The sequence below is a fragment of the Solanum dulcamara genome, chromosome 9 (genome assembly GCF_947179165.1).
Source record: "Solanum dulcamara chromosome 9, daSolDulc1.2, whole genome shotgun sequence".
In the NCBI taxonomy this organism is placed as follows: Eukaryota; Viridiplantae; Streptophyta; class Magnoliopsida; order Solanales; family Solanaceae; genus Solanum; species Solanum dulcamara.
The window spans coordinates 12,875,486-12,947,574 of NC_077245.1; the positions used below are offsets into that span (position 1 = coordinate 12,875,486).

Genomic DNA, 72,089 nt, shown 5'->3' on the forward strand with positions numbered 1-72,089 from the left:
TTTTTGCGGCTCTTTTGTTGCAATGTGATTTAATAAAATTGTCATTCTACTTATTGATCTTTAAGAAGTGTGCCAAATCAATACTCCCTCCGTTCCTTTTTAATTGTCATGATAAGGTTTGACTCAACTTTAAGAAAAAATTAATTAGAAGTGTTGTTTGACTGATATATCCCTTATTAATTATTTAATTTTTATCTATATATATGCCTCTTAATTATAGAATAATTAATGCTAAGTTTAAAATTGAAAAAAAAAATTCTTTTTTAATTGTTTAGCTTAATAAATATTTTTAGTATATATGATAACTAGAAAGAAACGGAGGGAATACTAGATAAGTAAAAATAAAAGAAGTAAGTAATAAATTTGGTGAAACGGGGAAACATTTAATATGAGTAGGAACATCTAGTTAAGTTTTAACAAGGTCTGAGAGACATGCACCAAAAAAATGAGCTGTCTTTGATCTAAAAAAACCATTGGTGGACCTATATGGAAAAGTTACAAACAATATTACACAAATTTAAAGGAAGGGGTTTAATTGAACATGGTAGGCATGTGAATATAGACATAAACCATGTGTCATCCATGTGGATTAACCCCTTTCAGTTTATCTGGCATTAGCTAAGGAACTCACCCAACTTGATTCTCTTCTTTTCTTTTCTTTTTTCCCTTTCCAACCCCCCCTTAGTTACAAAAATCAATTAGTTTCACCAATATCTACATACTAACATTTGTAATATACATATACTTAGGTCTAAAAATAAAAGAAAGATATTCATGAGAGGGGTAGAGTAATTTGCAATCCACATGCTTTAAGGAGCCCACCATATGGAGAATTTATGACCTTCCAAGTGGCTATAACCACACAATTAACAGTCAGAATCAATTTTTTTTGGTTTTCAATGAATAAGAATTATTGAAGATGGGCTGTCAACTAACTTAGTTTTGTCTTAAGAGTGTAGTACTTGTGGAAACTATTACTTACCCTTAAATTTGGGTTTCCACAATTTTGATATTGTGGCCCTACTCTTAATTATGCAGTAATTTCAAATTTCATACCTATATTGTCACATCTCTTTATAACAGTAACATATTTTATCATAACAATGAAGTTTTTTTTGAAACCGTCTTTCATATTATGTTATATTATATGTTCAGATTTATAGCAATATTATAATGAAAAATTATTCAAACAAATGACATCGTTGTAAAGATATTGACTGTATTTGAAAGGGTAATACTATTTCCATTTTGTTGAGTTCCCACATTGTGGCATGAGTATTGTTTGATCTCTTTATATAATTTTAGTCAAAATCTTAATTCATGCGCTAATTGTTGGGATTGAGTTATATGACATATACATTCTTTATGATGGTATCAGAGCAAACTTCATCTCATCTTATATGGTTCACGCTTCAAATATCCAATTCCAGATGTACAGAGTATTATATGCACATTTTCAGTACAACTGATAGTATTTATTTATCTATACATATCCCTTTTCTTGTAAATTCATGTAACTTGAACTTGTTTTTTTTTAAAATAAAATATATACAAATGTCCTACTATTCAAAACTATGGGCTTTTAAATAACAGAAACATTTCGAGTTTGGCAAAAGTTATAAACCTTCACCTTGTTAATTAAACTTTTTAACTAAGGGGTAGCTTGAAGGGTGTATATAGACACAAATTAAACCAGAGTTTAAGTTATACACAACAACAGTTTCAAAAAAGTTACGATGTTGATGTGATTTAATCACTTAAGCATATTATTAATCTATTCTCCATTACTTCATTAGATTTCATATGGAAATTTACATGTTGTTAATGAACTTAACCTGATACTGTAAAAAATACACAAAACAAACTTCTTCTTTTTAAAATCAATTTTCTTAAGGGAAAAGAAATGAGAATCCTATGGAAGGAAGCTATATGTGAATTCTAAAAGGAATATATAGTGGTGTGATTGTTTAAGTTTGGAATGAGAAAGGTGAATTAATTACAATAAACAAGTAGTTGGTGTAATTAGGAAGCTAACACAAGCATGTGCTGAGACTTAATTGCAGCCCAATATATTAATGTATCTATATATATATAGGTCTTTATGAGACAAAGCTTTAAAAATACACATGAAAAGATGTTTGCTTATATATGTTTAATTAAAACAGCATGAAACCATGTGAACCTGCTGCAAATAATCATCATGTAATGCCACATGCCTTTGTTTATTTACTTGCACTAGTACTGAGGGCTCTGAAATAAAGAGAATATAGTGTCCAATAGGGTTAAATCAAGATTTTAGGAATACAATTGATTTATTATTCTCTAATACCCTTTTGCCAAATCAAGAATTTTAGTGTGCACAAGCTTTGAAGCAACGGTAAAATTTGCCTTTGAATTATTTATAAGTATGCAGCATAAAAGAAAAGAGATTGACATTCGACAGCCCCTTGTCCTTTCCATCCGACACGAGCTCCGAAATTAGTCATTGGTTTTAGTGTTGGGATAGATTACCTACAATAATAAAATTATTTCTTGGTGACCTATAGATAATTGGTTCGAGTCGTATGCATGAAATTAGTCACTATTGATTCCCTGCATCATAATAGGTTGCATATATGAAGCCTGGAGAGAGTTTTGGAACAACAGTAAAATTGTCTTTGAATGACTTATAGGTCACAAGTAAGGACGGATGAAACATGATACAACTAGTTAATCTGAATTCATTACTTATAAAATTATGTGTAAAATTTTACTAAAATTGAAGTTGTATTAAATAATAAATTTATTTGAAATCATAATTGTAAAAGTACAATAGGTTCAATGCTAAAACCTTTAAACTGCCCTTTTTTAAACCATCAAAATACTTGATGTTTTACTTGTGCGTGGTGCCTAAGTAGAAAAATTGGAGATAAATAATTTGCCAGTAAAAAATATACATACTAATATTTTTAATTAAAGACAACCTGAAATCACTCAGAGAAATTTAATACAAAGTAGTCATGTGATGATCCTATCAGCAATGCATATTGAAGATCTATCAACTCCTATTTTTGGACTTAAAACTATAAAATAATAATACATTTGATCAAGCTAGGAATTAGTATAATTAAGGATTCACAATCTCACTTAACTTAATAATTTCTCATATTTTAGTACAAGTTATTAATATTATTATTTCTGCAAATTGTTATCAGAATATCACATTACCCAAATCTTAAGAACATGCTCCGCAAATTTCAAAAATAAGGAATTGCTAATCTAAAGCAAAGTATAAAATCTTTAGAAAATCATTTTATACTTAGACGGAGAAATTATATAATAATTAATTCCTTTTCGTGAGATATTTAATAATTCATGATTTCTCAAAATCTTGCCTTTTTATAAAAATAATTATTATCATCCTGTGATGGTTTGATCTTTATATTAATAAATAAAATTATAAAGCTAAGGGGAGCATAAGCTTGATTCACTGTTCCAGATTGTAGCCAATAGTTGCTTCCCAAAAAATAAGGCCTAGTCAAAAACTATACAAATTTTGCACAAATATACAAATTCAGCATGATAGGCAAAAATAATTATAACATCTCAACTGAATAAAGTCTATACAAAATATTCTTTTATTATAAATAATTATGTTTTGTTGGGTCATTTCTTCCTGAATTTAATTTATTGGTAATAACAATTTTCTAAAAAGTTGGTTTCTAAGTGAGTCACTTGCAAAATGCCTAAAACATGTATATAGAGCTTTATTTTGTTAGGTTGACGCCTCAAACACTTGACTATGTACCTTAAACACGCCTAACGTATAACGTTATGGATCGTCAACAATTCCTCCATAAATCATATGTCAAATTCCTCAGCTATGTATCACAAAATAGAGAATTCTGAAAAAAATATAATGAAAGAAGACAAAATTCTGGCACCCCTTATATAGAGGACTCAACTCATAAAATTTCTCAAAACAAGTCCCAAAAATTTTCTTTTTCTTTCTAATTTTTTGTTTTTTGAGAGGTGGAGACCAGTGCCAAATGCAACATGTAACTATGAAGTATTTATATAGAGGACTCAACTCTGGGTGTATGCTTTTCGCGGACGATATAGTCCTGATCGATGAGACTCGTAGCGAAGTTAAAGCTAAGCTGGAGGATTGGAGACATACCTTGGAGTCTAAAGGGTTTAAGTTGAGTAGGAACAAGACAGAGTACTCAGAGTGCAAGTTCAGTGAGACACCTCATGAGGTTGGCGCGGAAGCTAGGCTTGGTGACTAGGTCATCCAAAAGAAAAGTAGTTTCAAGTACCTAGGGTCTATCATGCAAGGTAGCAGGGAGATTGACGATGATGTCACACACCGTATTGGGGCAGGGTGGATGAAATGGAGGCTCGCTTCTGGTGTGCTATGTGACAAGAAGGTGCCACCACAACTTAAGGGAAAGTTCTACAAAGTGGTGGTTAGACTGGCTATGTTATATGGGGCGGAGTGTTGGCCAGTTAAGGTCTCTCACATTCAAAAGATGAAAGTTGCCCAAATGAGAATGTTGAGATGGATGTGTGGACATACCAAGAGCGACAGGATTAGAAATGAGGCTATTCGGAACAAGGTAGGAGTGGCCTCAGTAGAAAACAAGATGCGAAAAATGCGACTGAGATGGTTTGGGCATGTGAAGAGGAGAGACACAGATGCCCTAGTGCGGAGGTGTGAGAGATTGGCCATGGATGGTTTCAGAAGAGGTAGAGGTAGGCCGAAAAAATATTGGGGAGAGGTGATTAGACAGGACATGGCGCAGTTACAGCTCATCGAAGACATGACCTTAGATAGAAGGGTGTGGAGGACCCACATTAGGGTAGAAGGCCAGTACATAACCTCGTTATTCTTCCTTAGTAGTAGGCGCATTAGCGCACTATAATTTCTTGTGCTCTGATTTCTGTTATTATCTATTACTTTCTATACTTTGATTACCCTATTTTATCTGTGTCGCTTTCGTTATTTATTGTCCTATATCGCTTTGAACTTCCTAGTCTTATCTGACCTCGTTTTATGCTTTTATTGAGCCGATGGTCTTTTGGAAACAGCTGTCCTACCGTGGTAGGAGTAAGGTCTGCGTACACTTTACCCTCCCCAGACCCCACGTTGTGAGATTTCACTGGATTGTTGTTGTTGTTGAATGGATTAAATTCGGATCACGCACTACAAAGTTCATTCGAGGATGACGCTCCTAACAAGATTTTTGCAATACCAGGGCTCGAACTCGAGACATCTGGTCACCACAAATTACAACATATAAATATTGGCTTCATCTCAATTCACTATTATATTTTTAATGAAGAGGGCATAAATTTATGAATAAAAATTCACTAAAATTATAAGAAATACTGTAATAAATTTGAACTCATAGTCTTATAAATACAATATAAAGAACTTGAAAAATTGAACCAATATAATTTAAATTTAACGAACGTGTGATGATGAGAAAGGGACAAAAGTTCACATATTAAAAGTTTTATTCCTTTTCCTTATGTAAGCTGTAACACATAAATTCCCATATAATTTTTCCAATTACAATTCCTGGATTTTAATGGGGAAAAAAATTCAATTGAGTCTTAGAATATATAAATTCTAAAATTGTTTGGATTTAATGAAAAGTAAAGCTCCTGCCAGCCATTACAGGGAATTGATTCTTAAAAATAAATCCATGACAATGCAACATTAATATGCTTTAGAAGATAAATTACATTTCTCTCAACATTCCACAATATAATTGGGTAAGAAATTTATTTATATAGCATATTTAGATCAAATCAATAGATTTATGCATGTCATTATGACTTTATTCAACTTTTTCATTTCATTAAATCACTTAACCTTAATAATATGAGGCAAACACTTGATGCACGTAAGTGTTTACCATAATAGATGTGCCAAGCTTCATTTTTATCCTAAGAAATTGTACAAAATATGGTGGCTTACTTGATGTAGTCAGAGGTGGATTCACAATTTGATATTTGTGCATTCCACCATCTCAAATTAAAAAAAAAAAAAAAGAGATAAAATAAAGGTGTATGTGGTGGCCAAGGATTCAAACCCTTGATCAAGAGGTAGTGAAGTTAAAAAGGTTCCTTTTCTGTCATTAGACTAAACAACACACTCTGTTAGTCGATTCTTAAATCATATTTTGTATATATTTATTGAATTTTTTCAATACAAATATAGGATTCATGCAAAAGTTATTGGGTTCCCAAAAATCCCTAAATCCAAAAATCGATTTTCTCTGCCAACATTTTTTTAGTCGAACTCGTCGTACATCACTTGACTAATGCGGTTTATATTTCCAACTGCGGAATCAGATTTTGTTATTTGAATTAGTTAAGACTCATTTATTTTGGATATTTAGATTTTGTATTTTATATTGTTTTGTGTGTGAGGATCCAACTTTATCCATAAAAGGAAAAAAAATTGCAAAAAGAAAATTTAAATTACAAGTGGGTAATAAGTTGAAAAAGGTAAGGCCCATGAAAGTGAAAGTGCACGCCGAAGGTCGCTATTAATGGGCCCATAAGAGTGGACCTCAAAGAAAGAAAAGGCACTTGAAAAAGCCCATATTCAGCATTATTTTTTGTGTAAAAATGAAATTTTTAAGAAAAAATCTGTTAAATGTTGACTTTCAAATGACAATCCACAATTGGGAAAAGAAAGGAATTTGTGGCCAAATTGGCTAACGTTACTCTCAACTCCACTTTCTTTATATTTATTATTATAGATATAAATTATTAAAAATAAAAATAAAAATAAAAATAAAAACTTGGTTTTACTCACGTCCTATTCTCTGATGTAAGACCCACAAATGGATAAGATTTTATATATACTTTATGAATCTTTTTTTTTTTTTACTTTTTTTTTATCGCATACATATATTTTTCTGGAATAATTGCAGATTTAAACCATTCAACCATCTAATTTATATATATATATATATATATATATATATATATATTGTACAGTAACTATACACACATGATATACACTCCTAAGTCCTATACACAACAGACAATGTGTAAAGCCATATTGATAAATTAATTATTGGCAAACTAATTAATCGAATGGTATATATTTGTAACTTTTTTTCCTGGATAAATATCAAAACTACCACCTATATGCATTAAAAGTTATGATGTAGACAACGCCAATTTTTGCTATAGTGCACTTCTCTTGTTGTAATATTTAGTCTTTAATTTCTTCCATTTTACATATTTTTTTTTTTTGGGGGGGGGGGGGGAGGGGGGTTGTCAAAATTAATTAGTGAAAAGCTAGAAAAAGGGGAGGATTTTTCCATCAAATTAAAACTCTATATATAAACTACTTCTTCCGTTTTATTTTATTTAATTCCTATATCAAAAATAAATATTTTATTTTATTTTGTTTATCCAATTTAAAAAATCAAGAGTTTTATCATGTTTTTGTCTTTTTATTTTTAGTATTAAATAATTACAAAAAGTAATGACAGTCAAATTTAAATTTTTAAAATATTATTAATAAATCTAATTTAATAAAATATTTCTCTAATTAAAATTTTCTTAACGTAAGTGTTAAATCAATATGAATCAATATAAGATGGAGGATGAATATTGGATTGAGATGCACTTACATGAAGCAACATGTATGAACAGTGAAAAATCATTCTCCCTCTGTCTCATTTTGCATTACACACTTGATCCTTTTTTCGTAAAGAAAGTCACTATTTTTATAATTAAAAATAATCTAACTTAAAAAAAAATTATTCTTGAAGAAATAATTTATAGTCATATATAGGGCTGATAATTGGATGGGTCAGGTCAAATTGGATCGTCATAATAGGTTAAGACAATAAACGGATCAAGATCCTATCCAGTTCAAATTTGTTTGGGTCAAAACGGATTACAGAATGAGTCAAGATCTAACCCAACCCAATTTATACTTATTTTATTTATTCTTATAATATTTTAGTAACTAATAAAATTATTTTTTTCTTTATTATGACTATATATATAACACATCAAATTAAAAAAAAAAATTAAAAATATTTTGACAAGATGTAACACCCTATAACTTCTAAGCCAAGATTCGAATCATCCTCCGTATGCATATACTCTTGAACCCAATGAATTCTAAGTTGTACATATATGTTAAGGTCCTTTTCTAAGTATTTGAAGTCGATTGGATGTGGTTTAGGATCATAAGAAACCTCAGACGCCAAGCCAAGTTCAAAGCATTTCTATTAGCTAAGTTTTCGCATGATCAGTTCATATAAGGGTCAACTTTAAAGGACCATATCTCTTAGCATATAAAAATTTAGGTGTCGCATGACCTATTAAATAAAGGTTTATTAGTATTCTTTCCAACGCCACCAAATTTGTATAATTTGGAGTTTGGAGTAGAAAGTTATGGTTGTTTTACTAGAGCCTATTCGGACTGGACAATTCGGCGAGCTCACCTGCCAATTTGGCGAGCTCACTGAATTGGCCTGAAAACCTTCAAACTTTGAATATTTTTGCGATCAAAAGCACCCTTTTGGCGACTCTCCGAATAGTTCAATGAGGAGACCTCCAATTTGACCGATGGGATTCATTAAAATGTTGTTTTTATTTTATTTTATGATCTTTTACGTTTTCAGAAGGGTATCCTTGAACTTTTACCCTCAATTAACTGTCCTAAGTCTTATCTTATAGCCTAATAACCTCCCCATTCATGTCCAATCCTCAGACAAATCAAATTTGCACATTCTAAGTTCTTTCAAGGAAGAAGCCAGGGTTCTTCACCTTTAAGCCTCAGTTCAAGGTTTTAAGTCAGTGTTTTCCTTCCAGGTATGTAAGGCTTCAATGAGAGTATCCTTTCACTCTCATGCCTAAAGTATTTTGATTCTCAAGAATTCTACAAGATTATTAGGAGCAAAAGTTAGGGCTTTATATGAAATTATGACCTTTCTTCATAAATTTCTATTTTTATTGTTTCACTTTGATTTTTAAAATTTTATTACACTCATTTAGCATGATTTATATAGTCTCTTAAGCATTTATGACTTTTAAGCATGAAAGCAAGCATGTTATGATTTACAACCTTAATACGGGTTGTTTTATGGTATGATTTTTGAGCTTACTCTCACTTATGATTCAAGATATGATTTTTGAGCTTTGTCTCACATATGATTCAGATATATGAATAGTTTTATACCTATGAGCATTAATATGTATTTATGTATTTTGGGAGGACTATATAGCATCGAGTGGACTTTAGGGATGAAGGTTTTCGTTTAGCGTTCGTGAAACTTTAATAGCAATTCTTAAGTCCCATAACTATGTGCTACCATATGACTTGAGTATACCGCTTTGTCGGATAATTTCATATGGACCAGAGAGGCACAAACTAGTGGATCCACATAGATATAAAATGGTTCTACACACTGGCAAAAGTATAGGGCAGCCCTCCCAATTGGGTTAGCCGTTGGACATTATGAGCTCACATGGTGTATGTCGGTTATAAGAAACTCTCAGTTTATGCATCTTTTGAAGATATGTTCTTAACCTTATATGATTTCATTTAAGTATATGAATATGATTATGCAAGGCTATTGATTTAGACTCACCTTGATGTATATATTTTTTTTAAAAGAAATTTATATAAAAAACTGATATTTATACATGGACTCCAACTGTTTCTTTCGTTTCCTTTATTATGATTATGATTTTAAAATCTTGTTTAACCGTTCCTCTATATTTTATATAATATGATTATATTAGTGTTTCCTTACATATTCAGTACATCCCACATACTGACGCATATATTTTCTCTGAGCTGCATCCTTTTATGATGTAGATTTCGACACTTGTTGTCAGACTCATGGTTAGTGAGGCTGCAGCAGTTCCCAGTCAGTAGTTGGTGAGTCCTTCTTATTCGGGGATTTCATGGAGTAGTTTTAGTTAGTTCTTTTACTAAGTTATGATAGTTGGGGGCCATGTCCCGACAAACTTATTTCTTCTAATTTAGATTTAGAGGCTTGTTTCAGACCTTAGTTTTCAGTCTTCATGGATATGTTATCTTTCTAATAAGACCTTTTATGCATATGTTCTAGCTTTCGCTTAGTTTTCTTATGATACAGTTTGACGTGTTATGCCAAAAAAAACCTTTGTTCAAGTTCACTATGTTTATGTTCAAAATTTCAAGTGATTTGGAGTTGTAGAGAAAATTCTACCATTAAAGGAGGTTAAAGTTTTGAAACTTTGAACAAATTTTAGGTGTGTCTTGTTGGGTTAAGTTGATCGAGCTTAAACGATATTGAGTTTTGATATATAATTTGGAGGGATGCTACTATTGAAATTTGAGGTAATTTCGTGAAAATTGAAGAAGTTAAAAATTTGGAGTTGTTGGTGTTCTTGATGTTCTTGAAAAAGAAGGAGCAAAAAGAGTACATTTGATTCCAAACTCCAATTGAAAAGTGTTAAAAGTTGTTTGGGTGATTTTGCAAAACCGGAGTTAAAAAATAATGGCATAGATGAACCTTTTTTTCAAACAGTAATGACATAGATGAGCCACAGTTTTAATTGATGACATTAATGAGTCTTCTCTCAAAGTTCGATAACATATTTGAGTTTTTTCCATAAATTTTAATTTGACTAAATTTAAGAAAGAAAAGAAAATTTTACATCAATGTACTTTTGAACTAAATATGTGTATTATATATTAAAATGTCTTTTGAATCTTGTAATCTTAAACATGTCATGTAATATTAAAATTAAACAATTACCAAAATATAAACAATAATGACATTATGTTAAAAATTAATTTTAGAAAAATATGACACATACATTAAAACGGGAACAATATTTGATAGCAGTATAGTATAGAATTAGAAAATTCCAAACAGGATGCAGAAGAAGCCATGCAGCCATTTTGATTTTCAAGATAGTAACAGCTCCTAATAATAAAAAAAATTAACAAATAAAAAGTCAAAGTTTAAATCTTACAGTTGTCATGCTTCAAATAGAATCATATTCTAAGATTAACTCATACTTATTTCACATCAATTTGCAACCTCAAATACTTAGTTTGATTTTCCTCTTTCGCCAAAAAAAAAAAGAAGAGTAAATTATTATTATTATTATTATTATTATTATTATTATTATTATTATTATTATTATTATTATTATAGAATATTAATTTGGTCAATATTAATTTCTGCACTCTTGAGTATCTAATTATTTATTTGTGGTGAAGTTAAATTAGTACTGTTGCATTAAAATTATCAAAAATTGAGAATCGGAATTGTACGTTGTAATATTCTTTATTTCATTATTTAATTCTTCCCGTAATTATTTCAAGACAGTGGAGATTTATTGATAATTCCACCATCCCCTGGAAGTTGGAAAAAAAATTAATATTGCAACCAGCAATTGTGCTAAAGCTAAAAATAAATAAATAGCTTTGGTTAATTAGGACCCGTTTACAAATTTGCATTATATGATTTTTGTTTCCACCAATTATTTGACCATCATATTACATGGGTGATATGGTAGATGAAACGAAATAAATCTATCTTAGATCGATGAGATTACAATAACGTGTAACAAAATTTTATTATGGAATACAGATATAGACAGAAATCTTGCTATTAATGTCAACACCCTGCAAAAAGGTGGAACCAAGTTTGAACACTGGCTCTATTTTATAGACGGGTTGGGATCGGCCTTCTATTTTGATTTCACTGATTAAGCCGAGATAAGATTCGAATCTGCAATCTTCAAGTCATGAACTTGATGAATTGACTAATATCTACTCTGCTTCTTCCACTTCTCATTCAAAATCTGAAAATCAAAGTTTGACTTGCATGTGTTAAGTATCCGAAACCAAGATTCAATTTGCATGTGTTAACCATATAGTCTGAGTAGCATAATATTACACTTGTTAGAGCCTAGGCCAATACCTAAAAGTAAGCAAAACTTTATATGGAATAGATGTAAATCTTCTTTTTTATCCAATGGACATTTAGGATGTCATGTTTCTTCTTGTTATAACTCCCTCAGTTCATCTTTACTTGTCCAATATATAAAATATAGTTACGCAACTTTACTTGTCTAGTTTGAAAAATTAGGGAATAATTTATCATTTTATGCCTTTTTTTACCCTTCTTATTAAATACTACTCCATTCATTTTTCAATGTTTACATGACTTGTAATTAATAGGGATGATATAGTAAAGTTACTCTTCTATATATTGTTTCTTAAAAAATGTATCAAGTCATATATGGACAAATAAAGATGAGCGAAGAAAGTACAATAAGAGGCCATTTGGATTGGCTTATAAGTTACAACTTATAAGCTGCTTAAAAATAAGGCAATCCAAACAGACTATAAGTGTACTGTAAAAATGGACTCTTCAAAATTACCTATTTTATACTAGTAATTGTATTGTGAATTGTAGTCTCGACAACGCAACTAACTGCAATATCTTTGCCCAATTAAACGGCCCAAACCAGATATGCAAATTCATAGTAACCAAATTGAAGTTTAAAGTGCAACAAACCTGAAAGAGGCAATAACAGACTCATACAAGCCGCTCTCTCCGTTCTTTCTAATTCATGTGATACACTTTTTTTTAGTTTATTCTAAAAAGAACAATATACGTCTAAATTTGGAAACAATTTACACTATCTATCTTATTGTTGATGAAAAACTCTTATAACCACACACATGTTATAAAATATTTAAAGCTACAAATTTCAAAAGTTCAAACTGTTCAGAGTCAACCTTCCGCACAAAACAATCTTCTGAATAAACGATATATAAGCTTTGCATTTTGCATATATATGTGTGTATTGTTGAATATATAAGGAAGAATTGGACTGAGGAGGAATCAATTAACTTGAGAATTGGGAATTAAAAAAATTATAATTACCAACGACATGAGGTCGAATATATATATAGTGAGCATAGAAAGATTTGTCATGTAACTAGCTGAAAAGATGGGCGTAGTCAAGAGGACACAGCATTGTTTTCTAGTAGGGTTTCTCTTTCAGGATGGTTTCAAGAAAAGAATTCTCCACTTCCCCCCGGTTCTTTGTTTCTGTCTCAAAGTATATAAGGAGCACTGATCCCAGATGACGGCCAGCTGAAGACTTCTAAATATTGCAACACACATTCCTAACAACATTAGCCCAAACTAAACATCGAATCGAGCAAACAACTAATAGAATGCAACAAACATTGGGAAATATTAGCTGCTTGCAGCTACATTAAGTGGTTGGCTCGGTGTATACCCTCCAGATATATATGTGGGATTGAAAATGGAAAATTATCCAAATGCAAGATACAAAATTTTCATTCAACTAAATTGCATAAAACCCTTGAAAAGGTCATCTGACGAAAAACTTTTCCAATTCTACATGAATGAATTTCAAATGAGGTTGGCGATGGTTTTCCATTATCAGCGAAGTGCCTTCCTTCTAACAAAAGAATGTATGAACGGCTAAAATAAAACAACTGCACAAACATTACACCAGAAAAACTGACAGAAAAGAAATGATACTAACTTATCTACGTCTGGGCCTGGAGAAACTCGGGGAACCAATATGTTGTGATCCCCTAAAACTTCTACTTGGAGAATCCAGAGATCCTCTTAAAGAGGCATATGCTGTCTTTGCTGATTCTGGAACAGAATCCAGGGGAATTGATTCCACAAAGCATGCTGTATTGAGTCTAGTCCTCTCAAGTTCAGGTTGAAGTAGCTCAGAACTATACTGCTGGGCAAGAGCCTGAAAAATAAGATACAATTGGAATGTAAGTAAGAAGGCTGGAGGGAAACATCTCCCTGATACTGTCTAAAATCTTAAACTAGACAATTTGGTGAAAGGCAGCATTGTAGCCAGTCAAAGCAGCAAAATTGCAGGGTGGATTCAGAAATGACAAACAATATTCTGTAACAAATAGTATTTTAATTGCAGAGCAAATGACATGAAACTTACGATCAGTTAGAAGGTGAGCAAAAAGCATGTGAAAAAAATACTGAAAATAAAAGATGATAGAGAGCAAGTGTTACTCACAATCAGGTCATCTGGTGATACAGTCCTCCCTTGCTGCCGGTCATCCAGAAATACATCATCACTTCCACGTGTTGGCCGGCGTTTGTGAGTTGGAGTTTCAGTAGCCTCAGCAGCACACTCAGTTGCTTTCTCTAAGAGGTCCCCTTGTAATGTTTTCAGCGACTCCCTTGCTTCATGTGTAAAATATGGATTCAATATGGTCTCGAAGTAATCCAGCTGCACATTTAGCCCCACAAACTATTAAAAGAAAGTGTATGAAAATGAAATCAAAATCTACCTAACTTGTTTAAAACCTTTTGGCCACAAATAAATTAGAACCTAAAGCAACCAAAAGCACTCAATAAGCAAATGCAAAGCATCAACCATTATAGCAGAATTTTAACAGCAGAAAAGTGTATCTTAGAAGTGCTACTTAACTGAAAATCACAACAGAAGAGTGTTTATTTTTAGCTTTAGTATGTTATCATTAGTTTTCATTATATACTTTACAAGACTCAGAGACTACCAATTCACCTCAAGCATAAGCTGGCAAAAACCATTCTCATCTAATGCTCTAAGATCTTTGTCTTGATTTTCATGGAAAAGACTCAGGAAAGTATCTATTAGGCCTTCAACAAGTATACCAAGCGTCTTTTCCAGTAGAGGCTTACAACCAGCGAAGACCTGTGAAGAGTAAAATCAGTATTACAAAGAAGACCAAGTAATAAGGAATATTAAGAATTAACTAGTTCGCTAAGAACTATCATTCTTAAAAGGTGCAGAAATATAGTTCTAAAGCAACAATATGCCCATAAAACAACCGGTAAATTTTACCTCTGCATGTACAGCTACTAGAGAGTGTAGCAATTCCACAGCAGCATCTCGCACACCCTGCAAGTTATAGAAGGTCATTTAACATTCAAAGGTTAAAACACACTAAGTTAATGGGAAGCGTATTTTCTCACCGTAACTGCTGGCGCAGCACCCCATTGTACTCCACCATCCAAGAAATAGTTTATAGCTGCTGTTCTAATCAAATTTGTCTGACAAATATACGCCAAAAAATAGTAATTATGGAACCATTATCAAAGAAATATGGGTATCCTTCAGTTTTTTCATTAAAGAATGTACAACAAATATCATGCGCAGCGCATTAATGTTGCATCTTCCCCTCTTTTGGGGGATATTTTATCACCCCCATGAGGGAGCAACTTATATATCATCTAATTACCTGTCTCCCAATTATATGGGATTAAATGGGTAAGGGGTGGAGGTTGATCGCAACTTATAGGCTATTTGGTGGGATGTCCCAAAGAGTTCTTCTTTAGTAGTAGTAGTAGTAGCAGCAGCAAAGATTTTATCACGAACAGGTAGGGGAACACCCATATTCGACAGACACCATAATAAGAAAATACAACAATATTGGTTTCAACAAAGTTCAGCCAATTTCTATACATGCATCCAGGTGTGCTCCCTACAAAACGGCATTGTCTTAACCTTATAGAAAAAGAGGACAACAACAACATACCCAGTGTAATCTGGGGATGGTAGGTTATACACAAAGCTTACCCCTACCTTTCTGGGGTAGAGAGACTGTTTCCAATAGAATCTCGGCTCAAAAGAAGTGTAATCAAAGTAGGACAAGTAAAATGAAGAATACTATTGAAAGGGGATTCGAAATACCGTAGAAGAACATTTGGACAATAAATCTTTTGATTCTGAGAAGGCTAGGTAAGGTCTGTGTACACTCTACCCTTCTCAGACCCCACCTGTGGAATTTCGCTGGGTATGTTGTATTCTGAAAACGTACGTCAACAAGCCATTTATATGAAAGCGTGATGCTTATAACTGTAGAACTGATAATATGTGCATTGTGAGACATGTCTGGTGCAAATATTACTCATTCAAGAACCTCCAAAGACGTGACTCAAATTCTCTACACAAATTTATGTCTCTTTTTTTGAATCTTCCAGGTAAAGGTTGGTACAACAGTTTTAAGTAAATGGAAGGTGTGAGATGTCTATATGATAGGTGAACAATGGAAACAATATAACCAAATTAATTGATCTCAGATACGGTAATAATTCTTGGCACACAAAAGACCTGAACTTAGTCATACCTTTGCAAAAGTGTACTGTTCAAGGACCTTCTCTTCAAGCCCAGTGAAAGACATAATCAACTCTTGGATATCATTGTCCTCTTCATCCTTACCCCTAACGTAGATATAGTAATGACATGATGTTTAGACTAATAATTGGCAACTTAACAAAAGTTGTCTAGTCAAGGGGAAAAAGGCCTAGGAATGATAGTTGTCTATGGGCATGAGTAGTTTGCACATTTTGTATTTCCATATGTTAGAAATTTGGAAAATCCCAGCAACTAAGCTGGATATATTTAAGAATTTTATTTTGTTATATTAACATCGTGCAGAATGAGATTCAAGGTGAGTTGCATAAAAGAGTTGGTTGCTATAGGAACTACTAGTTTGCACATTTTTAATTGCTGGGATTTTCCAAATTTCTAACATATATTGGAGCAAAGAAACCATTGAAGTTCTTTTAACTTAATGTATACACTAAAGAGCAGAGAGTACTTTTGTACCTAGGCTGCAGCCAAATTTGTTTGTATTTGCAGTACAATTCACGAGCAAGTTCATCTTTACAATATCCAATGTTACTTAAAACCATCAGCAGCTGTAGATGTGGATCAACAATACTTCCTGGCAGGGGTTCAGATGATTTTTCTTCTAGTTCAAGATATCCATTCTGAAAATATGGACTTTCTCTGTTGGATTTATTCAGGTTAAGCTGACCTCCAATTTGCTCCAGGTGACCTAATTATCAGGGCAAACAATTTGTATCACACACTTCGCTACTGAGATGCTAAGGTATCAACTTCATACTTACCAGCAAAATTCAGCAAACAATTCAAGAAGGCTAGTCTAACAGATTCCTGGATTCCTTGAAGCTGCAAGAATATTTCTTCCGACTTCATGGCCTCATTCTGCAAAGACTCGATCATTCTGGAAAAGATAAAAACACAGCTAATGAGAATGCAAGAACCAAACAAAAGTCGAACATGCTGAAACTCTCACCAAAAGTAACATACTAGTTCTCTGACAGCCTAAAATACACTGTCAACATAGCTCAGAACAAGAAGAGTTCATCTTTGCTTACAAGAATTATTCAACCTTTTGATCGATTTCCTTGTAACTTTTAACCAATAGGGAGGTGATGTGCATGAAGTGAATGGCAATTCATGCGAATAAGCATTTGACATGTTACACTTATCGATTGGTAAGGTAAGATACAACTCAAATCAGATGAAGGGACCCTTACATAGCATGAACATAGATATAAGTGCCGTGTAAGAGACACTGAGGAAACATAAAATCTCTATATTAACTTCCATTTGATATTGCTCTTTATGCTATGCAACACAATCAATTCTAGAGGTAGACAGCACAAAAGCAGAAAGTTCCGAACTTCGTCCCCCAATGTCCAGACACTAAAAGAAAATGACAAGAATACTTTCTTCTCATTGACTCCTTGAGTAATTAAGGAAACATGGGTCCCTTTTTACATCTTTGCAACTCCTTAGTCCTATACTGCTGCTACCTTCTTTACTTGATCCAGACTGAAACAGAAAATGTGGTGGGACATATAAGCTCACCATGCAGGTAAACTATGGAAAGAAAAGGAAAAAGGTCAAAGCAAAGCCATACATGTACTGAAAACAGTTGCTTTTCTATCAAGGATATGATACTAGGCATGATCGTAGAACCTCTTCAGAGGGTCCACAACCAACAAAAAAAAGGATCCACCAATGCACGAGATTCAGGCGAAATATATTAGTATGGTTCTCAGTAAAGTGTATTACCATTTATCCACTCATTCATATATCAGAGATGATGGTGCCTTTTCTTTTCTTTCCTTTTTACGGGATTAGGGTCTAAAATGAATTGAGACTTTCAACCACGTAGGGATATCCATATCCCAAGCAAAACTGAAATGACTCACTACCCAAAGCTAAAATGTTACGCTGCACCTGTCGTAACAGACATCGCACTTCCATGTCCCCACAGCAACAAAAAAACAGTATGATGGCAATACCTACTAGAATTTTCCAACTTTTAACCTATTGTTAAAGATAAACACTTTTTCAGCTGGAGATTCGCAAAACTCTAAGAGAGTCAGAAGTTAGATTAAGTCATTTTTATAAGGTAAAGTAAGAAGTTAGATTTAACTCATACATAACTCTCAGAATATAGATGGGAGGTGTTGGAGGATCAACCTCTTAGCTAAGAGCTTGCATGTCTTCCTAAACATGAAGGATTTTTGGGGACTTGGGATGCTTTAGCAACATCATGATCATAGGCTCATCCATCTATTCGATTTTTCTATCATTAAGAGCAGACAGTCACACCTCAACTCTATTCTAAAGGATTAGCAATATCCATCTCCCACAATTTGAGCCCTCAGATGCTTCCATCTTATCTTTTTCACATTTCAGTAGGTGACTCCTTTTCCTGCAACGTCCATCTGCCAGAATAATAGCTAATGTGAACAAATATACAATCCTTTTGGTTTCTCCTTATAGAAGACTTTGTTACTCAACTATATTGTGTTATTCATATTTTCACCAAATTCATACTCCCTTTCCTCACCCCTCAACCTATCTCAGAAATTTCCCTTAGCCTCTTCTATTAAGAAATTGTTCCACTTAAATCAAGGGATCTTTAGAGAACTTAATTTCCATCCAGTTGAGAAGACCTAGAAAAATCAAGTCCTTGGTACATTAGCTTTAAAACAATGTAATTCTAACATTAACAATGTAATTGTTTTGTTTGTTCTCTCACACTCATTTGATGAGGTATTTAGCTGCTAAACTCCAAGATTTGGTCATAGCTGGAAACGTAAGGTTCAAGGAAATAGCACCTTGTCGACACTTGCCAGTGAATAGTGTACAGGGACAGCGTAGAACCAGTAAATTCTAAAACCACCTTGAATTTAGTACATAATAAGTGGGTTGCAACCTCTATATGGACACATCTCTATCTCCTCGAGAGATCCCAGAGAAAGTAGAATTAGTCATCTCCGGCTTAAACTCTTCTTAATGACATCTATTCTAACTAGCAAAATTTCCTTTCTATCCAAAAGAATAAGTCTAACAAATTATTACAACTGTAACAAAATCTTCTTAAGGTAAGTGAAAGGTACCTTTGGCTAAAATTTAACTTTTTAAATAAAATAAAAGGTTTTCACCCATATAAAAGTGGTGTATAAATGTAGTGAATCTAGACAGAATTTTGAGTTTAGAAATTTAGACTTCGTATGCAAAGCCAGACCTTTGGTAAAGTGAGTTTTTAAGGGCTTATAGCTTCTAAATGCAACGAGAGTTTAATAACTCCCATCAAGTTCCCTCATTCAAGGAGCACAAGTAATGTTTTACAAATCCAGTCCAAGGCTAAGATAAGTGCAAATTACCACTTATTTACTCTTTGCTTAAGTCACGCACTAATCCTAAAGTCTTGCAACTCTAATCTGAATCACTTCCTGGTGTCAAAGCTTTTATTATCCATTTTTTTGACAACTAATATGAAAACAATTTTTTAAAAATGAAGAATAAATGTCATTACATAATGAGAAAGAATCTAGCAACCGAGGCTGTTCAACTTACTGCCATATGTAGGGGCCTAATTGGAAACTAGCGTTTTTATGTATAAATATGTACAGCACTAAAAACCTCTACAACTTACACACTGGTCTGATCCATTGCAGATGTGATAATTGAACGGAAAGCCAAAGGCAACGAAGAAATGGTGTATGGAGATCTATTCCTCAGTAAAATAGATACTGGGACCCAGGATTCATCTTTTGATATCTCTTCAACTGTAGACCGCATCCATGAACAGAGCCTCATTATGTAAACTTTTGAGACCTCACACTGAAGTGTTCGCAATGCTGCAACTGGTGTGAAGGAATAAAATCTTTAGATCCCGCTCATTTACAATAGTCTAAGCAACTCAAATAACTTATGTACCAGCAATTGAAGGTGCTGATTCTTTCGCTTCAAAAGCCTGACATGCTTTGGCTATCTCCTTTATGGCATCACTCATGTATGGGCCAAGAATATTTGATTCTTCAAGATCCCCAAATGCATTCTGGACCTGTGAGTGTTATTTCAATACTCAGATACATTAGAGAAGAAGCAACACATAAATAGAAATCATAAAATGTTACACCTCTTTCACCCCGGAAACATACAAATCAATTGCAAAGTCTAGTTGCAAATATTTTTCTTGAATATGCAAAACGAGATTGATAACAGAAAGACTAACTACAATTTGCTATTAATGTTAAAGAATATGAAAACTTTAAAAGGTACAAAGACAACAAACTTAAGAGAAGAGCTTAAGCGGTTGAGAAACGTATACATCATTAAACAGGATCTGTTTGGATTCAAGGGATTTCATGCTGGCGATAAGAATTTGCTTCCTCACCTGGAAGTTCTTTTTATTTTGATTATATCTGAGAGACTATCTGTTTAATCATTAATTATATTACGATTTTGAGTTTCACATTAATTCATTATTTTATCAAAAGGGGAAAGGAGACCAAGGATATTTTCACGACAATAACCCATAACATCTCAAACAGCAGGTGGTTATCCTTGCATTTGTGTACCTATAGCACTATGGAGGTGTACTTCTCACTGGGTAGCACTATAAGAGGTGGACTTCGTGTTGTGTTTCTTGGTTTTCTTACTTCCAAATTTTCAGTAAGAAAACTTCCGGTCAAACTTTCTATCCTATCCACCCTATGAGTAAATTCTCTCTCAACACAGCTGTGAGAACTAAACTTAATTTAATTCGACCATATCTTGGCCATACTACAAAGACACAATACGTCAACTACAACAAAAATTGGTCCACTTCTACGGTAGACAAGGAAAGCCAAATTGATTGGTCCCAGCTCCAATGGGAATTGTAATCAAGATGAGATTTGTCACAATAATTTTACTATCAAAAAGAAGGAAAGGATATGAAGTACAATTGGAGTGGAATTCATGATTTAATTTGTCACCGTAAATAACTCAAAAAGAAGAGGATTCCATTTATGCTCTAGGTGTCTTTTGTGTGGTGCTGCTAGAGAAAACATATTGGTGACCTCAATAAAACCCCTCCCCAGCAAAAATAAACAGAACAAAAGAAGTAATATGCAGCCGGGCTCAATCCTCATTAATTGAAAAGCAAAAAGTTTGGACGTGATCATCGAATTATTTTCTTTTTTGCCAGGAAGAATTTGGAAGTGGAGACAATTCCTATAACCACCATAAATAGAAGGCAACTAAATACACAACTACTCAAACTTAACATATCCATCTATACTTTAATCTCCTGCCATCAAGATTGGACATTTACCTTGGATTCATATGCTGATATAGTACTGCGCACCATCCCAGCAACTTCATCAAGAGAATGATTTGAGTACTTCCCATCTCCCGCTTTTTCTTCACTTTTATTCGCAGAGGCAGTCACATTTGAATCAGAGGATACCTGAGAAGACTACAGAACCAGGAGAAAGGGCTATTGAAATCAAAACAATTAGCAGATAGATATAAATAACAAACATTGAGAGATGAGACTGCATTTTTTTTATACGATGGTCACCAAATACGGGAGTGAAGTATCTACTGACGGACAAAGAGTATGGTAAACTAGCTACTTATCAACGAAAAAAATAAAAAAATAAAGAGAGTGGTAGATTAGCCTGAACTATTCCCAGGAGGCTAATAATTGAAGTTGCTGAATATGACAGTAATTGAAAAATAATCAAAGCTGAGATCTGTATCAATCACAGCTCGATACAATGAAATTGAACTCGATAAAGATGTATTGAGGACAGCTATGTTATCATCAAAACACATTATCACTAAAAAAAAAAAAAGCTTTCTTGGTGCAGACAGACTTGTATTTGGGAGTGAAGTATCTACTAAAGGACAAAGAGTATGGTAAACTAGCTACTTATCAACAAAAAAAAAAAGAGAAAATAAAGGGAGTATGGTAGATTAGCCTGAACTATTCCCAGGAGGCTAACAATTGAAGTTGCTGAATATGACAGTAATTGAAAAATAGTCAAAGTTTAGGTTGGTCAACAAGAACCAAATTGCTTTCATAAAAGGGAGGCAGATTATGGATACTGCACTTATTGCTAGTGAGTGTGTGGATTCTAGAATGAAAGGAAATGAGCCTGGAATCATGTGCAAATTAGACATTGAAAAGGCTTATGACCATGTTAACTGGAAATTTCTGTTGAACATACTCAGACAAATGGGTTTTGGTGAGAAAAGGATGGGGTGGATTAGTTTTTGCATCAGTACTGTCAAGTATTCTATCCTGGTGAATGGTGAACCTGTTGGATTTTTCCCATCCGGGAGGGGTCTTAGACAGGGCGATCCCCTATCGCCATTTCTTTTTGTTTTGGCTATGGAAGGTTTTGATAGTATGATGAGGAGAGCAATTCTAAATAAGTGGATCAGAGGCTTTCAAATCGGTGGTGCTACAGGGCAAACCAAGGAAATATGTCAATTACTTTATGCTGAAGATACTATTATTTTTTGTGAACCTAATGAGGAACATATAAACTATATCAGATTGCTATTATTATTTTTTGAAACCACATCAGGTTTGAAGATAAATTGGATGAAGAGTAGTTTGTTCCCAATCAAGGAAGTACTCAACATCCAGAGTTTGGCAGACATACTTGGTTGTAATGTTGATCATTTGCCTACAGTTTACTTGGGCATGCCACTTGGCTATAAATATAAAGAGACAGTGATTTGGGATGGCATAATAGAGAAGGCAGAAAAGAGATTAACAAGGTGGAGGACTCAATATTTATCATTTGGAGGAAGACTCACTCTTATTAACTCAGTTTCGGACTCTCTTCCTACTTATGTAATGTCTCTATTCCCGATACCGCCGAAGGTTGTGAAGAAACTGGACAAACTCAGAAGGGATTTTCTTTGGCATGGATGTAAGGAGAACAAAGGATATAACTTGGTGAAATGGGAAGTAACATTGAAAAATAGGTACTTGGGAGAATTAAGCATCAAAAATCTGAGGAGACAGAATGATAGCCTCCTAATGAACAGTGAAGAAGATCAAGCTCTATGGAAGGAGATCATCAAAGCTAAATATGGTGAGAACAACCCATGGTGTAGCAATACTAGTTCTATGCCATATGGAAGTGGGGCATGGAGAACAATCAGAGACCTTTGGCCAAAGATAGAAGACAACATGACTATAAAAGGGGAGATGGGAGAAAAACAAAGTTTTGGGTAGATGCTTGGAACAATCAGAACCCGCTGAAGGATACCTTTCCTGACTTATTCGTCATATGCAACAATCCTGAAGCAACTGTCAAAGAATATTGGACTGATCATGGATGGGATCTTTCTTTTAGAAGATTATTGAATGATTGGGAGGTGAACAGGGTGGCCAACATGCTTCTTCTACTAGAGGACTTCTCAGGCACTACCTCAAATTCAGATTCTATGAGATGGAAGCATGAAAATGATGGAAAATTCTCTGTTAAGAAGGCTTATGAGATAAGTAATGCACATCAAAACAAAAGACAACAATTTTTGTGGAACAATGTCTGGAAAAACATAGCTCCAACTAAAGTAAGATGTTTTACTGGTTGGTAGTAAGAAAGGCTTGCCTAACAGAGGTGGTTTTGAAGAGAAAGAGGTGCATTATAGTCTCCAGATGCCAACTTTGTGGCGAAACAGAAGAGAGAAACAATCACCTCTTTTTGCATTGTAAATTCACTGCACAGTTATGGGCCTTATTTCTTACCCTCACTAATACAAGATGGACCATGCCTGAGCACACTGCAGATCTTCTGAGTTGTTGGGTTAGAAGAGGGGGGAGCAAGAGCCAGAAGAGATGGTAGAAAATCATCCCACACTGAATATGGTGGAATGTATGGAAAGAGAGAAATAGCAGAAGCTTTGAAAATAGGTCCAATTCCATTCATAAAGTCAAATGGAATTGTATTGTATCTTTTTATTATTGATGTAAAAAGACAGAAATAGATGAACTAGAACCAGTAGATTTGTTAGGTTCTCTGTAAGTAGCTTCCTCCTACTCTTTGTTTGCCTCTTTTTGAAGGTCTCCAGCATATCCTTAATGCTAAGGAATACAACGTTACCAATTTTAAAAAAAAAAAAATAGTCAAAGCTGAGCATCCGTATCAATCACAGCTAGATACAATGAAATTGAGCTTGATAAAGATGCATTAAGGACAGCTATGTTATCATCAAAACACATTATATCACTTGAAAAAAAAAAACTTTCTTGGTGCAGACAGACTTGTATTTGGGGTATGAATATTCATTACTTAAAAGGAAATAGGAACAGCTCAGAAAATAGTGGTACTAAAAAATAGACTTATCTAATATGACAACCTGTGAAATTCACTAATCAAGGTGCTGCTTCAATCATTGGGTTCAAGACAAATGCAAGATTCTTCTTGTATGCAATAGAGGAAACATACCAACAAACAAGCAAGAAGGTATCTCTGGTAGATACCTTGACCAGACCAAGGATCCCAATAAGAACTGTTCATGATCAACTATACCAACCAAAAAACACAACAAAAGCTCTCAGGAGCTCATTGAATTTGTAAATTATCAGAAAATATTTGTTCATATATCCTTGGTTTTGTACCAGCCTATACAAAGTATACTGGGTAGAGAAATTAATTACCTTCGTTGGAAGATGATTTGGAAAACCAAGATACCATATAAAGTTAACTGCTTTATATGGCTGCTGGCCAAAGAGGCAATTTTGACACATGAGAACCTGAACAAAAGAGGTTTTCACTTGTGTTCTAGGTGTTTTTTGAGTGAAGAGCAAGGAGAGACAGTCAACCATCTCTTCTTACACTGCAAGTGGACAGACCAGCTGTGGCAGATGTTCACCATCACGAGAAAGATCAGTTGGGTGAAACCAGAGAGGATCAAAGAGGTTTTAAAGTGCTGGAACAGAGATGGAAATGCAGGAAGAAAGGAGGAGAGATGGAAGTTTGTCCCTTCTTGTATATGGTGGACAGTTTGGCTAGAAAGGAATCAGAGATGTTTTGTAGGAAAACAGAGAAGCATTCAGAGATTTAAGTTTAATTGTCTAGCTCTGTACTTTTTTTGGTGTAAATAGATAGTCTTAGATAGCTCAGAAGTAATTAGTACTAGTATAGATTGGCTGTAAGTTGGACTATGTAATTACAACACTTTTTGGTGGGGAACTACACTTTTGTGGTACTAAACCTGTGGATATAGAGTCAATGTTACTTTCTCAAAAAAAAAAATTAATTACCTTCGCGAATTTCCCACTGAAAACTGCAACAGCTACTCTCCAAAAGGAAGGTACATGATAGATAATTACAGCAGTCAACCTCCTTATATAACTTCCTCTGAGAGCATCAACCTTTTCACCAGTAAATTCCACTTGTTGTGAATCACCCGTCAGATATGTATTTTCAAGAGAATCAGAGTAATCAGCATCTGGCTGATGATCATTTGGGACAAAAACTAGTACATTAGTTTAAAGTACAGTTAATTATCAATGTTTTTTTTACGACAGTCAGTTGGGCTTACAGTATGGTTCAAATCTTGCTGAATTTGCCTCCATTTTGCATCAGATAAAGCCCTTTCACGCATCTCAGTCCGAAAATTTTCCATTCTTGCTTCATGATCCAAAGTGCATTTCTCAAGCAAACCTCGGATTCTGTGGTTCTGTCAAATGGACAACAAAGAGGACATTGCAGAATTATGTCCCATCACAGAATAAAGAAATATCTACCATATCATTCGCCTTGATTAAGAAAAAACAAAGTGCCATATATCCTATATGCAAGAGAGAGGGTTTCACAACCAACCATGTGATTTCTGTTTTTATTAGACTATGACAATCAAAACCCAATCTTATTTCTCTCATAGTACATGATGCACATGCAACCCCCCACCCCACCCCCCCAAAAAAAACTTTTTTTTCGACAAAGGTAACAGCTTATACTAAATCACAAAAAAGGCTGTGAAACCAGTATTTTAAGGAGTAATAGAAGGCAAAAACTGCTACCCCCACCCCACCCCCAACCTTTTTCAGATAACTAATGTTCTCTGCCGATCAAAGTAATGTACATGTGAGGCTGCAGCATTCTCAAAAAATAACAAACATACTACATTAATACTCTCTCCTTCCCACTTTGTACAGCATTTTGGGGGAATGTTCTAAAATGTACGTCTCCATTCATCACTGAATTATTCAATACAACTTTTACAACTTCTTTTTTTTTTTTGAGAAGGAACTTTCACAACTTTTAAGAATTAAAATTCTCAACTTCATATACTATACTACTTTAAACATTTATGTTGAGTTAACTTTTTTTAATGAAGTGATTCTATTAAAGGGTATCAAAAAGATGCAGAGAATTACAAAGTAAAATAGGTGATACCTCCAGTTACTACCAAAAAAAAAAAGCAAGATCAGGGAGTTAAAACCTATAGCAAAAACTCAAGGCTATTAGGCCATTGAGAGGGAGCTAATGAAATACAACAACAACAACAACAACAACAACCCAGTGAAATCCCACAACGTGGGGTCTGGGAAGGGTAAAGTGTACTCCTACCAAGGTAGGACGGTTGTTTCCGAGAGACCCTCGGCTCAAAAGAAGCATAAAAAGAGGTCAGATAAGGCTAAGAAGTTCAAAGCGTTATGAGAAAGCAAATAACGAATAACGCAAATAACGAATAACGCAAATAACGAAAACGACACAGATAAAATAGAGTAATCAAAGTACAGAAAATAATAGAAAGATAATAACAGAAGTCAAAACACAAGAAATTATAGTGCGCTAATGTGCCTACTAATACGGAAGAATAACGAGACTATGTACTAGCCTTCTACCCTAATATGGGTCCTCCACACCCTTCTATCTAAGGTCATGTCCTCGGTAAGCTGTAACTGCGTCATATCCTGTCTAATCACCTCTTCCCAATATTTCTTCGGCCTACCCCTACCTCTTCTGAAACCATCCATGGCCAACCTCTCACACCTCCGCACTGGGCCATCTGTGTCTCTCATCTTCACATGCCCAAACCATCTCAGTTGCATTTTCCGCATCTTGTCTTCCACCGAGGCCACTCCTACCTTGTCCCGAATAGCCTCATTTCTAATCTTGTCGCTCCTAATGAAATCTAAAAGGGAAATTACATCAACTATTTATTATTGCTTTAATGCTTTTGTCCCCTCCCAATAGTCAATACTCCCCCTATTTCATTTATGTATCGTACTTTACTTTTTAATATGATCAAGAGGATGTCACTTTTTATATTTAGTAATTCATTAATTCTAACTTCGCATGGCATTTTTGGAACCACAAGCTTCAAAGGGCATTTTGGTACATTATACACATCTTTTGTTAAGACTATGAGATTCAAAATCTTCCATTCTTAAACTCTGTGTGAGACAACTAAGACAAACTGAAACGGAGGAAGTAATATAATATATTTTCAAATTTTCTTTTTTTGATAAGGAATATATATTTTCAAATTTTCTTTTTTTGATAAGGAATATATTTTCAAAATTAACATCTTAAACTCTGCAACAAGTAAAATTAGAATAGATAAAATGGAACGAAAAGACTGTCAAAAAATGAAAACAAGTTACGAGTTTCCTCCTTTCTATACTCATTCATTCTAGCATATTGAGGAAATCCTATTTGCCACGAACAGTGTTGCAATCTATCTCCAACAACAGGTCTCTCTTTTTACTCTTATTTGATAATTGTTTCCACAATCTCTCCATTTTCTTGCTGATCTGGAGATACATTTTAGGTTTCAACTTTTCTCTATGGTCTTTCTTTGATTTTTTCGAAAAACGTGGTGCCAGGGTCAGCTTACCCGCACCTCGATTAATTCCCGGGGTACATGCTACCTCCCACCAGCACAAGTGTCGAGTAACTTTATCCACTAACAATCCACTAAGGTTGGACATTTTTTTCTATGATCTTTCTTATGACCAGTCATGAAAAACTAAAGACTAATTAGCTAAGATCTATTAAGATATTGTGACTAATCTAATGTTTCTAGTAGGTGGCAGATTCCATATCTCTACAACAATGGGTTTTGTTATAATGTCCAGCTTTGTTTGAGGGGATGAGATGGTATCTCCTTAAATGTCCTGGGCAAATCCTCACGTCATGATTTACCTTTAGAAATTAAGTTGGGCCTAGTCCTTTTTGTACATGGTACAAAAGTCAAACCCATCCCTATTCTTGATTTACCTAATGTTCAGCCCGCATATGATATTGTGGATGCTCCACATGTCTAGGTCTAAGTGTGTGAGGGAAGGAGTGTTAGGTTAAGAAAACAGAAAATGGCCCTAACTTAACCCAAAAGCTAACTCATGAGGTGAGGATAGTCCAAGGCTATCTAAGGAGATAATCACCTATTCCATCAACCAACATAGGAAATCATAACACCTTTTCCTCCCTGACCAAGCCTAAACATCTAGAGTGTGTGGAGAAGGGTGTTAGGTTAAGAAACTGGACATTGGCCCCAACGCCAACCCCAAAAGCTAGTTCATCAAGTGCAAATTGTCCAAGACTATTTAAGGAGACAACCACCTTAACCATCAAGCAATGTAAGATATCCTAACACCTCCTCTCGGCCTAGACATCTAGAGCATAGAAAATATAACATGGAAGCCTAACATTGAGCAGACAAAGAATATGGATAGGTATGACTCACATACTATGTAAAGAAAATGAACCTTGATCTAACTAAACCAAAAGTTGGCTAAGACAATATAAAGAGACAGCAGTTGGCACCTTCTGTGATTCTAACGACCCCATTCCACACACCCAAGATTGAACATCTGGAGTGTGGACTACATAACATGAGAACCCAACATCACATAAACCAAGAATATGGAAGGGTTTGACTCTGATACTATGTTTTAAAAAAATAGACCTTGAGCCTAAATCAAAAATGCTTGTTCTTTCTTTATAAGAGAAAAATCCCCGAGAACTAGTGGCACACGATTCAATATTTGGTAGATAGTGAGCCCGCACTTTTACCCTTCTCCACTTAAATATCAAGTTTATATCTGTCATAGAACTCGAACTTGTGATTTATGCCTAACTCACTCATCATACATTACGACCTTAACACCAGACCAAAACCCTGGGCCAAATTCGGAAAGCTTGATTATGAGGTAAGAATTGTCCAATATCACCTAAGGAGACCACTCATACCCTAAATAAATCAACATGGACTCTAATAGATTCAAACAGTGGGTTCTATCAAAAGTTTAAGAGACATCAAACAACTATGAGTTCAATCAATGGATGAAGCATACAAAACTCGTAGTGGAGTTACCAGTTGGTATAAAACAACTCATGAAGTAATATTATATCCTGTCACTTTTGTCGATCTTTTGTTTCTATTGTTAGTGTCATTAGGTTTTATGTTTAATAACAATTTTTTTTAAAAAAAAACGAAGAATAAAAATAGAAACAGTTGTTGGACCTTAGAGTCCTCACCTGTATATTCAAATAATGCCATACAGGATCTGATTCGGGTTCCAACTCCAACAAGAGTCTCACATTATTTTCAAGCTGCATGAAGCATTAAAAGTCAAATATGAGTAACAAGTATTTATAGGAAAATATTTTAATTTTTTCTTGAACATTACAATCTAAAGTGTCTGCGTTAGATGGTTGCACACAAATACACAGGGCCATATTTCAAGTGCAATATCAAGTAAAAACGAAATTGCAATGAAGACAATGACCGGAACTATTTGGTTTACCCTCAGTCATCTGATAATTAAGAACTGACAGGCATTGATATAAGCAATTTCACCCTTTTTGGGCATGGAGTATCACATTTTTTTTTCCATATATATAGTGAGATATCCAACCATTTGTCTGGAAGTTCATTGATCACACTGCAAAAAGCAGTTGCATCGACATTGCAGACTGCTATCAATTTCTCAGGCTACTTGTCTACTCATACAAGACATTTGATAGATGATATAGGCCATTCGTAATAGACAACACACTCAAGCTCCAATATAGGACATGTCAACCCCTCAACAAATTGTAATGTGAGGCTGTTTAACTCTAACTTTGCTGAATCCAAACAATGTTCTTATCACTGTTGTTATTTGCATTTGATTTTCTTTTAATTTGTACTTTCTTGTTATTTTTTCCTGCTGTTCATTTTATTCATATTTACATCCTCTGCTTTGCAAATAAATGCTGAATTTCTAATATCTATAGAACTGTATGAAAATATGTTAGAGATGAAAAAGAACAAAAGATTTTAAGAAAAAAAAATGTGAAAAAGTGAACAAATGATTTCCAGCACATGTCTTCAATCTACCATAAAAAGAACAAGTCATAAATCTTTTTAGTCTACTATTCACAGTTCGAAGTTTGAACAACTCACTGGATACAAAAGTAACTGAAAAATCACCCCACCCCCCACCCCGAAATGACTTTTCCTGCCCTGCCTGACCTGTTACCATCCCTACACAGATTCCAAGAAGTTCTCTGAGGCCAGAGAGGAAGTTTAGGGAAAGCTATTTGCAGCTAAGGAAGCTCACTCAGTAAATTAACCAGTTAATATACAATTATAAGCCACCGATAATTTTATAAAAGAACCCCAATCAAGTCCCGAGACAGTACACAATTACCCTAAATCATTGTGAACACAAGACACTATATAACAGGAAATGTTTGAGGCATTTCGCTCCTATCAGAATTTACCATTAACAAGAAAAAACACGTATTAACTAGGCTAGACCAGTGTTGTCAAAAACGTGCTAAAAACACGCTTAAGCCCTGAGACAAAACATGTTGAGCGCTTCGCGTTACTTAATGTGTGCTTCAGTGTCTGTCGTCAAGGCTCTAAGACAAAATTTTCCTTGCGAAACGTTTCCTGAAGAGGCGACAATAAAGAATTGATATTTCACTTTATCGTAAGAAAAAAACTCAATTTCTTTGTCCATATGTTTGTTTTCATGCTTACAATTATTAGTCTTGGACTAAACACGTATGTTTGTGTTTTTTCTCCAGGTGCGCCTTTTTTCATTAAAGCACACATTTTATTTGCGCTTATCGCTCCAATGAACCTTTTAGACCTTTTTGCGCTTTTTTGCTTGATAACACTGGGCTAGACACAACTGAAGAGTGATATTATGCATCCTTGCAGATAACAAATAGGTTCCTTGCATTAGAGTCTAATATTGTATACCTCTTGTATACGGGGTTATCCCTTTTATTAATATGTGATCTCTATTTATCCCAAAATAGGTAGATCAAATGGATATGAGATAATTAGTCAAACAGAATGGCTTCAATAGCTGACTGGTTACCAAAACAAAAGTGGATGCCTGATAGAAAGGGGAGGGGAAGCAAAGCCAGTTGAAAGGTCCAAGGACAATTTCCACTCGAGATATTTTTTATTTTTGAATTATAACTGTGGTGTTCGGGCCAGCTTGTGCAGACCTCAGCTAATTCCAAACGATACTTGTCACATCCCACCAACAGGTATCAGGTAACTCTACCCACCAAGGTTGGAACAAAGGGATGAAATCACCTAGCGTTTTTTGTCTCTATTGGGATTTGAACTTGAGACCTCATGGTTCTCACCACTTCATTAACCACTAGGCCACACCCTTAGAAAGCTCAGGATATTATTTCACATTTTCAAGTAAAGCAGGAGAAGAGTTTTGAGATCTTTAGACTTTCAACAATCCAAGTGTACAATATTAGAGAGCATTCCTTGTGGACTTCTACAGAACCAAAACAGTCTACCATGATGTCCTAATCGCGCACTGGCCATAATTTTTTAACTTTTTAACTATGTTGCTCGTACTCTTCAAAAATGTCAACAGGTGCGTGTTGGATTCTTAAAAAGTAGTGTATTTTTTGAAGAATCCGACATGGATGTGGCATCAAAAGTAAAGAGTCGGCACAACTTAGCTTTCTAATGTTGGTAACTGTAACTTACATTTGTTAGGTCAATCTGAGGATCTTCCAGAGACTTGTAAAGCTTGCTTTTAAACTCTTGCATAACTCTTTCAACCTCCTCAAGTACACGCTTCAAAATTCCAACCTGAAGGAAAGACACTCAATCAAGCGTGGGTAACACAGGTAAGGCAAAAATTATGAAGAAATGCAAACAAGTACTCAATTCAGGTCAGACACTACCAAAAAGGGTTAAGCATCAGTCAATTATTAAACCCAACATGTCAAGGATCATATAACAAAGTCAAATGGAGCCTGACTACAATTAAATCAAAACTAAGCCATGATAAGCGTGGAACTCTGTCAGTTTTAATCAGCTTGACTAATCAGAACACATTCAGAAGCAGAGGATGTCTAAAGCACCTAAAATACTTTTCTTAATAATTAAATACAAGGTGTCATTAACAAAGTGTCAAGGACGCGACCGCACCTGTTCATTAAGCAAATCGTTAGGGAAAAAGCAAAATCATCTATTGCTTAAATAGGAGAAGCTTCTGCAATGCGTTCCTAGACTACAATATATTATGATAGGATCCAAGCATAATCAAACTGGTAGCACAAAGTATAACGACTATAAAACCAATTAACAAGTCAAGGAAATATAAAGGCTAACCACATAGGGGCACGCCGTACGTGTACAAATGAACACATTAAAACTCTATATACCATTCTCATGTGGAGGATAATGCATACAACACAAAGCATATGTTAATTTACAGCATTAACTAGGTCATCCATACATGAGAAGGAAGAACGATTGAATTTGCTTTCCTGTACTCCCTGACAGCCAGGTCATATTCACCAGTACTAATACTATGACGAATCGTGCTGGGCAAGTTAAATAGTGTTCGGAACCTTTGCAGCATTCCTTGAACAGATCTTATTTTCTCAGCTTGAGCCTACACAATAATGTTTACACTCACAGAAGGTTAAAAAAAAGCCAACAGAAGTAAAGAACCACTCACAGATCCAAAATTTTACTAGAAGTATCCATAAAGAAATAAAGAATTGCACGCTACCTACTTGTCTTTCAAATAGTGGCCCAAAAGCACGATTAGCAATTGAACTGACTCCTTCGATACAATTAAATAAGTGAGAGGTTCCGGAACCTTCAGGGTCTTCCTCAATCCGCCTTAACTTCGATTCAATATCTACAACAAAAGCATTGCTGACAAACTAAAAGTTCCTATCATAAATGAAAGTACCACCAAAATAGCATGTCCTACAGGACACGTAGCTCACCATCAATTGTTGTTTTGCAGGATACAAAGCAGTCAAAATTTTCTTTAACCAACTGTTTTTTCTGCAGGGTACGTCCTTTAAGATCAGTCTTCACAGCAAGAGCACCTGATTCTAACTCAGATGCACTGGTATCTTGGTGAATTCGACAGAGAAACAACTTCGGCTCAAATTTCTCAGAGAAGTAATTCAACCTCTCTGCAAAATTAGACAAGAACTTGTTAGAAAACTAGTGCAGAAGAATAGGAAAGGGATAGGTAACATAGACTGAACATTCCATTAAATATAATCGATGAGAGTAGAGAGAAAAAGTATGCCCCTAGGGCTTTGATCTAGTGGTAAGAGGATACGAGCACAGCGCGAGATGCGTGGATTAGACGTACATCACAGGTTTGAACTCCACCACAGACAAAAGCATAGTATTTAAGGGAGAAGGGTAAGGGATGGGCCAATGCGCCACCTGGATCTCGGTGATTTCTTGGTTGTCTTTTGAATAGATTTGAGTTTTAACGCTTTTCGAAGTGGAGGTTAATAAGATAGCCTATAAGGTGTTTGTTGCAGGGATTTCTCAGTGATAAAAAGAAGAGTAGAGAGAAAAATATACACAACACATTCTTCTTTTTTCCTCTTATCATTAGCAGATGATGCGCTAATTTATGTATGCACTTTCCTATGGACACAACGAGGCCCCATCATATAGCTGCTACTACGAGTGAAATTTTATCACTTTAAACTATAAAGTAAAAAATGAGTCACAACTTGATAACTCTTTCTACAACGTCCTAGAATTAGCCTTATAGTGATGGTATGTTCCTCATGAACCATTACAAATGTAATTCTCAAACAATTACGGGGCCGTTTGGTTATGGGATAAGCCTAAAGCTAATACATGTATAACTTTGGTTATTCATGTATTAATGTTATACCATGTTTAGTTTGCAAATAGGATAAAAGTTATATGTTACCATTTTCAATTAAAAAAAGGATAAAAGTTATTAATATATTACTTTTATAGAATGTTTGGTTGGTAGGTTTCCAAATGTTGTTAAAAGTTATTCATGCATTAATTTTAACGGTGTTTGGTTGCGTTTTTTGTAGTCCTACATAATTAATACTTAACTTACGAGTGAATCTATGTATAATTTATGTGGGATTAAAGGTGGAATAAGTTAGATAGGTATTAGTTATACATGTATTAAAATAGTAAATTACACATTTACCCCTATCAATTTGCTTTTAGATGTATTGCTTAATTGTTTGTTATTTGTTAGTTACTTTATTTTAAATTGCTTAATCCTATTCAATACAAATTACTTAATTGCTTTAAGTTATTTGTTATTTATTTTATTATTTTTAGTATTTTAGCTATTGATATTTATTTAATTTTAATGTGTTATTTAGATAATTGTTTATTTAATGGGTATTACAAATATAAGCTCACTAAATCGGCATTATAATCAATACACTATGTAGAGAGAATCCAGAGAAGTATAAAGAGAAACATACAAATTATTTCCCTCGGGGAGAATTGGCAAAATTCCAATGCGGAAGGAAGTTCGATTTTTTTTAGTCTTTTTATAAGGAGAGAAAAGTAGAGTTTGGATCCATTTTCTTGTTTTCGGGTCATTTGTGGAAATAGTCATTACTCCCGTCATTCCATATTAAGTGAATTTTTGAGGAATTTTTCATTATTCAAAATAATTGAATTGTTCAAAGTTCAAGACAGATGTTTGAAACTTTTTCTATATTTACCGTTTCATTTATTAAAGTTTTATATTTTCTAGGAGATAAATCACACTACTTGCAAAGTTATATTTATGATTTTACAAAGGACAATAGTGGAAAGTATGGTTCAAATTATGTCCTTAAATGTTTTTCTTAATATGTGTGCATTGCCTCACAAATTCACTTAATATGGAATGGAGGGAGTATCTCACTAATGTATTGTAATCTCTACATAACTAAACCATGGATAACTAATACCTGCATAACTAAAACATGCATGACCAAACTCTACATAACTAATACTTGCATAACTAATACCTACATAACTAATACTTGCATAATTCTAACCAGTAACCAAACGGCCCCTTAATATCTTAGATACTTTAACACTACAAAAGTTATCATATGGGAATTAGGTATTGATAAACTTAACATTACATTACGGATCGTTTCTTTGGTAAATACCAAGATAGAGGTCAATTATGAGCAATGTCCAAAACAAACTCACACATGAGTAAGTCAAGTATCTTTGTTGCAGTCACCGGTTACGCCTCATTTGTTTTTATTAAGATTAAAACATCTGAATCTGAATGCACATCTTAATACTAAGATGTGCATTAAGATTAAGACATCTGAATCTAAATGCACATCTGAATATAAGATGTGTATTAAAATTTAGACGTCTAAATCTGATTACACAACTGAATATTAAGATGTTACGTTAAGATCTGAATTGTGGGGAGAAAAGGAGTATTATTAGGAACATGATAAGAACTTGGAAAGCAGATGTTGTATGTTTTCAAGAGAAAAAAATGAAGGGGGAGATTACCAATTAGTTAAAGAAATTTGGGGTAGTAGGTGGGCATATTACGTGCAACTAGAAGCTAGGGGGACGAGGGGAGACATAGTAATTATGTGGGATAAAAGAATATGGGATGGGGAAGTGAGTGGTGTGGGGGCATATTCAGTTTCTTGTTATTTCTCTGGGAAGAAGCTTGATCTTAAGTCGCACCTAACAAGTGTCTACGGCCCGAATGATAGAGCAGAAAGGGAAAATATTTGGTGGGAACTAGGGGCAGCCAGAGGTATATTCACGGGTCCTTGGGTCCTATGTGGGGATTTCAACACTGTGAGGTACCCTTCTAAGAAGTTCAACTGCAACAGAATCAACAGGTCAATGACAGAACTATCAAAGTTCATTGAAGATATGGAATTAAGGGACTTAGACTTTAACAGGGGGAGAACTCACATGGAGAAGAGGTGACAGACACTCCACAGCAGCAAGACTAGACAGGTTTCTGATCTCTGAAGAATGGGACTCAAATTTCAGGAACATTAAACAATCTATTTTTCAGAGAATTGTCTCAGATCATTCCCCATTAATGCTACAATGTGGAAAATGGGGGACAACCAAATCATACTTCAAGTTCGAAAATTGGTGGCTGACAACAGATGGTTGTAATGATAGAGTTAAGACCTGGTGGGAGTCTTCTCATTTCCATGGCAAACCAGAATTTGTACTGGTAGCAAAGCTAAGAGGATTGAAAGGAAAGCTAAAAGAGTGGAGCAAGACCAGTCAAGGTAATCTGACTCAACAGAAGTTGTTGGTACTAAATCAGTTAGCAGAATTCGAAATGATACAGGATCAAAAAAATTTGGAGGAAGGGTAGATAGCTTCCAAATTGGCTCTTACTGCTGAGTTTGAAGAGATAGTCAAAAACGAGGAAACAGCATGGAGACAGAGGTCTAGGGCAGTTTGGCTTAAACAGGGGGACCGGAATACAAGCTTCTTCCACAAAACAGTAAATGCACACAGAAGAGTCAACTTTATTGATAAGATTAAAGTCAGAGATGAGTTAGTGACTGAGCCTGCTGAGATACAAAAGGAGATCATAGAGTACTATGAGAAGTTATATGCTGAAACTGAGGAGTGGAGGCCTGACTTAGAAATGAGAGAGTGCCCCATGGTTGATGGTAATGACAATAACCAACTGTTGGCCCCTTTTGAAGCACCGAAAATCCTAGAAAGCATCAAAGCATGTGCTGGGGACAAGGCCCCTGGCCCAAATGGCTTCTCCATGGCTTTCTTTAGTCAGTGTTGGGAAGTCATCAAAAAAGAAGTAGTGGCAGCAGTTCAAAACTTCTATGAGGAAGGGGTACTTGAGAAGAGTATAAATGCTGCTTTTGTGGCCTTGATACCCAAGAAGACAGGGGCTGTGGAACTAAATGACTTCAGACCAATAAGTCTAGTTGGTGGCTAATGGTGACAATTGATTTTTGTGATTGAAGATAGTTGTGGTTGGTTGAGGATGGTGATTGTAGCTAATAGGTGGTGGTGATTGGTGATAGTTGTGGTTGGGTAGGTGGTTGTGGATAGTAGGTGGTAGTGATTGATAGTGATTGTGTGTGGTTGGTGAAAGTAGATGGAGTGACGGTGATCTGTGATCTTTGTAGAAATTTTTAAATAGACATTTTAATGATACTAAGACTTTGTTATAGACCTTATTCATTTAGACCTATTCAAACTCATTAAGTGGTTGTAAAATAAGAAAAACAAACGCACTTAATGATTAAGATTCAGACCTTGAAAACAAACAAACTTAATGATTGACATCTGAATGATTAAGATTCAGACCTTGAAAACAAACAAACTTAATAACTAAGATCTGAATGATTAAGATTAGGAACTTCATTAAGTGCAAACAAATGAGGCCTTACTCTATAAGCTTATCTAATTGGTCAGGTACCTCCTTAGAGCAATTATATTGCAGTGCAACAACATTGAAAGTAACTTCATGATAGCAATCCAAGCTTCACATGCTTTCTCACACTATAAAGTGGTGTATTTCCTAGTAGACAAGCACAATTCACTTCCCTATGGCTCAATCACATAGGCAATGAGACTTTGTCAAAAATCCGCTGGAAAACACAGCTCCCCACACTATGAATTTGAGGGCTTGATTTAGAGAATGCCACAAAAATGAATGGAAGTGGAGACAAAGCAAACCACTACAGACCTAAAGGGTAATAACAACACAAGTTCATGATATATCACAAATAAGATCCCCATTATCGAAACGACAAGCTTCCACCAGATACAGGAACATAGAGATACAACATCATTCAATCCATTAAGTCTTGTAATGGAGTTCAAACTTCATATTTACCAGTACGTCTACACATACACATGATAACAATTGACATTGAAAGGGCTCACCAAAATTTTTTCTCCCCTTTTCCCAAGTAAAGCTGACCACAAATATGGTCCAAGGAAAATAATGAACAAAGAGGAACAAGGCAGTTTTATAGAATAATAATAATTTGGTGGCAGAAGTAAATACCACGAACATTGGGATCTAAATGATCTCTGTCGCCTATGGATGGGGAACTTGATATGTTCTCGCTAATTAACCTTAATGTTCTGTTGTCCACTATCCTGTCAACACGAAAACAGCATCCCAATTAGCACAAGTATCAAGAGAAAGCAGTCTGTGAAGCCAAATTTTAAGCAAGAACAGTAGTACCCCAATTTTAGAGGATGGACGCATTCCATGCCACGAGGAAAAGACTGCAAATTATTAAGATCCTTTTTTGGCACTGCTGTCTTCTCCTGCTCAGGCTTTTGAGTGGTTGCAACCACTCTTGCCTCCCTCATCTCACGAACCCTGCGTCTTAGCTGCAAGATTTTGAATCTATGAATCTCTTTATTTATTCAAGCATGTTTAATCATCAACAACTGTGCAGAAAGGGAAATACCACTCACACCCTCTGATTTATAACAAAATAACCAATAACACAAATACAGATAGCTCCTTATGATTATGTTTTGGTAAAGTAAATAATTTTACATAGAGCTCCATATTGATATGACAAGACCAGAAGAACACAAACTAATTTCCTTAAATGAACAATCCAAGCATATGTGAATTCCAATAATTATTCAGAAGCAAATTGAGCTCAATCATAGAGCAAACACACATATAAAAAGAACATTACTATAGATAGTAAGCAACTATAGTTCAACAAATACGTGCAAACAGGTTACCCATCGAAGCAAATTTTTTGATTGTATACTTAAAACAGAGTTACGATTAAGTTAGGCACAGGCAGTGGTTCAGTGCAAGCACGCACCTTTTTGCTTATAGGCTAGGATCTGCTTTTAAAGAGAAGAAGTAAAAATGAACAGTTGTTACAAGTTTATTGTTAATGAAGGATCAAAAATTGTCAGTATTGAAAAGGCACTGGCATTACGGGGAATCTACGAGGACTTGCTCAACATATATCAACTATCAGTAATAATGAGTCCACGGAGCAGCAGATAGTATTACCAGCATCAGTCAACATAGACATACCTCAGATTCATCAACACGTTTCCACGAATCAGGTTCACCACCATCCCACAATCCATCATCCTCCTTCCCAACTCTCCCTCCACCACTTACCACCCGATTCCTAGACCCAAACCCGCGATCCTTGGAGGAATCCTCATCACCAGATGATATACTCAGCATCTCGATTTCTGAGTCATCGTCATCCTCCACAGATTTCCTCTGCTGATTACTACTCTTGTGCATCGCGGCGGCAACACTAGGGTTCTTCCTCTCCGACGTAGCAGCACCGGCTCTCAAGTTAGGCTGAGACGGCGGCTGAACGAAGTTGCGAACTGGTTTTGAAGGTTGCTTAGCTGGTCTCTGGTAATTGATATTGCGTTGTGCTTGCTCCTGTAATTCGATCTGTAAGAGCTCGTCTTCGTCGTCTGTGTCGGTTGACATTATTTCTGAATATATTTATAGTATTTGAAGATTATTAAAGTACTACTATTCAAGATGAGTGTGATTGAATTTTTGGGATCTGTGGATTGAGAATTGTGATGATTAGTTTAATTTTTTTGGTTGTTGGTTGGTGTTAATAGAAAGGTCAAATGTACAGGGGAAGTCGGGAAGACGGATCGTATAAGGAAGCAATCTCTTTCTCTCTCTATATATATAATAGCAAAGGCAAGAACGCATGTGTTATTTTCGAATTTTTAAATTTATTAATTAATTAAATTTTAAAATGGAAAATAAAAAATTTATTAAAAACTGTCCATCGACAAAAAAAATGCAGATATTTAAATTTGGAAAAAACTCCCAATTGACAAAATTGGATTACAAAACCTATCAATTGACATTTCGTTTCTAAAATTTAAATTCTGATAATTTCTAGAATAATATTAAAAGAATTTTGGAAAGAAAGAAAAATTAAAATTTAATATTTCATAATACCTAACTAAGGTATTTAATTAGTAGTCAATGTTAATAAGATTTAATTTATTAAAACTTAAAGTACATATTTAAATTAGTTTAATTAATTTAAAATATTAAGTATATATTTAGGTTAAAATATAAAGTATAAATTAATATTAACTTTTCAAAAAAGATAAAGAAAAAAAGAAGAAGAGAAAGAAAAAAAAGGAAAATATTAAACTATATAAAACTACGCACATCCCTTGTCCCCATATCCCCACTAACTCACAAACACACACATGCACGGTTTTAATGTTTATAGAATAAAAATTTAAGTACAAATAATTAAAATATAAGTAAATAGAAAAAAATTGACAATTAAAAATCCCACAACAGTTTCAAAATAAAGTTACACACATTATTGAAAGTTTCAGATGCCATTTTTAAATATGCCTAAGAGATAAAATCGAATTTTTAAATTTATTTGTTTGCATATACTTAGATTTTAAATTATTGTTAATCATTTTTCAATTTTATACACATATAAGAAATCAAACCAATCTTTTTATATAAAACTACGATTACCGCTATTTACAATTTTTTTAAAAAAATTATTTTTTTATAGTTATTTTAATTTTTAAATTCAAATCCTGAAATTTGCTTTTAGTTATTTATTTATATAATCCATCAATTTTCAAAGAAGTTTAAAGCTTATTAAAAAATATTTTTTTATAGTAATTTTAATTTTTAAATTCAAATTCTGAAATTTGCTTTTAATTATTTCTTTATAGAATTCATCAGTTTCCAGAGAAGTTTAAAGCTTATTAAATTGAACAAGTGGTTTCCTCACCATTTTCTCCTCTTATTTCCTCACCCACTTAACTTCTCCATTTTTTATTGAAAGAAGATGACTTCTCCACCCCTTCTTCAATTATGAAAAATTATTTATTTCAATTCATGAATAATGAAGCGAATTAGCTATGCTCAACTTATTGTGATTCCATTATTTGTTCACAGGTTTCATTTGAGATAGGGATGCAACGAGGTACTCTATTAAATATTCACATATTAGTGAGTTTGTCATGTCAAAGGTAAAACATTTCTTTCATCAATTTTATCTCTCTTGAAAAGAATATCTTTCTCTCTCTCTATATATATATATATATATATATTCAAATGCTAGGCTATTTTTATGATTTTATAACTATTTTATACAAGTGAGGGGGGTGTTAATCTACTGGTATGGTGATTGGTGCCTATGTACAGGCCAATTAGATGAAAATTGTAAAAGTTGAAGTCTGTCATTTGTTGGCCAGTGATCAACAATATAATTTATCGTGCATTTTTTCTCTTTCTCAATAACATAAAACTGAAACTATTTTGGCTGAAATTCTTTGACAACACATGTTTATAAATTGGTCGAAGTGTCCAGTTGTTGACTCTTATTTTTACAATGTTGTAATTAACACAATAGATAACACGTACACTTATTTACTTATTTATCCATCCCTCTATCATTTAAATTGTTTCACAAAATTAAACAGTAGTACACAATTAGCTCATCACAATACAATAAGTTAGTGCATCTTCATGTATTTTCTTAATTCCAATTTTTTATTAATTAATTATGAAAGTCTAAACATTTCTTTGATAATTATTTCAATTCTATTCCTACAATTTTAATGCTCTTATGTTCTTTGAATTTTAGTTTAAAGAAATATGAAAAACAACATTTATATTATCAACCAAGTAAAATGGTTGTCCACTTAAAATGGTGGATAGTCCATTTACTTTTTAAGTGGGTAAATTGCCCACTAATATTTTCCTCCACTTGTAAATATGGCTATAAATATAGCCTTAAATTTCAATGTAAAAACACACAAACACATAAAAGAAGAGAATTACTATTACTCTCTCTATATTACTACTCTCTCTATTAATACTTTCTATATACATATTCTCTTATTCTTCTTCCTTTATAAAATTATCAAGTTAGTTAATTTATAACACGTTATCAGCACGAAGCTCTAATTTTTCAGAAAATTAACTTCTATATCAGGTATATCTACTAAAGAAATTTAATTTTTAAGTTATCTTTGTTACTTTCAAATTAATTTTCATCATGTCAAACTTGTCAAAATTGGAATTTGTGGCACTTGATATTTCTGGTAAAAATTATTTATCATGGGTACTTGATGTTGAAATTCACCTTACCGCTAAGGGTCTTGGTGATGCTATAATTGAAGGAAATACAACATCAAGTCAGGATAAAGCAAAGGCTATGATTTTCCTTCGTCATCATCTAGATGAAAGCCTAAAAATGGAATACTTGACAGTGAAAGATCAACTTGAATTGTGGAAAGACTTAAAAGGGAGGTATGACCACCTCAAGGCAACGGTATTGCCAAGGGCTCGTTATGAGTGGATGCATTTACGGTTTCAAGATTTTAAAACCGTAATTGAGTATAATTCTGCTGTATTTAGAATAACTTCCCAATTAAAATTATGTGGGGAAACTATAAATGATGAGGACATGTTAGAAAAGACACTAACTACTTTTCATGCCTTTAATGTAATATTACAGCAGCAATACCGTGAAAAGGGTTTTAAAAAATACTCTGAATTGATATCATGCCTTCTGGTGGCTGAACAACATAATGCCCTTTTAATGAAAAATCATGAAGCCCGTCTCACTGGAACTGCTCCGTTACCGGAGGTAAATATGGTAAAGGCACATGGCCAGTCTGAAAGAAGACAAAATAAAAATTATGACCACAATAATGTGCGTGGACGTGACAATGACAGAAGACGATTTAATAATCGTCGAGGTGGTGGTCAACATTAAAGGGAGAACAATATCAGTTCTCAAAATGGCCCTTCAAAAAGTAACTGTCATCGTTGTGGCATGAAAGGCCACTGGAAAAATGAATGTCGGACGCCTGAGCATTTTGTAAGACTTTATCAAAATTCTTTTAAAAGAAAGGCAAATAGAGGTGGTGCCTCTTCTTCTAATGCTCGGATAGAGTCACACTTGGCGTTCGAAAATAATGTTGAGGCAAGGCCTTTGAATAATGATAATATTGAAGCAAATCTGGCTTTAAGAGATGATGATTTTAATGACCTCAATGATATTACTCGTTTGGAGGTTGAAGATTTTTTTAAGGATCTTAATTGATGTTTAATTTCATGTTTTTCAATATGTTGTCATGTACTTCGAATTATTGTGTTTTTACGTTTATGTATTTGAAGAAAAAAAAATAATCAAGGCCACATTTTTATGATAATTGTATATTGTTTATTACATTGTGCTATTTTACAATGTTGTAATTAATTATTATTAGTGTGCTATTATTTAATCTTAATATCATATTGTTACTAAAAATAATATTCGCCTTATTTAATGTCATTATACTAATTGTTTATTCTTGTTAATGTTTTAGACATTAATAATATATAATGATTGTATTATTTTTGTCAATAAATAAATTATCTATACATGATGAATAATATTATATTAATGTTTTATAATATTTTATATTTGTTTTTAATACTTGTGTATAATATTTATTTAAGGTTAATAAGTATATAATTCCATAAACTAAATTATTGTAACATTCATCATAATTGAATCATATAATTTTTAAATTCTAAATTATCATAATTTAACTTTTTTAAAAAAGGGACTTATGTTTTTCTAGCAAAATTGTTACTTATTTTATTTTCTATAATGTATTTTTATTTTATGAAGATAAATAAATTTATCAGTCTTCAATTGGATTCAAGATGAATAATGGAGATATGTGCATTTTGGATAGTGCCACAACTCATACGATATTAAAATAAAAGAAATATTTCTGTCATTTAATTATGAAAAAGGCCTATGTCAATACAATATCTGGTAGTACAAAATTGATTGAAGGTTCTGGAAAAGCGGCCTTATTACTACCTGGAGAAACGATATTGGTAATTGATAATGCATTGTATTGTAGTAAGTCTCAAAGAAACTTGTTAAGTTTCAAGATTATTCGCCAAAATGGCTATCATATTGAGACTGCAAATGAAGGAAAGGTTGAATACCTTTATATTACTACAATAAATATGGAGAAGAAAATTGTGCACGAAAAATTACCTGCACTTTCTTCTGGGTTGTACCATACAAACATTGGTACTGTTGAATCACATGCCATTGTAAACAAAAGGTTTACTGATTCTAATGATTTTATCATTTGGCATGACCGGTTGGGCCATCCCGGTTATAATATGATGCGCAGAATTATTGAGAATTCACATTGACACACTTTGAAGAATCAGAAAATTCTTCAATCTAAGGAATTCTCTTGTGTTGCTTGTTCCCAAGGAAAACTGATTATCAAACCATCAGCAACTAAGGTTCAGATTGAATCCCCTGCATTTCTGGAATGTATACAGGGTGATATATGTGGGTCAATTCACCCTTCATGTGGACCATTTAAATATTATATGGTCTTGATAGATGCATCTACAAGATGGTCACATGTGTGCTTATTATCAACTCGCAACATGACTTTTGCGAGATTGTTAGCTCAAATTATAAGGTTAAGAGCACAATTTCCAGATTATGCAATAAAGACAATTCGTCTTGATAATGCTGGTGAATTCACATCTCAATCATTTAATGATTATTGTATATCAGTTGGAATAAAAGTTGAGCATCCGGTCGCTCATGTACATACTCAAAATGGTCTAGCAGAATCATTGATTAAACGCCTCCAATTGATAGCTAGACCATTGCTAATGAGGACAAAACTTCCTATTTCAGTATGGGGGCATGCTATTTTGCATGCAGCAGCACTTGTGCGCATAAGGCCAACAAATTATCATGAATTTTCCCCATTACAGTTGGCGTTTGGAAGGGAGCCAAATATATCCCATCTTAGAATATTTGGGTGTGCGGTATATGTCCCAATTGCTCCACCGCACCGCACAAAGATGGGTCCCCAAAGAAGGTTAGGAATATATGTTGGGTATGAATCTCCTTCTATTATAAAATATCTGGAACCTATGACTGGAGATTTATTTACGGCAAGATTCGCTGATTGTCATTTTGATGAATCAGTATACCCAACATTAGGGGGAGAACATAAGCAGTTGAAAAATGAGATAGATTGGAATTCATTGTCACTATCTCATTTAGATCCTCGAACAAATCAATGTGAGCAAGAAGTTCAAAAGATGATTTATTTACAGAATATTGCAAATCAACTGCCGGATGCATTTACTAACCTTCCACGGGTTACTAAATCGCATATCCCAGCCGCTAATACTCAAGTTCGAGTTGATGTTCCGGTAGGACAACCTGTTCAGGCAAATGAGTCTAGGCCACGCTTAAAACGTGGAAGACCATTTGGTTCCAAAGATAAAAATCCTCGAAAAAGGAAAGAAATAAATGATCAAGATGATCATAATTTGGAGGCGAGTGCTCAAGAAGAGCCCAGAGACACAACAAATGGTGATACCACCAACGAGGTCCAAGTACCTGAAAATAATGAGAATGAAGAAATCTCAATAAGTTATGTCTCTATAGGAAAACGGTGGAATCGAAATGATATTGTGGTCGATAATATTTTTGCTTATAATGTTGCCATTGAAATAATGCAATAAGATAAGGATCTTGAACCAAAATCTGTCGATGAATGCAGACAGAGAAATGATTGGCCAAGATGGAAGGATGCAATTCAAGCAGAGTTAACTTCACTTGAAAAACGGGAAGTTTTCGGATCAATAGTTCGAACACCTGAAGGTGTCAAGCCAGTAGGGCACAAATGGGTTTTTGTGCGTAAACGAAATGAAAAGGGTGAAGTCGTAAGATATAAAGCACGACTTGTAGCCCAAAGTTTTTCGCAAAGACCTGGCATTGACTATATGGAAACATATTCCCCTGTGGTGGATGCAATTACTTTCAGGTATCTAATGAATTTGGCAGTTCATGAAAAGCTTGAAATGCACTTAATGGACGTGGTCACTGCCTATTTATATGGCTCATTGGACCACGACATTTTTATGAAAATTCCCGAAGGGTTCAAAGTGCCTGAAGCATACAAGGATTCTCGAGAAAATTGCTCAATAAAGCTTCAGAAATCCTTGTACGGGTTGAAACAATCAGGGCGAATGTGGTACAATCGTCTTAGCGAATATTTGCTAAAAGAAGGATATAAAAATGATCCAATTTGCCCTTGTGTCTTTATGAGAAGGTCTGGATCTGAATTTGTCATAATAGCAGTATATGTTGATGATTTGAATATTATTGGAACTCCAGAAGAACTTTCAAAGACAGTAAAATGTCTGAAAAGGGAGTTTGAAATGAAAGACCTTGGAAAGACAAAATTTTGTCTTGGTCTACAAATTGAACATTTTACAAATGGGATATTTGTCCATCAGTCAACATATACTGAAAATATTTTAAAGAGATTTTATATGGATAAAGCACACCCATTGAGTACTCCAATGATTGTGAGATCTCTTGATATTAATACAGATTCGTTTCGGCCTTATGAAAATGATGAAGAACTTATTGGTGCTGAAATACCATACCTTAGTGCAATTGGTGCATTAATGTATCTTGCCAATAATTCTAGACCAGATATAGCTTTCTCAGTAAACTTGTTAGCAAAATTTAGTTCTTCACCAACACGCAGACACTGGAATGGAATTAAACATATATTCAGATACCTTCGAGGTACCATTGATATGGGATTGTTTTACTCAAATGATTCCACGTCACAATTGATCGGTTATGCAGATGCGGGATATTTATCTGATCCCCATAAAGGTCGATTGCAAACAGGCTATTTATTTACATGTGGTGGTACAGCTATATCATGGCGTTCAACAAAGCAAACTATGGTTGCCACTTCCTCAAATCATGCAGAGATAATAGCCATTCATGAAGCAAGTCGAGAATGTGTTTGGTTAAGATCAATAACTGAACACATTCAAGAAACATGTGGTCTTTCTTTGACAAAAGACGCTCCAACAATATTGTATGAAGACAATGCTGCATGTATAGCTCAACTGAAGGGAGGATACATCAAAGGAGACAGAACAAAACATATTTCACCAAAATTCTTTTTCACTTATGATCTTCAAAAGAAGGGTGAAATAGATGTCCAACAAATTCGTTCAAGTGACAATTTGGCGGATATGTTCACCAAAGCATTGCCAACTTCAACCTTTGAGAAAATGAGATACAAAATTGGAATGCATCGTCTTCGAGATATTAAGTGATATTTTCATCAGGGGGAGCAAAATACGCGCTGTACTCTTTTTCCCTTAGTCAAGATTTTATCCCATTGGGTTTTTCTGATAAGGTTTTTAATGAGGCAGCACTCAAGGCGTATTATCAGATATGTGTACTCTTTTTCCTTCATTAGGCTTTTTCCTACTGGGTTTTTCCTAATAAGGTTTTAACGAGGCACAACATCTATGGATGTTCAAAATAACAATGTATATTATTTTATTTTTTGTAAAGTTTTAACGAGACACATTTCTCGTGGACATCCAAGGGGGAGTATTATCAACCAAGTAAAATGGTTGTCCACTTAAAATGGTGGATAGTCCATTTACTTTTTAAGTGGGTAATTGCCCACTAATATTTTCCTCCACTTGTAAATATGGCTATAAATATAACCTTAAATTTCAATGTAAAAACACACAAACACATAAAAGAAGAGAATTACTATTACTCTCTATATATTACTACTCTCTCTATTAATACTTTCTATATACATATTCTCTTGTTCTTCTTCCTTTATAAAATTATCAAGTTAGTTAATTTATAACAATTTATGAGTGCAAAAATGCAACAAAATATATAAAAGGTCACAATGATGGCATTGGGAGGAATAGCGGGTGAGAGCACCATTTATTAATTTTCTATAACATATTATTATTTCTCTTCTTTTTGGTACATGTATCACTCGAGATCTTTCTTTTTATAGCAGCAAATCAAATTTTCTTTTAATGGCTGCAATTTTTATTTAATTCTCTTTTTGAATTTTTAGGGAGAAGAAATAAGAGTGAAAATAGTAGGATGATCTTTGGAGAACAACTAAAATATATACTTATGAGATTTTATGGTAGATTATTATGAGGAGGAGAAATAAAGAACTTGTGTAATAGTACTCAAAATTCTGCATGTAATGAAGGAATATGTGTAGAACCGAAAATCCTTGTATGGACGAAGATGTATCATGGATATTTTTTATTTCTCCTAATTTCTTAAAACACATACTAAAAATTATATTTTATGGATAAGATGACTTCACTAAAATCTTAACAGATATTTAACTCTAGAAAATATTATAGTTAAAAGAATATTATCTAAAAGTAATACATATGATGAAACAATAATTTTAAAGTTTATGGATTCTAAGTTTTGGATAAAGTCAAGCTATATATATATAATAAATTTTATAAGATAAATACAAAGTTTGATTTAAAACTATTGAGTTTCGCTAATCAGTATGCCGACTTCTAATTCGATGTTGATAAGCAAGACAAAAAAAAACTGATGGATTGTAAACAATTGGCAAAATGACAAAATTTTAACAATACTAAATTAAGCAACAAATTAATAAAAAGTTATAGTAATTTTGTTATTAAGTATATTGCATTAACAATAAAATAATTATTGTTCAAATTTAAAGTTGTACTATGTAATTTTGATATGCTCAAATAAATTAAATGTTTATTTTTCGTGCATTGCGTAGTTACGAATACTATATATCTATATATAATAGGAGAGGTGAAAACGCGTACGTGTCAGCACCACAAAAGACAAATTTTTTAAATAATTAAAATTAATTAAAAATCTAAAAATAAAAATAAAAATTGCAAACACTAAAAGAAAAAGTTACCAAAGTTAAAATTAGAATACTTATCTTTATTGATTAATTATTTAAAAATATGTAATTATTTCAAAATTACATAATTTAGATTAGCAAAATTATAAATTGCAAACATAAAAAAACTACGATAACAACAATACAAAAAATAGAATTTATGATTAGCAAAATCTATCTATCTATCTATCTATCAATCTATATATATATATATATATATGTTAAAACGTCTATGTGTTATCACCAAAAAAAAACAGAATTTATGAGTTATTAACAAATTGCAAACACTAGAAAAAAACCTATTAAGAAAAAAATAATAAAATTAATTACCGCACGGCAGTACCACTAACTTACTTAACTGTTCAGTTTTAAAAAAATATTTTAAAAGAAAAACAAATTAACCAAAAAAAATGCACACTAACTGCACAATACGTGGGATGGGGAAGTGTTTTCAGTATATTCCCCCCCCCCCCCCCCCACTCTCTTTTTACTAGTAAAAGAGATCTGTTATTTTTTTTAAAAAATAATTTAACAAAAGAAGATAAAATAAGAAAAAGACCCCACAAAAATTAACGACCCACAAAATTCTCAACTATATGTGCGTAACTTCCCATTCCTCATTTCCCTCATCACATTATCACTTTCGAGAAATTATCCACACAGCTATACAAGATAGAAACGAAATGGGATAAAAAGAAATAGAGAGTACAGAAAATATCTGCACTCTCTCAATTCACCGGTAGTGAAAAAATTAAAGGAAATCTTTAACTAAGAATTATGATTAATATCTATTTTTGCTTAGTTTGTAATATACTGTTAAATTGCTATATTAGATGCGGGAAAGAGTATTATATAGGGGTACAATCTCTCCTCAAGCATCACATGTATTGGAGGATTCTTGGAGTAGAATAATTCAAATTTTATATTATTTAGAGCTTCAAATATTACTTTATTAAGATAGTATTTACATTCAAAGAAATATCATTAGCATTGTTAAGTAATAGAATAATCGAAATAATCTAATGACAATATCAAAAAAAATTCTATAGCATTATTCGTGAGAAAATACCACTTGCAATTTTGACATAATTGATGAAAGTACTACTGTATGTTTTTTTGCATATCAATTATTTTTTAAGACTCAAATATAGATATATCTAATAGGGTGTGTAAGATAGAAGCATAAATTTTTTAATCTCATATAAAATAAACATTTGAGTAGAATATTTCTACTGAACAAAGGTTATCACTCATATTAAACAAAAATATTATTATACATAGTGATGATGGATTTGGAGGAAAAATTTACTTTGAAATTTGTTATTTCCTCCCAATGATAACAATAATTATAAAAATATATTTCCTAATATTTTGTTAACTTATGCATATGCAATAACTTTTTTCTCACGAATTTTGTAACAACCTGAGCCGTCGTTAATCATGATTAAAAAGAAATTCACAAGAATTTGGCTTGATTGGATCCCACCATCCTGCCAGAGCGCGATGGTCCCGCTGAGGCAATGTCGTCAGAGCAGGAAGTCATGGGACAAAACTTAAGTCGCAAATTTCTTATTTTTCCCACTTCTTCCAAGTGGAGGTTAGAGGTGAGAATTTCTGCAAAACCATTCAAAAAGGTTGTTCTTGACCTGGGAGAAGAGGGAAGGCAATCTCAGCATTTGGAAGGATTTAACCAGTGAAATTCAATCTGGTCTTACCGTAGGACGTTGAGGATCAATGATTTCAACAGCACTATCTCTCCACGGATTGCTTGGCGCCCAAGTAAGCTAGGCTTTTCTTTTCTGAGTAGTACGTCTATACCTACTTCGTAGTGTAAAAAGGAATTTAATGAGAAATCATATAACTAAGTTGTGGGTCATGGGTCACATGTAGAAATTTGATTGTGTGGGTGTCTGATTCGAATGTGACCTGATAAAAAGGTGTTATAATGATTTGGGAAAGTGTTTTAGCGGTGACATTATTGCATATAGATGGTTATTTGATAACGGGCATAATGTTGTATACAGGACTATAAACTAAGTAGAGATTGTTGATAAACCTTAATGGTTTAGTAGTGTAGGTGATGGTCTAGTTTCCCGTATGTGTTCATATACTTGTTAAATTGCTTCATCATATGCATGTGTATATATGAATAAGAAAACATGCTAGATTATGTATGAAATGATCATTTGCCAGCTTGTTTTGGGTGATGAACCTGTTCTTGGCGATATCAATACTGTAAATACTAATGTGATTATAATTGTGGAAACTATTGAGTTGTGATATTACTGAATGTAGTTGGACTTGGTGATATTTGTTCTTCCATGAACTAATAAGGTTAGTGGTAAACAAGCCCTAGACTAAGGACCTGTAAACGAAACTTGAGTTAAGGGGTATTGATTATTAGGGGTGATGATCTTGAAACAAATTGATTTGTGGATAAAAGAGTAGGCCCTATTAGGCCTGAATGTGATCTATATGGTATAATCGTATTCTATAATTGTACACGTAGAAGTTGTGATTTTTAGTTGCCAGAGTGCCATTGTGATGTCCATGAATAATTGAGACAGGGATAGTGGCTACCTATAACTCGGGTGAGTTGGAAGAGTGTGGTTGTGAGAGGGATATGCAGTATGCTGTAAGACAGTTGGACTAGAACTAGTGATGGGTGGGTGAAATCATTGAGTGGTTAAGGTTGTTAGGTGGGGACTGTTAGTAAATGAACAGTGGTATGGTGGGTTTAAACCCATGGTTATCAAATTGTAACTAGAATGGTTGTGGAACTCTGAAATTTAGAGTGGGGAACACCTTAAGGTTGGAGTAAGGAGTGTACTTATTTGGTTGAGATGAATAATATGATAAAGTTTAATTATCATGATATCTCTTATTTTTCTGTTCATATATTATGGGGTAGGTAGCAGATTGAACGATGATGCCTAACAGTACATGTTGTTTGTACTGATATTACTCTTACTATGTCACTTGGCATAGTCTGGTTGCGGGATCAGTTGTGTCGCTTAGGTGAAGACCAAGACGATCATCCAGCAGCTTCTATTTTTTCCCTTCTCTTGGTGGAAGCTGGGTCATTGGTCTTTAATTTATTTCTACTTTTAGTAGCTCTTGTACCTGTTTAGACCAGCATCCTTGGGGGTTTTGTATAAGCCAGATTAAAGATAATTTTCCTTAGAAATTTTGGTTAAATTGTTCAAGTCTTTGATTTTAACTTCCGCAATATTTTCCTAGAATGGTTAAGGGTTCTCCTACTTAGGGTATATAGTGGATATCCGTACGATTCGGTGGGTTGGATCGTGATAAATTTTGACTATTTTCTTTATGATTTTTCATTGCAATAAAAATTAAACATTATCATATTATCTTTTTTGTATATCATTATCCGTTCAATGTGTTATCTGAAATAGATTTGAAAATAAATTTATAAAAATATTATTCAACTGTAACAATTGTATATTACTAAAATACCATATAATTATATGATTTTTAAAAAAAGAAATATCATATAATTGATGTATGATTTTTAGAAAAATTGAAAGACAAACTTTGAAAATTTGAATAGCATACCTACAATTTAGTATTCAAATGATTAAAACTATTTAATTTAATGCTTAACATTATCATAATCATAGGACTTTTTTAGCTACATTTTATTTTTTAATCTAACGATTATTTTATTATTTTTATATCTTCAATATTATAACAAGAGGCTAACATGGATTGTGTGACTTTATTTATGATTTTAAATAATTTTAAAAAAACATTATGCTAAAATTTATTATTTTCAAATTCAGACAATAAACTAAGCTTATATATTGATTTATTTTCATCAATTAACTGCGCAACACGCGGGTATGTATACTAGTATCTTGTAATTTCACAATTTCACACAATGGTAGATATTTGGTGGTGTGGCATCTGTGGTGGACAAGATGAGAAAGCGAGATAGAAATAATTTAAACAGATGAAGAGGAGATGCATAGACGCATCAATAAAAAAAATATGAGAGATTGGTTATAGTGGGTATAAGGCTGAAGAAGTATTGGGAGGGTGAACAGACATAAGATGACGTTGTTTCAAGTCATCGAGACCATGACCCTAGATAGAAGGGCGTGGAGAACACGTATTAGAATATATGGATAGTAGGTGGTGTAGTGTTGTTTTGTTTTAGGTGGCTGGTGTTTGTGTTGGTACTGGTTCTATTACTTTAGTTCTTATTTTTTTTTATTTTACCATTGTTTATTATTGCTTCTTTTAATATTAATAATTCATCCTAGTATGTTGTTTATGGCATTTCGATTATCATATAATTTTATTGTTGTTTTGGCTTTTTTTGCACTGTTTCTTATTTCGATTCTCTTCATTGTCTTTTTCTTCTTTATACCAAATTTGTTGCACTTGAACTGCGAATTTTTCAAAAACAGCATCTCCACCTTCATAAGATAATGATAAAATCTACTTACATTCTATCACCATCAAATCTTACTTGTGGAATTTTTCTCAATATGTTATTGTTGTTTACACAAGGACAAGGTGAAATTGCAATCAATATTTTGTGTCTTTCATATTAGGATTTAGGGAAGTTCTAATTCTTAATGAGGTGAACTCGTATGACTAAAGATCATTGGAGAACATCATTTTTATTTAATTGGAAGTATCTAAACTTCACTATTTTGTAAGTTGAAGCACATGGATATCGTGAGCATCGTATATCAAACTGTTCCAGCATAATATTTTTGTTTTCCTTTTTAAATTGTTTAAGAGTTTTAAGGAAGAAAATTTGTTATTTTTATTTAATGTGTGTCTCTCCTATCAATTTTTTTTTTATTTATCTTTAATGCATTTTACTTGATCCTAGTTATGGGTCATTATTTCTTTTGCCTTGACAAGCATATACAACTTTTTATTATCGTATTTATCCTCGAGCTCTATATATAAGTACTCAAAATTTGTTGTATTAATAGTCGTAATCGCTAACTTAACTTCTTTCTTCGTTCCTTCACTTGTCTTCGATGTTTTTGTTTATCATTAGCATCGTATAATCAAATACAATTTCATTTTCAATTTTAATTTCATAAATTGTAAATAAAATTAAAAAAATACACTTAAAGTTTGTAGCCTTACATATTTTAGTGCAACGTGGCAAGTATCTAGTGTCATTGAACAATATTACAGACATTGCTGCTCAAGTGCTCATGATTTATTTTTCTACATTTATGCTTCAGGAAAAAGAAAAGGATATTTTTATGTATATACAACTTTGATATAACTATCCTTTAATTTTATTTTTTGAGTTTTTAAATTCAAATGGTATTTGTCTTCAGATTTCATGCCCGCATGGTCACAAGCAAAATAGCAAAGCCAAAATAAGAATAAAAATAAAAAAAAACACCACAAAATTCTAATTACTTTTTGATCTTTACTTTTTTCAATTTTCTCTTCCATCTCAAATTTGGGTTGAAGTGCTGAACATTTTGGTCTATCTTTTAAAAAATATGTTTTAATTATGTCTAAACTTAATTTTAAACTCACTGTGAAAATTTTGTTGGCAAAAATTAATTTCCTGCATAAATCGGCAAGCCAATCATATGTGTATTTGGGTGTTTTCATAAGCTTTATGACTATGCGCCATATAAATTGTGGAATTGAAATGATCAATCAATTTTAATTGATTATCAAAGTCACTTAATTTTATATTATCTTCCAAAAGTTATTTAACTTTGCTTAATTAGCTTTTATGGTCATTCAACTTGGTCAGTAAGCTTTCATAATCATTTTAAATAAACTATAATTCTCGGCACCTATTTAATGACGTGACAATTCTAAAATTTTAAGAAAAAATAATTTAAAAAATTAAAATCAATACTTGAACCCAACCCATTTTAAATTCTTCTCATAATTGATCCGACCCACTTAAAATCGATTATATAAAGATGCCTAGTTTTCTTATATATAAGGGGTTACAAGCACACAACTTCTGGACGACGTGTCTGTTTGAGCTATATGCTTGTAACCAAAGGCATGGGGCCCACTTTAGTATTCTTTTCGTTTCAATTTATTCGTTTACTTTTCTTTTTAATATGTTATATGTTTGAAAAATACGTTAAAAATATAGTCTATTACAATAATTAACAACTTAATATACTCAGTTATAGATTTAAAAAATACATATAAATCACAACAATTAACAACTTAAAATATTTTTAAAACATATTTAAAAAATTGGTCGACACTTGATTTCAATCAACGCCACATAAATTGGGACAGATGGAGTAACAAATATTGTTTGAAAATTACGTAAAAAGTACTCTAAATTATAATAATTAATAATTTAAAATAGTTAAAAAATCATATAAAAAATTTGGTTGGCTCTCCAAATTTCATCTACACCACATAAATTGAAACGGTGAAAGTAACATACATCATTTGAAAATGACGTAAAAATTATTATAAATCACAATAATTAAGAATTTTAAATATTTCAAAAAAACATATAAATTTTTTTATTGGCTCTCTAAATTTCATCTATATCACACAAATTGAGACAAATTTAGTGCTAAAATATATGAGAAAAATAAACAAACAAATAAATAAATCTTGCATTACTTTTTTTTTGTATGAGCATCTTATTATAAACAATTGCAAATAATTTTGAAAATGCTATGATGCACTAGTGGAAACAAATTAAACGAGCTAGAGATAACGATAAATAAGATATGATCAAATAAATACGTGATTGAATAAGAAATAATATTGTATGTATTTATGTTGTAATCTATGTATGGATTGTAATTGGGGTCTAATAGACGGAGGAGAAATATTTTAAATCCGAAAATTAACTTTAAGGACATTAATTGAGATTTAATAGGTGAAAGAAAAGCAAATATAAATTATTTTCCATATGTCAGGAGTATTGTTTTAAATCTCATATCCAAGTTTTGAAGTTGTTTGTTAAAATTTTCAAGTTTTTAGATATTTTCCAATTATTTTAGGAATGTTAACTTAATTCTCCCAATTTTTTGTATTTGTATTAAAGTTTGTTTATAGCAAGAACCAAGATAGTATATTGAAACAAATAACTAACAATTTGTTGATTTGAAAGATAAGAATATTAAATTTATATGTTATAAATATGAAAATAACACATGTTTACATATTAAGTTATAAATTAGAGTTTTAGAAAAATAATAATAAAAGCAAGTTTAAAGTGAAGTATGAAATTCTAAAATTCTAAACGGCTAACTCTCAAAATAATTTTATAATTAAGAATAATTATGAGATTGTCCAGTCTAATATATTTTTTTGTGATTTTTTAACATGTGAGCTTTTTAAAAGATGATGTATTTCAGAATTTACCGCTAATGACAATCCTCTACATTTTTTTGGTCATTTCAACCTTATGCATCAACATTCTTCTCCCCTTCAATATTGTTGTCTAGATTTACCCATTGTCCTTTGTTTCATTAATTTTCAATAGTTTTGTTTATTAATTTTCAATTGTTTGTTTCAGATAAAAGTGACATCAGGTATCTAAACCAACAACATAAGACACAGTTCTATTTCAATTTTATTTTACATAACAATTTTTGATTTTTTTTTAAAGTCCAGGGTGCAAATTCTCTTGATAGTTGACTCAATAAACGATCTTGTAATCCTAATCATATCAAAATCTAGATATATCTAAACTTATATTCTCAAGTTAAGACTTCTACACTCAAATATATTAATGGATAACTCATTTGCTGAAACCATGCATTTTATATCAAAAAATCTATAAAATATTTACAAATAGTTAATTGTAAATCTAATTATCATTTTATGTTAGAGGAAGGAGCTTAGTTTTAGTTTTAAGTATTTTGCTAGTAAGGATGTTGATTTGTGTTTTTGTGGTAACTTGTTAATTTTGTGGACCAAGGATATATGTGAGATTATCTTGAACATATTCTCTTTTAAGTTAATGTTATTAAGAGAATTATGGTCTATATTTTGTGAATTATATTTTTTAATACCACATGTGCATAACTTATTTCTACGTAATTAATATGCACATAACCCTAACCAATGACGAAACTACCTTATTGAACTAATTAACGAGCACACAGTACAGGCCTTGTTAACAGAAACAAAATTTTCAGCATTAATTTCTCCGTCTTTGTGCAACTGATGATCTCTCAATTCAAACACATCTTTTTCACCGCCTTTCTTTCCCATTCTCTTCGAAAATTTCCCAATTTCCCATCAATTCTCCCTCTTCCATACCTCAAAGCTTTTTCACCATCACACGTACTCGGAAGAAAAATGGAATCGGAAGCATCTGCGCACACTCTTCTTCTACTCGCCGGAAAATCCAATGAGGATAACGATTTAGCAAAGGTATTAAAGGATAATAATACTCTTCAACTGCATAAAAATGGTGAAGAAGTTGAGGTTGTTCTGCATCCCGACCTCGAAACGCCATTTGAAGATGACGCATTTCGAATTGAAGAATACTTCAACTCCCTTTCGACTACGCGTTTTGGGAGACTCCTCATTTACTCTCCCAAATTATCGTCAACTCATGATGTTATTTCACAGTAATTTCTCAATCCCTCTATTTCAATTTTTTTTGCTTGAAGATTTAATTTGCAATATGTAGCAAGTTATTTACCTTATTTTGTATATTTACATAAATTTTTCTTTTATTCATTTTATTATTATTTGTATATGGCAGAAATAACTCTGACTTACCAGTTGGTTCAGTGTGTGTTGCTGATGTGCAACTGAAAGGGAGAGGTATGCGGATTTATGTTTTTTTTTTTTTTTTGAAGATAATTGCATCCTGTGCATTTTAACTCTTTAAAGGTCCGAGTCTTTTTAGTTGTACACACTTCACATAATGATCTGCCTCTCAAATGGAAGGCACAGAAACTATTAATTTTGTTTTAGTGAACTACGCTTTACTTCTCTGGTACAGTCCAATTAAGTGCTTATTAGCACATGCTGATCTGCTTCATTTGTGCAACCAATTATGCTCTCTCTCTCTTACAATTGTGATTGCATTTTACTTTGTATAAGAAATATTATAGAACTGGACTATTGTCTTTGAAATTAAGAATAATCAACTTCTGTAGCTATGTTAAGAAGATTGAATATTGTATGAAGAGGTTAGAGGTGGATTTTGGCACTAAATGAGAGGTTTTATTCCTTTCGGACCTTTAGAAAATCATAGCTATGTCTTGACATTGTTTCCCTTGCACGTAACCTTTTCCATTTACAATGAATAGAAGTTAGAGCCCGTTTGGATTGGCTTTAAGTTGGTCAAAACCAACTTAAAGCCCCTTTTCAGCTTTTGGACGTGTTTGCCTAATGCTAATTTTAAGCCAGAAAGTTCTTAAAGTCAGTCAAAAATGAAAAGTTAGGATTCCTAACTTTTTTTTTTCTAAGTGCTTAAATCATTTTCTTTGACCATGGAAATTACTTTTATATCCCTTATATTTTAACTAAATTCCCAAACTACCCTTTTTATTCTTTTAACCCTAAAATTCACGTAATTTTCCTCATTTAAGCACTTTTATCCAAACACTCAACTGCTTATTTATAAAAATAACTTTCAGCACTTTAAAGTTCTAAAAGCACTTCATACATAAAAGTTACTTTTTTTAAGCCCATCCAAACGGGCTCTTAGAGAAGGTCCCGTTCTCCATCGTTGCTTTAACATTAGGGTATTATTTGTTCAATACAAAAATAATTAAAAAAAATGCATGACTTAGTAGACTAGCTATAAAATCTGCAGTTGTTGCATTTTGTGTATTGAAGATTTTTGATCTTATCATGTTTGCCCAAATTTATTCATATTTTACTTTGATTTGATTATATCTTTATTTACCTCTGAAGGCCGTTCGAGTAATTTATGGCAATCACCAAAGGGTTGCCTTCTGTTTTCATTTTCAATACAAATGGAGGACGGCAGAGTGGTACCACATTTGCAGTATGTAGTCTGTCTTGCTATGACAGAGGCCATTAAGGCTATCTGTTTGGAAAAGGTAAGTACTTATAATACAACTGTGTACTGGCTGGCATCCTGAAATTGAAATTAGAGTGGTAAATGGTAAATCAATGTATGGGAAAAGTAAAAAGGAGATAAGTGTGACTGTATGTCCTCATTGCTTAAACAATGAACTGAAGTTTTCTCACTTATCTTTGTAAGTTTTATATACTCTAACTGATTTTGTCAATTGAAACATTAGTTCTTACACATGTACTTTATATGGTTTTTCCATTTAGTTCGTTTACTTGGAAATTGAAGCAGTTATCTGCTGAATGGTGTGTGAAGAATTGTATACAGTACTTGCAGACAATTACTGCTTAGTGCATATTGGTCCGTTAAAGAGAGTATCCTGTTTCCTAAAGAATGTTACTTGAGTTGGGAGGGATTCAGGAAGGAGATTACTGTGAAAGAGGAATTTTGGATAATTAACAGGGCCCACTGTGTCATGCCTCGAGAGGGTACCCTAGGCATGGCTGGCACTCAGAAACCATCTCTGGCCTCCGAGAGAACCACTTGGTCTCATCACTTATTCGTTTATCAGCGGAAGACTTAAGTGAAAGTAAGAATACTTATGTGGGCTCGCCATCATCAATATCAAATGAAAGAAATAATCCTTAGAAGAAGTAGTTTCAAAGGAGAACTACTCCAATTACATCATCAAACTCTGTCTATGAAGCCTCTAACACTATCAGACGGTGCCAATGACATGTCCATGGCTACATCAAAAGAAACATAATACTCAACAATAATAAAAGAATAAAGAGTTCCTCCGAATATAAGGACTCACCAAATAGATGGAAAGTAATGATCTTCGACGATGAGCCTGTTGAGGATCTCTAACACTTGTATCTGCATCATAAAACGATGCAGGTCGAATGACGTCAGTACATGAAATATACGAGAATGTAAAATGACAGGAAAGTAAGGACAAATATCAAGAAACTCCTCTCAAGAATACTCGGCTCAGAACTCAACATCATCTCAACATCAATATGTAATGCAAGTTTAAAAAATATAATAATAAGCAATGCTTACTCAGTTCGGACTTTCTATAATCGACAACCATCACTTATGAGCTAGTGATGATACAACGAAGCGATGTCGTTGCCACATCCATCCAATACCTTGCCAGGGTAAAGGACATCACTATATTGGATCCAATCATCAAAGTCCTCTTTTTGGGACTTAAGAGGTATAGCCTCTATCCTATGCTGGCTACGTAGTTCTGGGGTTTGAGTCAGTTAAACTCTTACCCAACTCGGTGCTCAATACTACTCTCAAAATATGTGCTCATATTAAAATCATCATCTAGTGTTATTGGAATTTTATTTAAAACGTCAAACTCATCTCATTACCTCTTCATCAATCATTACACTTCAAAACATTATTTACATCTCATCAAAACATCTTGCTCAAAATATCATTTACTCAAATTCATTTAAACTCAATTCTTTGCTCTTTCAAAACTCAATAAAACACATATATAATATTAATTCAAATCACTCTTTTTGTCAATGAATATTAAAAGCCATCATCTTTACTCAAAACATGTGTAAAAATATTCATGAATATCAAATCAATTAGAATTCATGGAAAAGTAGCCATGAACAATAATTCCAATAATATGAGAGATAAAAATAATAAAAAACTCAATGCATAAATATGTCTAACTCAATAGAAGAAGAATTAATTCATTTAGAATTTAAGATTTGAGTAAAACTCAACTATAACTCAATTACGATGAATTTAAATATTGGGCACATGGACGAACTCAATCCAATGCTATGAATAGCCTTACATACCTGAAATTTGAAGCTCCGAATTGAAGAACTCAATGACCACTCTTGAACCCCTAGCCTTTTCTCTCCACCGGAGCGTTTTGTGTACTATCCGGAGTATAAGAATCACCGGAATAGTTTCTAAACTACTAAAAACTAAAACTATATTTGAGAATGAGTAAAGAAGTGTATAGAGAGAAGAGTTGCTTGTGAAAGCTTGATGAATAAATTGAGGAAATAAGGTGGGTATTTATAGGTGTGGAGGAGGGACCTAACAATAAATAAAAATAATTACAAAGGATGATCTTGAAAATTCAATGGAGGATTGTGATCTCATGGATGATGTCAAATGGAGGACTATTGATGTCATGGATGATGTCAAATGGAGGACTATTGATGTCATGGATGATGTCAAATGGATCTAGATCTTTCCATGGTTGGTGAGATGAACCTTATTTTAACGGAATACCCTTTTTCGGAGCTGTGTTTGAATAAGATAACTTCCTAATTAAGATTTGGTGTCTTCATATGAATTGTAGATCTAGAAGTATACTTTCATGTCGTTCAAGAATCAACCGATTTGGAGCATCCTACCGTGAGATATGATTTTTCTTCTACAAATACCCCATTTCGTCACAGCACCATCTCTTGCAAAAATTAATTTATTTGACCTATGTATCCTTCGAATCTTAAGATATGGTCTTCATGAAAGTTGTAGGTAATACCATTGGCGTTATTCAGAAATTTGAGTCACCTAATTTGGACTATTCTATGAAAAGTTATGCCCAAAATCATTTTCGTCCAGAATTGAAACACCACTTACAACGTTTTAGGGGGTGTTACACACTGAATTAGTCAATGAACTGTAGGATTCACTTATATCAAATTTCAGGTAGATTCAGATGATACAACTGCCTATTAGATGGTGCACTCATAGATTTTTGGTTCTTCTTGAGTTGCAAGATTCTCTGTCAATCTTTTCTATTAATTACTTTGTTTTCGTCTAGATTTGCCTAAATAATTAATGATTTCTATCTTCATGTATTTGTGGTGTATTGATGAACAGAAGAGTCTTTCCTAAATCTCACCGCTATTTGGCAAAATAATACTTTTAATTGCTTTGCTTATGCCATAATTACTGTGGGTAGCATGTATTTGAACAATTTCAAATGCTATCTGGATACATATGGAAGAAAGAGGAGTGATAGGACAGGATTTGTTGAAACTAGATATGTGCGGCATAGAAGCTTTGTGTAACATGTAGATCATACACTTTATTTAGAATAACTGTTGGTATGTTAAACTCTTTTTCCTTCTTGTTCTTGGCTGTGTAATGTGTTACAGGGCACACCACATCTTGATGTTCGAATAAAGTGGCCAAATGATCTATATTTAGGTGGCCTTAAAGTGGGAGGCATCCTAAGCACATCGGTATATAGGTCAAAGAAGTTCTATGTTAGTGCTGGTAAACTGTCTTACTCATTAACTTAACCAAAGGGAAAAAAAGGATATACTGTCTCACTGATGTTCATTACATTTTCTCTTCATGCCTGAAATAAGGAACAGACTTTTCCCTTCAATTATAGAACTTTGCATGCGATTACAAACTTGACCGAGTTTCAGATGTTGCAGACTTACTGAATTTAGTTAGTCGGCAAATTTTCTTACTCTTACAGTTTTGATTAGCATAGCTAACTTTCTTACACCCTCTTCAAATCAGTCTAAATCTATTGATGAACATCTGTATTTGTTTCTTTCTCCTCTCAGTCTATCAATTTGGAGAAATTACATTGGAGTTCTTTGATGTTGAAAAATTACTTGCAGGAGTGGGATTGAATGTGGGGAATGAGAAGCCTACTACATGCTTGAATGCTGCTTTGAAGAGAGTGAATCCTCTCTCACGTGAATTGAAAAGAGAAGATATCATTGCAGCCTTTTTCAATAAATTTGAGAACCTTTATGATGTTTTCTTAGAACAAGGTAAGTTGCCTTTTAACTACCCACCCATCGTGGATATACTGTCCGACTTTCAATTGTTGAATTACAAACTTCAGGCACTAGTCAACAATATGGATGTTCTGGAATGCTCAACACGCTAGTTCAAGTTAATCAGTATGGTTATTCATAGATCAAAAGAACAACCATTCATTTTCTGTCTGCTTCTTGGTTTTGTAGTGCACTTGATAGCCTTTAATCATGATTTTAACTCATCAACATGGGAGAAACATAAAATATTGAAGCCTTGTGTAAGTTGAAAGTACTTTCGATTTAGCTTTCATATTTTGGTGTTACTTCATCTTTGGTTTGAGTTTAGATCTTACCAAACTTTAATTCTGTCTTTGTTTAGCCTTAGCTATGTTCGTCTAGGTGGTCCTGAGTTTCTACATGCCAAAACATGATGTTGCATGTGGTCAGCTTTTCAGAGAATGAAGATAGTATTAAAATACTTGTAGCTCCTGGATAAATCATTACAGCAAGTAATGACTGCCAATGATAGACAGAAACGAAGGATAAGAGAGAGAGCGAAGAAATAGAGGATTAGATTTCCCAGCCAAAGTCTTGGGGCACAACAAAAATAAAGATAACTTTCAATGCTGCTAAATAGCAACACACCTAGCTCTCAACTTCTCCAAACTCAGAAAGAGAGCCATGTTAAACATTGGAAAATCTTCAATATCTGTGAAATCCTAAAACCCCAATGTTTAAAAATACTCCAACTAGTAGGTCTTTAACTTGTCTGCCAACTCTTTTTTCAATTCATTTAGAGATTTTAATCATATATTTTTGAAATGTAATTGAGTAATCTTAAAAATATATGAGTAGGGTTTAAGTGACAGAGAGCTATTAATACTGAAGTTAGCTGTGTCGCAAGACCTGTTCTTTAGTTTAATTTCTACCCTCAAAACATATGAGCAAGGTTACAATATCAGAGATTTTGATCATTTTTTTTGCTTTAGGTTTTCCTATTGTTCTTTAATGTCATTTTCCAAATAAGATGTTGTCTGCCCCACTACTGACATGAAACTTGGTATTTAACTGGGAGCATGGTAGAAGGGTAGGTCCATACTCCGAGTATCAAACATAGGGGCCAACTGGTGTTAGCTTGCTAACTCATAGAAAAATTTTCAGTTATAAAATATAAAAAATAATAAAACAAATATCTTGCTCTTTGCATACCATGTAATTTGAGTAATATCCAGTAATTGTTTCTAGGAAGATAATGCTTTCTCCTCCCCCCTCCCCATCCCCTTGTTCAGTAATTTAAAGCACAGTTTTTTGCTGATGGTGATGACTGATGAGATTGTAATTTACCAGTTGTATTTAAAATGTGTCAAAAAAATTAGTATATCAAACAATACCAGCCTTTCTTCCCATTGCTAGTTCAGTGCTAATATCAAAATTTTATCATTTTTGTTACCTCTCTCAAAAACAGATATCAGAATGTATCATATGGTGGACTTTCTTTCCAATTGCTTTTTCCTAAGCTGGCCTGTTTGGTGTCCTTTGTTTTCCATTGAGATGATATTTTAGTATTAGCAAATGAATGAGAGGTTCAGTAATGAGAATAGTCCTATTATTTTGCGCATTGGGTTGGTTAATGTTGAGCTTTCCATCAAGGGTATTAGGTGCTTATGCAGCTTTGAGATCCATAGGAATTTTGTAGTGTTGATGTTGTGTATTAGATTCTCGTGCAATGTTCGAATTCATAAAGTTCAGTTTTATGGTTTCTTATCAACTTAATTTTTTGCTGCTTGTGATTGTCTTAGAACCGTTAAAAGTACCTGGAAATTATGGAGTGGTTTCTTGGTGAAAGAGCTTCTGCATATTGTTTTATGGTAATGAAAAGAGTGATGCATTTTGCTGTGTGCATGCAGGATTTCAAGCTCTTGAAGAATTGTACTATCGGACTTGGTTACACAGGTAAAAACTATTATATGTTACTTAGATTCCAACATCTGTTATTATGCTACTCTTCCACTTTGAAACTCTTTATCGAGCAGAGAACTTTATGCTATTGAAATCCTGTAAAGTTGATCCTATGTTCACTTCTAATCACACGTGTGCCTCTTCTTGTGCTTGAATGTGCTTTTGATGGGAGAAAGTAGGTAAAAGTCAAATTCCTTTACCATGTCACATGGTAGGACAAAGACTGCTCCTAGATGAGTAAAGAAAAGCGTTGTGTGATGTAACAATTGTGGATCACTGGATTGTGTCATTCTTCTGACTACAAAAAGGGACTTTCAAACAAAATTAAATGGACCTAGGCCTGGGCAGTTCACTTGTATCATTCAAACACAGTAATGATGCACAAAAGTTTCAACGTACTTGTACTGGACCGATGCCTGAGCCTAGGTAACAGGGTTCTTTGGTGGCGGGGGAGGTTGTATGGTATATTTACATCTGATGGATAGCCATGACAAATCTGGAGATGCATGGGACCACTAGGTTCAAAAAAGGCCACCTTCCTTGTTCATCAGATGACAGAAAATTAGCACAGCTTCATCCTGCATAAAATGGCAAAAGCTTGTGGACATGTGAGGTGAATGTTAGTCCAATCTCCCTCCCAAAAACTGTGATGTGACGAGAAAAAATTGTTCTGTACTTCTGTGGAGCTGAAGTTGTAGCCTCAGCAAAAGGGGAAAGTAGAAATCCTCATATTGTAAGAGTGAATTGACATGAAATTGAGCAGAAGGATGGAGAACAATACTCGGAGGACCCTCCAGATGTTTTTGTTTTATTTACAAATTCCCAGAAATGGTCATATGTTATTTTTTGCCCCCTCTACCAGCCTTTGTCTCTCTTCTGGTGAAAAAGTTATCCTTCTTTTTGTATTAAATTGAAGTTCACATATCCAAAGTAAAAGGTAAAGAGGAAGTTAAGGTGGAGCTCAAATCCTCTACTGTATACTAATACATACTCAGAAATTAAGAAGCTGCAAAGTTAACCTCCCAAATGTATCTGGAGGGAGTTGATTACATGCTACAGTTGACATCACATAATCAATGTACTGGCCATGTCGTTTATTCCCTATTTTTTAATTTTGATAACTGTAGTGTCCGAGCTAGCTTGTGTGCACCTCAACTAATTCCTGGGTACCTGCTACTTCTCACCAGTGCAGGTATCATATAACTATGTGTCTTTGTCCACCAAGGCTACCAAGGCTTGGATAGATGCGAAGAAATTACCTACTGTTTTTGCCTTCGCTGAGATTTGAATCTGAGACGTCATGGTTCTCCATGATGTTTATTCCTTATTCAGACGTAGAAACATTTTGAAGGGGAGCCTTGGAGTAACTAGTAAAGTTGCTTCCATGTGACCAGGAGGTCACGGGTTCAAGCCTTGGAAACAGCCTCTGGCAGAAATGCAAGGTAAGACTGCGTACAATAGACCCTTGTAGTTGGACCCGACCTTTAGTGTACCAGGATGCCCTTTTAGTTTTAGACGTAGAAACATTTTACATGTGTTATCATGAAACCAACTAATGGACGGAACATGTAACCTCTTTTGGATGTCACATGGTTCGTTTTACTTATTACTCTTTTTTTCCTTCCTTTAGACTGCTTTCCTATTGTTAAATCTGGTCAACCATTATACAGGTTAAGTCAGTGTGAAGTCCACTTCATTTTCTTATTGAGTGCTGAATTCAAGTGTAACAAGATATTCTCTCGTCAGTTATTAATTGGCATTCTTCTGCCCTCCCATGTAAATGCAGTGGACAGAGGGTTATTGTGCAGGAGAGAAGCAATGATCAGGACCAATTCGTTGAAAATGTAGTCACCATTCAGGTTGGTTTGAGTGGACTCTCTCGGTCACTTGTCCTAAGATATAAAGTATTATTCTTATTGAATTTTCAGTTTTACGCCTTGTCACTCTTTATTTTTTGTTATAATATGGTGTTAGTACTGTGAAGTCATCAATTTGGAAGAGTGTTACAGAAAGATAGGTTTTGGTGCTTTTGGCGGTGCTTTTGGGTGTTTTTGAGCTTAGGACTTAGGTCAATGGGTTCCATTCAATCTTTCTCTTGGGATTATCTCAATGGGAGACTGAAAGCCTTAATGTCCACTTAAGCACTTGAAACTGTTAAAGGATTTATAACAACCGTTCACACAATGAGTTTCCTAAATTTTTTCAAAAACTTGAATACTAAATGAATGACCACATCAATTATCTTTCGTTACAAGCGAAGCCATGCAAATCAGGCGAAAAAATAGGTACAATGGAAGAAAAAGATGTATGTAGTTGATATCAATTAGTTGGGTTTTTGGCAAAAGATTGATTCAGCCTTTGATAAAAAAAGTCATGCCTGGATTATAGTTCATTTCTTCAATAAGTTTAGTAATGAGCATAACGGCCCTATTGTTCCGATGGAGAGAAGAACCAATAGTTTACTTTAGGTCGTGTGTTTTCTAGGAGCTTGTTAGTCTTGTCATAGATATTTCTCCCTATAGAAAATCGAGAACTTCTAGTATTTTTTATTTCTATCTAATTGTGTATGTTGCACAAGCCGCAAAGTTTATCTAAGATGAGTTCACATGGTCAGTGATGATTCATCGGGATCCCGACTTGTTTGCTATAGTTGTAAGGGATGAATTTTCTCCTAAGACACATTAGGGAATACTGTACTTCTAAGAAAATATGGAGTTATAGTGTGATGTACCAGTTACCAAATATCTTTTACCTTTAAGCTCTCAATTTGATTTTATTAATATGTTATCCATGAGCTAAATTGGGTTCAACGTCTTGAGTTAGAGTGAAAGATCTCTGAACAGATAAAAGAGAGGTCATGAATGACTATCACTTCTTATTCTTGTGAAGAGGATAGGGGAACCTGTACAAGATGTCAAGATCTATGTTACAGTTGAATCCATGATTGTTGATTCTTCCCTTCCATGATGTGATGTGTACCAGTCTTTCGTTTATGCTTGTGATATTTGTTGATTGTTATTCTTTGTATAATCACTCAGCCGAAGCTGGCACCCCTCATCAATCCCATGAAGTAAACACGCTCTGAAGTTTATTTTTTAATTGTTGTTTTGATTGAGACCATATAATTTTCATACTTGTCTTAGTTGTCCTTGTGCTAGTAAACTGTCTTCTCTGTGTTATTAGCTAAATAAACAAATGGTTCTACTTTCAGGGTTTGGCATCCTCTGGGTATTTATTAGGAATCACAGATGATGGTCAAATATGTGAGCTACACCCAGATGGCAACAGGTTTGTCTCGAGGCTAAACATTAACATAGCCTGTCATATCTTTTCAAATCTCTGCCAAAAATATCTCCCCCAACATTGGTAAAAGAAAGTATGTTGATTTGGACCATTTTTAGTATGCCTTCGACCAATACTTCATTAGTGGATACCAATCTGATTTGCTATTGATCCTATTAAATGTGCTTGTGATTGTGAATCTTTACAACCAAACACTGAATGTTTTTGTAATCTTGTTTATTTTTTTAGAAACTACTGTCTTGTCTTCTTTTGTACTTCTAAGCACTAATAACAATAATCATTACCAATTGAAGATAGCAAGAAACAAAGGCTGGACAGAGATGTAGAGCAGTAGAGATGGTTGGAAAGAGTGGGATGCAAAAGAATATTGTTTCCAACACACGACCTAGTGATTTACTCTAGATTAGCCTACAAGTGAAATGAGTTGCCTAACGTGTTCCAACGAAGCCGTAAGAGCAATAAGTAAACAACACTGTTTTTACATGGAAAGCACTCCGCTCAAAAGGTGTAAAAAACCACAACCTGTACCTCAACATGATTTAACTCCAACTTCACTAAATTACTGAGCCTCAACAGAGTTCAGATTACAGCTCTTGCAATCCTAGGAACTAACTCTAATTCCTAAATGTCAACAATCAACCAGATCATCGAACCTACTTCAAGTTATGAATTCAGATTACACCTCTTGCAATCCTACAAACCAACTCTAATTCCTAAACTTCCACACAAACCTATCAAGGTATGTGTTCCCAAGTCTTCGAGTTATCCCAACTAGAATACAACACTCTTAATTCAGTTTATAACACACTGAACTAATATTACATCAACATTACAACTCAATGAACACTCCTAATACATGAATGCTATAATTCTTAGCCTAACTCTGTACTAGGACCTGGTTCTTCAATGTGTTCCTTCAATTTTCTGGTAGCACTTACAAAGTCAATTTTCCAATTGTCCTTTTTGCTTTGTAAGTACGCGCTACTCTTGAGTGACTGCCCTTCGATTTAAGCATATCTTCTTTAGAGAGTTTCTCTTCGCTACGAACTCCCCATCAACTGAAACTCTTTTGACTTAGAGTTCTACTTCAAGTAAAACTCCTCCTTCATATCAAACTCCTTGATTCTTTTGTGTAATAGTCGAACTCCAACTCTTCAATTCAGCATAAATTTGTTTCCTTGAATTTATCAGAAATTAGCATTATCCTTTCCTTGATTTCTGCACACTTTATCTCTATTTATTTTATGATCTTGCTATGAATTCATCACGGTGAGACAGTGTATCATTGAATCAGCTTGACTTACATGTTTCATGTCACTTTGTCAATCATCAAAACTGTATAGAACCCAACAAATATGATTTACAGGTGAATCAGTCAGACATGCATTGTGTAAGGCATTCCATTCAAAGCATGCTACTTTGATAGGTGCTTTGGTTTGTCAAATCTGTCTCTGAGGCCATCTATGATTGTCCCCAGTAGGCTTCCCTTTGTAAAGATTGATAGCATGAGCTTCTAGAGAATTTATCATCCCTTTGGGCCACCCAAACCACACAGTCATTTTGAATTTCAGCAAGCTTCACTGTTTTTAAAGTTCTAAATATTGATTCATCCTCTTTATCTCCCAAGCATTACAGCTCTTGAACTGCTCATTACAGTTACCTTCAATGAAAATATCTGCCTGAGTACTTTATCAACTGTCAGCAGATATAGATCTGATGTAAATCTGTTATTTTAATTTCTTATGTCATCGGGTTCACTTCATTTTTAGAAGTTAAAATTTTCAAAATAAAAAGTTCTCTACTTTTGGACTCCTTTCTGTCTGGTTATAAGTTTTAGCTCTCACCTTATCAATCATGTCAAAATCAAGGTAAGATCTTTTAAGATGGGACAGAGAGTATTACTACGTACAAATGACGAAAAGTGGACTCTTGTTGGCAACAAAATCAATGAAGTCTTAGAAATTAGAGTTTATAGTAGCATCCCAGAGAAATTGAAGGAAAACTACTTATTTCATTTTTAACCACTCAATAACTATAATGTCTGATTGGATGTGGGACAATCTTTACAATGATACTGTTCACACATTTGCCTTAAAGTACTATATTAATATTAGTGCTATTTACTTATAATTACATGAGGTGAATACCTTATTACTTATTCATATTATCTACATGTTAGCCATAGATTCGCTGAAGAGGCCTAACACTGGTCTGTTTCTTCTCATATCATGCCTGTTGAAAGTTCCTTGCCTTTTCCCTGGAATCGGGTATGAAGTACTAAATCCATTTATCTCGACTAGGATCAATGCTTTCTATTCCCCAGGAAAAAAGCCTAAAGTACAGAAGTCATTATGGCGGAGATAGTTCCACAACTATGATTCACACCCGCCAGTCAAAGAAGAACTGTAATAGTTGTTGATATATTAGTTTGAGAATTGGGGTCCTTCCCTTTTTTTCGGAAAGGGTAAAACTTTGAGAGTTGCAAAAAGGATTTCCTGAAGCAAGTTCTGGTGAAAGTATCCTCTCTCTATATTTAGCCCACTTGCCATATGACAAAAAGTATAGAAGGCAAAAAGATAGATGACCTGTGAAGGCATGAACTATCTAATCAATGTTTTGCTACTTAATGCTAAATATGAATGCTCATTCATTTCAATGAGGTGCTATTTTTCTTGTGTGCTTTATTTTAGGAAATTTAAGTTTGTGGAATGGAATTTTAAAAAAAAGATGAGCTGTTTACTTACTGGGGGTTCATTGTTTGTGATAAGGATAACTTCTATCATTGGGTGATGTTTTTGGTTCTATCTAATTGTCTGGGTTATGTTTGCTTGGATCATTAGTAGTTAATAATTTGTTTTATTCCATGGATGCAGTTTTGACTTCTTCAAAGGGCTTATCAAAAGAAAAATGAGCTGAAGGAGATTCATGTCGGCGCCTTCTAGCGAAGGGTCTTTCCTCTTTTCTGTTCAGTTTTAGTTCACGTATTCTCTTTTTATTTGCTTATTTCTGGCTGTAATTCTGTTGCACATAAAGTCTTTTCTCAAACTATTGAATTGATTCCTTCATTTTTTATAGAGACGGAACCAAGATTGCAGTAACTTGATTTTCTTTATAAAAATAGCAGCATCATTTCTGCCAAGTTGTAGTGAAGATTTCCTTCAAGGTACTTTTTTTCAACGGAACGTTAAGAAATAAGAGATTTCGGTTTCTGTTTTCACTTTTTGCAAAAAATGAAACTCCCTTTGTCTCAATTTATCTGTGGTATTTCTTTTCTACAAAAAAACAGGAGGAGTTTTTGACTATTTTATCTTTATTTATGTCTTAAGATATAATCTTTATTAATTGAATATTTACTCTATTTATGTGTAATTAACCTGTAATTAAAGTGTTTGTAGTCTTCAAGAACAATCACTTTAAGGGTAAAATTGGAAAAGGAAAATGAATTTTATCTTGAAATTCTAAAATGATTGAATTTGAGATAACTATTTTTACAATTTACAATAAATAATTTTTTTTTGCTCAATAACTGAACTTTTGACCTAAAAACCACGTAAGTTTTCCCTCTATTCCAGTTTTTGCGGTGGTTGCTTTTTCCTGTGAAGTATCTAAAATTTCTGATAGATGGTTTAGTATTCGAGATGAGATAGATGAGGATGTTCATGGGTTGATATATTTTTTTGGATAAGTTAATTTCACCATTTTAATACATTTCATGCGATTATTTCTTAACCCACCAATCAATTGTGATATAACATAATTTTTATTTTATTTCGAAATTGTTCTCTCACAAACGAAACAACCCTTTATTACTTCTAGGGCAAAGGATCAGATGT

The 72,089-nt window shown here is 33.6% G+C and overlaps 2 protein-coding genes across 6 annotated transcripts; one reads left to right on the forward strand and one right to left on the reverse strand.

Moving 5' to 3' along the window:
• Positions 1–11,683: 11,683 nt before the first annotated feature.
• On the reverse strand, positions 11,684–40,047 carry LOC129903326 (exocyst complex component SEC5A-like). Of its 3 annotated transcripts, none has more exons than XM_055978853.1 (22): positions 39,461–40,047; positions 38,633–38,784; positions 38,450–38,544; positions 33,387–33,581; positions 33,168–33,295; positions 32,885–33,043; positions 32,128–32,232; positions 29,652–29,726; positions 25,705–25,842; positions 25,424–25,615; positions 21,467–21,610; positions 20,086–20,212; positions 19,802–20,012; positions 16,950–17,065; positions 16,645–16,876; positions 16,163–16,256; positions 15,009–15,086; positions 14,878–14,934; positions 14,578–14,727; positions 14,065–14,280; positions 13,555–13,776; positions 11,684–11,829 (listed from the first exon to the last, which is right to left on the reverse strand). In XM_055978853.1, the coding sequence occupies exons 1-21, from the start codon at positions 39,878–39,880 to the stop codon at positions 13,555–13,557; spliced, it is 3,306 nt and encodes a 1,101-aa protein (XP_055834828.1). In that variant the 5' UTR covers positions 39,881–40,047; the 3' UTR covers positions 11,684–11,829. The 3 variants fall into 3 exon arrangements, with proteins under 3 accessions (XP_055834828.1, XP_055834827.1, XP_055834826.1); XM_055978852.1 differs by lacking the exon at positions 11,684–11,829 and adding an exon at positions 13,317–13,467; XM_055978851.1 differs by lacking the exon at positions 11,684–11,829 and having other exon boundaries at positions 13,317–13,776.
• Positions 40,048–57,300: 17,253 nt separating this feature from the next.
• Positions 57,301–71,321, forward strand: LOC129903254 (biotin--protein ligase 2-like). Of its 3 annotated transcripts, none has more exons than XR_008770227.1 (9): positions 57,301–57,794; positions 57,932–57,993; positions 59,095–59,243; positions 62,371–62,491; positions 62,851–63,006; positions 64,902–64,947; positions 66,624–66,812; positions 68,165–68,241; positions 71,130–71,188. XR_008770227.1 is itself a non-coding variant. In XM_055978762.1 (9 exons), exons 1-9 carry the CDS (start codon positions 57,385–57,387, stop codon positions 71,170–71,172), a joined length of 1,137 nt encoding a protein of 378 aa, XP_055834737.1. In that variant the 5' UTR covers positions 57,301–57,384; the 3' UTR covers positions 71,173–71,321. The 3 variants fall into 3 exon arrangements, 1 of the variants encoding a protein (XP_055834737.1); XM_055978762.1 differs by having other exon boundaries at positions 66,740–66,812; positions 71,130–71,321; XR_008770228.1 differs by lacking the exons at positions 68,165–68,241; positions 71,130–71,188 and adding an exon at positions 66,141–66,395 and having other exon boundaries at positions 66,740–66,812.
• Positions 71,322–72,089: the final 768 nt, after the last annotated feature.

What these genes read in the sequence shown, in the direction of transcription:
- LOC129903326 (XM_055978853.1), bottom strand. Translation starts at nt 39,880, where the DNA reads ATGTCAACCGACACAGACGACGAAGACGAGCTCTTACAGATCGAATTA. An exon ending in TTTAGATCCCAATGTTCGTG is followed by an intron (nt 33,582 to 38,449) that starts GTATTTACTTCT and finishes CTAATTTTGCAG; the next exon opens with AGAGGTTGAATTACTTCTCT. An exon ending in CTGCAAAACAACAATTGATG is followed by an intron (nt 33,296 to 33,386) that starts GTGAGCTACGTG and finishes CTTTTGTTGTAG; the next exon opens with ATATTGAATCGAAGTTAAGG.
- LOC129903254 (XM_055978762.1), top strand. Translation starts at nt 57,385, where the DNA reads ATGATCTCTCAATTCAAACACATCTTTTTCACCGCCTTTCTTTCCCAT. An exon ending in AAAATGTAGTCACCATTCAG is followed by an intron (nt 66,813 to 68,164) that starts GTTGGTTTGAGT and finishes TTCTACTTTCAG; the next exon opens with GGTTTGGCATCCTCTGGGTA. An exon ending in CTACACCCAGATGGCAACAG is followed by an intron (nt 68,242 to 71,129) that starts GTTTGTCTCGAG and finishes CCATGGATGCAG; the next exon opens with TTTTGACTTCTTCAAAGGGC.